Consider the following 72,089-nt stretch of genomic DNA (forward strand, 5'->3'; position numbering starts at 1 on the left):
AGTTAGCATGAGTTTATCAGGTTGTAACTGTACTGTAAGTTGAGAAGCATCTGTAAGGGAAATAGCAACCACATAGGATAATTCAAAGACATGTGCGTGCGTGTGCGTGTGTGTGTGCTTTTTTTACATGACCTTTTCATTTTAGAATAATTTTAGATTTATAGAGCCTTTTCAAAGAGAAAAGAATTTCCCTATTCTCCCACCTTTTCTCTTACTGTTCACATCTTACATGACTATATTGTAGTTATATATTTAAGGAATCAGTATTAATTAGTATGTTACTACTAAATAAATTCAACACTATATTTTCCGGATTTTCCTTAATGTCTTTTTTCTGTTCCAAGACTCCATTCAAGACTGGATATTTAGTTGTTGTGTTGCCTTAGGTGTCCCCTGGACAGTGACAGTTACATTCAGTTTCCTTTTTTGAGGGCCATGGTAGTTTTAAGGACTACTGGTTAGGTATTTTGTAGAATCCACCTCAGTTGGAAATTGGGTGTTTCTCCTGATGAGATCAGGATTACCATGGCTGTTTGGAAGACAGTAAAGACAGAAGTAAAGTCTCTCATCGCATTGACTCAAGAGTACACAGCATCAACATTACTTACCACTAATGGCGTGAAATTTGACAGTAGGACTGAATAAGTGCTTGCTAGAATTATCCTCTGAGACCTTTCATGCCCCACTTTTCTTCTCTACTTTTTGAAAGCAAATCACTAAATGCATCTTGCAATGAAGAGGGGCCAGGGGGTGAGTGCCTATGTAAGTTATTTGGAAGTTTTCTGTAACACTACTTTTGTATGTGTGTGTGTAGATGTGGTACTGGGGATTGAACCCAGGGATGTTCTACCATTTTGCTGCACCCCAGCCCTTTATAATTTTTAATTTTGAAACAGAGTCTTGCTAAGTTACCGTGTTCTTGGTACCTATGATCCCTTTGTATCATAGTCTGGAGTAATGGTATAGCAAGTGTGTATTTCCATGCCTGGCCACATTACATATTTTTACTGGGAAAAAAAATTCTGAGGACTATGTGTCCTGAGTACATGAGTGCAGAGAAACACTGCTTAGCATTAAATATCCTGTCCTAGAACAGCAACACATGAAACATTCTTGCAGCAGTTATATGCTAAATGAATCTTTTTAGAAAAGCAAAAACTAAATGCAAAAGCAACTGTATATCACTCTGAAGTTCATTACCCTTTATTGTACTGAGGAAAGAATAAACTTATGGCCTGCCATTCCTAAACTAGATTCTTAAGCATAATGTCCCAACATGTAAGACTAAAACACTGACATTATGGATGCAAATGTTCAAAAATTGTCTTAGAAAATAAATTTGTGCTTTTTTCTATCAAAAATATAAAGATCTTACAGAAAATTCTGTTTCTCATTTTTAAGGAAATGCCTCTCTATTAAAGTCTGCTTTGCATTTTGCTTTCAGGAAAAAGTAAATAAGTATCTATTGTATCAAAATTCTACACTCTCTCCGCAGAAATTTCTACTGTCTAGAAATTTTCCCAGAGAGTATAAGCTACTAAGGAAAATATTTGTAATAGGACCTTTTAGTTTTTAAATGTATGAGTCCATATTATCTTCAATAAAGCTTCACCTGTCCAAGAAAAATGTAAGAAAGAGATTTTTCTAATACTAATTAGTAATAGTATAATTGATGGAAGAAAATGAAGCAATATGTCTTGGTTCTAACTTTCAGAAATCTGATATTTTAACCTTTGAATGTATGATACATCTGTGCTCGGGGACCGGTAGGGTACATGCAGACAGCAAAACCTTGGCTGAGCAGGAGAATTCACCAAAGCAACTCTTCTGATTATATCCACAGCACTGTGCTAGAGTCCGGATCTTGAATAACTACCAAAGGATCAAAGGGCCATGTCCTGAAGGCTTGGTCCCAGGCTGTGGTACTACTGGAAGGTGGCTGAACTTTTAAGATATGTGGCCTACTGGAAGGAAGTTAGGTTACTGGGGATGTGCTGTTAGGCCAAGTGACCATTGATGGAACCTTTGAAACTGTGAGCCAAAAGAAGCCTTTACCTTTTTTTTTTAAAGCCAATTATGCAAACATTTTGTTACAGTAAGAGAAAGATGACAGTCACAAACTCCTAGTCATTGCAGGGCCCTGAGACTTTACTTTTGAGACCAGCATCAAGTCTGTGACAAGACCCATTATTTCTCCTGGATTATAAAAGAATTACACCTCTGTAATCTCCCTTGTTGCTGTGTTTGTTGGTGGAACAGTCTTTAAAATACTAAGGGGTATTCTGTGATGGAGTTAATTAGCATGTGAAATATCTTAATTATTAATTCACATTCTAGAAGTATCTAAGGCAAAAGCGGCTAATTAGCATTGTCTGTGTCCATACTGGAGATATGGGTAGTTACAAAAAAGATGCCAGAAATAATTTTTTTCTATTGTAAGTTAAGTGTTATTCTAGCTAACTATATGAAGTGTAGCAGCACTTCAGCCTTTATAAATCAGTTACACAAATCTGGTCAAGGAGGCACCTTTAGAGGAGGCCCAAGGTCAAAACTTGGTTCTGTTGTGCTTTGCCCGCTTTAAGAGGACTGTATCTTCCAATCCAATGGAAAGGTCAGCACATTATGGCTCTAGGATATTTTCACTTGTCTTTGTATAATTATTTTCAGAGGAGTTGCTTAGCAGAAACCATAAAAGAGAGAAGAGATGTGGCCTTCATTGAGCTTGGCAACAGGTTATACACTTAAATACGTCTCCATTTTTAAAAACAGCAAATATATTTCTTTTTGAATATATGTGTTTGTGTGTGAAAGAAAATGAGAGAAATTTGTGTGTGGGAATGTATATTTATATGCATGTAAATCTCTGGATAAATTTGTACCAGATTGATTTTAGTTTAGTTAGCGTGAATTCTTGTGGTTTTTTAAAAATTATTTAGGACTGGAGTATATACCTGATTTAATTATTTAATTTACTTACTTGTCTTCAGGTGTAAATAATAATTGAAAAAGAAAAAAAGTCAGCTTTTCTTTGTCAACTACTAAACCAGTGAATTCAAGTTGAAATCTAAATCAAGCAATTATTTTACAGAAAAGGTGTTACAGAGCCATGCATTCCATCAGACAATATCTGTTTATTTTGACACTAAATATATAGGCAGTATTTTACTCCTTTTTTCTATCTTATAAAGAATTGAATAAAGACAGTTTGCATTAAAAATTTATAAATTCTCTATCAACATGGAGAAAGTGAAATTCAAAATCTGTTTTATCATTCAGAAAATATTTTCTGAGCATTTATTCTGTACCACATTGTGTGTCCAAAAATGGCTTCATGCTTTGTAATATAAGCTTAAAAATGGCTCCTTTCCATGATACCATATGAATGTAAGTACACATTTTACACTCCCCCCCAAAAAATTAAAAGGAAACCCTCAGTTTCATTTATCCCAATCTTCCCCATTAGTACCATTCTTCTGGAAAGGCAGCCTCATAGTTTTCAGATGCTTCAGGTCATCTTGCTTTCTTCCTTTATTCATGGCTAAGAAACATTCTATTCGAATAAAAGTGGAGCCACATTCTTAACCACATGATGTTGGGCAAATTCCCCGATTTCTTTGAGACTCATTGATCTCCTCTGTTGAAAATAGGCATATACTTTTTATTTTTATTGAAAAATATTTAAGGAAACTGTGCATATGCATCTTTTATTATAGAACATGCTAGCTCTCATTAAATGTTAGGTGATTTTCTTTTGAAATTTTATATATATATATATATATATATATATATATATATATTTATCCTATATACACATTTTTTGTGGCACTGTGATTGAACCCAGAGGCATTATACGTCTGAACTAAACCCCCAGCCCAATTTTACTTCTTATTTTAAAACATTGTCTCACTAAGTTGCAGCAGGCCTTGCTAAGTTGTCAAGGCTGGCCTTGAACCTGTCTCTTTGATCCTCCTGTCTCAGCCCACAAACATATTCTTGATCATGAACAACTTTATGATTATCCTCATTATCATACTTCTTAAGATATATGGGTAGCCTTAATTTTTAAAGTTGTTTTTGTTACTTGGGTGTCACATTGAAATAATGTACATATAGAAGAATATTTTTTTGCCTATAACTGGTTTAGATTTTTGTAAACTGCTACATATGTAGAATAAAGTATTTTTTCAAATTCATAAGAAAATAACAAAGTCTTATTAGAAAATCATTTAGGACTTGAACAAGCATTTCACAATATAAGTTCTCCAAATTGTTGATAAATATATGAAGTTAAGCTCAAACTCCTTAGTAATTCGGGAAATACAAAATAAAATCACAATTAAATTTTAGTACATACCTTTGATAAGGACTGAAATAAAAATTGTTAGGCAGGAGTGGTGGTACATGCTTGTAATTCCAACATTTGGGAGGCTGAGACAGGAAGATTGTGCAAGTTCAAAGCCAGCTTCAGCTACTTAGTGAGGTCCTTTGCAACACAGTGAGACCGTTTCAAAATAAACCATAAAAATTAGGGCAGGGAGTGTCGCTTGGAGGTAGAATGCCCCTGGGTTCCATCCCCGGTACTGAAAAAAAATTATTGATAATTACAAGTGTGTTGACAAGAATGTGGGGGAACTAAAATTCTTTATATATTACTTTAGGAATGTAAATTGCTACTCTCATAGGAAAAGAAAACTCAAACATTTTATACTCAAAAGGAATATTTACCTGTCTTAGGATCATTAGTGACCTATTAAACAGAGTGCATGTATATGTCCACTAAAAGAGATATATAAGAATTTTCACAGGAGTATTATTTGTGATAGTCAAAACAGAAAACTACCAAATGTTTGTCACCAAGTAGAAGAATGGATAGTATGCAGTATAATCATACAGTTGAATACTATACAGCAGTGAACTTGAACAACGTTTTTTAAAAATAACATTATGAGCTGGGGATGGTGGCACACGCTTGTAATCCCAGTTCTTGGGAGGCTGAGACAGGAGGATCGCACAGGTTCGAAGCCAGCCTCAGCTACTTAGTGAGGCTCTCAGAACTTGGTGAGACCCTGTTTCCAAATAAAGTATAAAATAGGTCTGGGAGTATAGCCCAGAGGTAGAAAGCCCCTGAGTTCTATCCCCTATCCCCAGCAACACACACACACACACACACACACACACACACACACGCACAAAATATTATGGGTAAATCTTATAACCAAAATCACAGTAATATGATGAGTAAAAGAAGCCAGATACAAAAAGAATACACTAAGTGTGAATCTATTATATAAATTCTAAACCAAATATAACTAATGAATAGCAATGGGAATCTAAAATGTAGTTTTTAGGAGGAAAAGACTTAAGAAATAAGAAGGAGTCTAATGGATACTTATAGAATGATGATAATATTCTATTTTATTTTTGCTCCAAGTGGAAGTTTTATGAATCTGTTCATGTTAGGAAAATTTGTAAAGCTGTATATCTATTTCTGTGTATAATAAAGATAGTTATGTGTTCGTTTAATACTCTTCTGTATTTGTTAATTTTCATTTTAAAACATAAAAATAATAAGATAAATGGTGCCACCTCATAAACAATGATATAATTCACTTAACCTGTAGATTGATATCTATCTACAGTTTCTATTTTGCTTGTAGATGTGGGGAAATGAGCTTAAAGGGTGAAGAATGGGGATTTAACACTCATGGACTTGGTTCAAAAGTAGAAGAAATGGTAGATAGTCCATACAATCTTTTGGGTTTCTACATTAAATTTGTATATACTTTCCCTGTGTTAGTGGAAAATGTAAGATGGATGGTTGGCCTATGCTTTTTGGTGTAATCTGAGCAGTGGTTTTTGTATTTTAAAGATCAGAAAAGATCAACTTTGTCTTAATCCTTACCTCAACATGCCTGCATTTGATTTCTGAGGATCTTGATGAGCTGTTTGAATAAGGAGCTATCACCTAAATGAATTCCTAGCCCTGGACCCATGGTCTTTGACACACGGCTCACTTCCCCTCTAGCATCATCTGGATGGAATATTCTTAGGTAAAAATATATTTAAAGAAGCTGTGACGAAGCTAGTTATCAGCTCATCAAAAAATATGTGACTAATAGTGATAATTCTTAGCCAGGAGTGGTCACGCACATCCGTGATCCCAGTACTTGGGAGGCTGAGATGGGAGGACCATAGGTTGGAAGCCAGACACAGCAACTTACTGAGGCTCTCAGTCACTTAATAAGACCCTGTTTCAAAATAAAAATATAAAATAAAATGGGTCTGAGGGTGTAGTCCAAAGGTAGAATGCCTCTGGTTCAATCCCCATTAGTGAGAAAATAATAATAATTTTAGTTCTGAACATTTATTCACCTCTTACCCTTGTCCAGTCTTACAATGATCTGTTTATCTTGACCCTTGCCTCTCTTACTGTGTTCTTCCCACTTCAATGCACTAGCCAACTGTGAAGCCTGCTCCAAACCAGGCCTGGGCCAGTTACCTCATCTCTGTCCAGGGCATCTGTCTGTTACTGACCTACTGCCCTAGCTTTGTGGCTGGTCTCTCCGGCCCTCACAAAATCCCTTAGCCAGAATTCAGCTCCTCACTGCTCACCCTGATGGGCCTGTAGCCAAGGTGGGAGGCTTCCTGCTCATTCATGGACCCCAGGCCCAGTCTGGTGCCGTCACAGAGCCACCAGCTCTCTGTCTGACTCACCGCCCAGTCTTTGCTTCTAACATCTGCAAGTTCCTTTTAGTTAGCATGTCTCTCTGTGTACATTTAAATGATATTTTGTTCCTGGCATCTAAATTTAAAATAGGAAGAAGACAACTCTATCTCCTCAGAGTGGCATCTTGATTGGAAGTCTCTGCACATATGATGCTGACAGAGGTGCACCCAATTCACTGATAATATCCTGGTCCACACAGTCACATATCCACCTTTAAAACTCATTTACCATCTTTAGGAAAATAATATAATTTTTCTTTTTTTTTTTCTATAGCTAAAATGACTTTGTAAAAAGATATGAATCTCAGTACTTGGGAGGCTGAGATAGGAAGATCGCAGGTTCCTGGTCAGCCTCAGCAATTTATGGAGGCCCTTGGCAACTTAGTGAGACTCTGTTTCAAAATTAAAAAAAGACAAAATAGGGCTGAGGGTGTAGCTCAGAGGTAAAATGTTCCTGGGTTCAATACCCAGTATTTTATAACCAGTGTTATATAAAGAAGGAGAAGAAAAAACAGAAGGAAAAGAAGGAGGAAGAGAAGAAGACAAAATGAGCCTGATCATTTCAAATTATTTAAGATCAAATCATTTTTAAAATAATGATGATAAGCTGGTGCTTGCCTATATTCCCAGTACTTGGGAGATAGAGAAAGGAAGATCAAAGGTCTGAGACCAGCTTCAGTAATTTAGTGAAATCTTCGACAGCTTAGTTGGACCCTGTTTCAAAATAAAAAGTAAAAAAGGGCTGGAGATCTATCTCAGAAGTAGAATGATCCTGGGTCCAATCCCTATTACTACCAAAAAATATTAATAGGCTCTTCTTGAACAAAATTATGTCATTTGCAGGAAAATTGATGGACCTGGAGAACATTATGTTAAGTGAGAGTATGCTGTCAGAAAGTGAAGGGTCATATGTTTTAGCACGTATGCAGAAGCTGGGAAGTAATGCAAACACAAGAGGAAGTGATGGAAAACAAGAGGGATTTCAGATAATGGAGGAGAGACTCCAGTGAAGCCAGGGAGGTGCTGTCGGGGAGGCGAGGAGGAAGGATCAATGAAGGAATCACTTCCATGGACATTGTATACATATGCGAGAACTCCAATGTCATCTCAATACCCAGTGTGGGGAAGGGGGGGGGCTCACCAAGTGCTGTGTGCATGTATGCTACTATCACTCTGAACTACATCATGATGTGAGATGCTAATGCACCAATAAAAGTACATAAACAAGAGAATTAAAACTAAAAGCAAAGCCGGGCGTGGTGGCACACACTTGTAATCCCAGCATTTGGGCGGCTGAGACCTGAGGATCGCGGTTTGCGGACAGCCTCAGCTACTTAGTGAGACCTTCTGCAACTCAGTGAGACCCTGTTTCAAAAAAAAAAAATAAACAGAACAAAAAATAGGGCAGGGGTTGTAGCTCGGAAGTAGAATGCCCCTGGGTTCCATCCCCAAACCTGAAAAAAAAACCTAAAACAAAAACTAAAAATCAATAAACTAGGAAAAATATGTTCTTAAGAAAACAATAGCAATAGAAGACATGAAAGATGATTTTAAAATAACCCTAGGTCTGTCTCTTAAAAATAAATAGTATCGATTGTGAATGCACGTCAATCCAGGCACAAACTTTCACTCATATATCTCAACGCAGAAGACAGTTGAAAAGCTGGGCGTGGTGGAACATGTCTGTATTCCCAGGATTTGGGATGCTGAGACAGTAAGGCCACAGATTCAAGGCCAGCCTCCACATTCTGCAAGACTTCAGCAACCTAGTAAGATCTTGTTTCAGAATAAAAAATAAAATAGGGCTGGAGTATAATTTAGAGGTAGAATACCTCTGGGTTTAATCATAAGTTCTATAAAAAAAGAGTTTGTAAGACAGATTTTGACATTTTATACTCTATGTTACTGCAATAAGATTACTGAACTTAATTTAGCATATATGAAAAGTACTAGGTATGAAAATATAAAAATTATTGAACTTGCCAGGCATGGTGGCGCAACCTTGTAATCCCCGCGCTTGGGAGGCGGAGACAGGAGGATGGTGCAGGTTCAACCCAGCGGCGCTGTCTTAAGAGACCCTGTTTCCAAATAAAAATATAAAGTAGGTCTGGGAGTGTAACCTGGAGTAGAAGGGTTTCCAGGAACCCCAGTACCACACACAAAAAATTATTGAACTTAATACAAAATACCTAAATTTTCAGCTAAGTTAAAAAGATTATAAAGAAATTATTTTTTATTATAAAACATAGCTTACCTTTAATGTTATTTCTATTTCACTCCCTTATTGAATTTAGTCAATTTTACTCGTCAAAATGTATGATGCTAAACTATTTTCCTATATTTATAGGCCTAATTATTTATAGTGCCATCTATAATTTTAAATTTTATCATAGTTAATATCTAAGTTTGATTTCATCTTTTTTTTTATTTTTGGTTCTGGGATTGAACCAAAGAGCATTCTGCCTGTGAGCTACACCCAAACCCTTTTTTGTTTGTTTGTTTTTGAAATAGGGTATTACAAATTGCTGAGGCTGACCTCAAATCTATGATCCTTTGGTCTCAGCCTCCCAAGTACCAGAATTACAGGTGTGTATCACCATGTTTGGCTTTGGTTTCATTTTTAAATAAATTGTATTTCAAATTTTAAGTAACTAATAAACATATAACAAGGATTTTCTTTCATATTTGCGAGGTCTGCTTTTTACATTAAAAAATATATATAGTGTATTAGTAAGGCAAAGTCTTATAAGGTAACAAAATATATTTTCTATTTGTCTTATATCTTGTTTGTTCTTTTTAATTTTTCTCCTTCTTTTGTATTTTTTAAGATTTCATTTTATCTCCACTGTTGATTTTTAAGCTAATTTTTGTTGTGTTCTTTCAGTGGTTATTTTAGGATTTGTTGTATACATATTTAAGTGATCGGAGTGTACTTTAAGTAAGAGTATAATTTTAGACTTCAGCTATAATGTTAGGCATTTGCAGCAGTGGAGAGCAGTTACTCCTTTTGAGTTAAAAAATTTGCTATTCTTTATACATTTGCTTTGAAATATGTAAAAATAGATTTGAAATAGGTGTTGTTAGGCTGAAATTATGGCATAACAGGACCCTGTTTCTTTGAGAAGCTCCGGGGGAGGATCTCTCTCCTGTTTTTTTCCAACTTTTAGAGATGACCCCTATTATTTGGCTCATGGGGCCCTTCCATCTTCAAAGTCAACAATGTTTGGTCATTACTTATGATACTGCCTCGCTACAGCAAGCCCCTTCTCCTGCCCTTTTCTTTCAGGTGAAAGAGCCCTAAAATCACCCTGGACCCACTTGGATGATCCAGGACAAGCATCCCATATCACATTTCACAGTCAGCTGATGACAGATTGATAGTCAGTTCCATCTGCAATTTAAATTCTTCTTTCCAGAGTAGCCTAAGGTATCCCCAGATGCCAGGGATTAAAATTTGCACATTTTTGTAGTGAGAGTACATTTTTCTGCCTACAACCTGCTATTTGTGTTAGATGATCAATTACCATTTAAAGAAATTTAAATAATAATGAAAATGTATTTTATAATTACTCACATAATTCCTATTTTCAGTACTCCTCATTCCTTTGTTCAGATTCAGATTTACATCTTCTATTTTCTTTCTGTCTGATTTTTTTTTATTATTTTTTCCTTGTAGTGAAGTCTGCTGGTGATGGATTTTTCAGCTATTGTATTTCTAACAATGCCTTTATTTCACATTCATTTTGGAAGATATTTTTTTCTGGAATAAATAAGTCTAGGTTGATAGTTATTTACTTCTGTACTTTAAAAATGGTTCTCAACTATCTTCTGAGTTAGATTGTTTTTAATGAGAAACCAACTGTCATTTTTATCTTTGATCTGTGCATGTGTCTTTTTCTTTTTCCTTCCTTCCTTCCTTCCTTCCTTCCTTCCTTCCTTCCTTCCTTCCTTCCTTCCTTCCTTCCTTCCTTCCTTCCTTCCTGTTTTTAAACATTGATTATAAAGCACATTGGTGCATTTTCTTCATATATTTTAGTATGAGATTCCTTACGTTTTTTAATCTGTGAGTTTATTTTTTCATCAAGTTTGGAAACCACTGGACCATTTTTCTTCAAATACATTTACGTATTTTTTTCTGTTCTTAAGCATCTCCTATTTCATGTATGCTGAGTCTGTCTTGTCCTACAGAACTGATGTCCTTTCAGTCATTTTGTCTTTCTGTGTTTTGTGTATACTGTATGAATAGCTTTTCAAGTTTTCTGTTTTTTTCTTCTTCAATGTCTTATTTACTCTCAGATCTAGGGTTTTTTTTAATCTCAGAAATTCCAATTTTCTACTCTAAGTTTTTTTTTTTTTTTTTTTTTTTTTTTTTTTTTTTTTTGTGTGTGTGTGTGGTACTGGGGTTCCTGGAAACCCTTCTACCTCCGGGCTATACTCCCAGACCTATTTTTTAAAATATTTTTTTAAATTTGTAAACAGGGTCTCCTAAGCCGGTGAGGCTGGCTTCGAACCTGCACAATCCTCCTGTCCTCGCCCCCCAAGCACAGGGGTTACAAGCGTGCGTCACCACGCACCATGCCCAGCGTTACTCTAAAATTTTAATGTGGTTCATTTTTTTCTGTCCATGTGTATGTCATTTGATATAATAAGTCTCTCTAACTTCTTAATAAGTTAAGTATAGTTCTAAGTGTCACTGTGATATCTTTGTGCACTGTCATCTGTGTCGCATTATTTCAATTAATTAAGCTTTTGTCCTTGCTATGGCCTATAGATCACTGGTTCTTTGACTATCTAAAAACTATCAATAGATGCCAGACAACATCAGTATAACATCATTTGGTTGTGTTTTTGCATTCCTATAAATATTATTAAATATTGTTTGGGGACATAGTTGAATTTGCGGGAATGTATTTGAATCTTCAGGCAGTATTGTTAAGCCTTGCTAGGTGGCAAAAGAACAGTGCCCGTGGCTGATTTTATCTCTCTATGCAGCTCATGCTTGTTCAAATGCTCTGTCAAAGTTCCCTGAGTGATGAGGATTTCTTCTTACACTGCCTAACAACTGAGTGCTTGACCAGGACTGAAGGATTGACTTTGAAACTTCTGTGTGCTTCTCCTCATGGCTGTTGGCAAGGGGCCTCAATTTCTCACTATATAAACAGGTTACAAGGTTGATAGGATGTCCTCACCTCATGAAAAAATAGTCCTCTCCAAGTGAATATCTGGGAGACAGAGACAGAACAATATAAAACCCACAAGACCTCTTTGCTTCACACGAGCTTCACACTAGGAAGTTGTTCTTTTTCATTTCTGCCAGAATATGTTCATTACAATTATTTAGTATAATTAACTTGTTCATTACAAATCATTTTAGTATAAACCACATCCATGGGGCAGGGAACTCAAGCTCTACTAAATGGAATTAGTTTATGAACCTAACTCAGAACTCCAAAGTCAACCTTCTGAACTCATTGTTTACATTCTTCTTACATGCAAAATTTACTTACTTCTAGGACTCCCACATTTTCATCTTTTTAGAGTCTTAGCTTAGACTTGAGGATATTGGCATCTAGGTTTGGCCCAGGCATAAATGAGGCCTCCTTTGATGTAATTGCTAAAACAAAGTTTTTCAATCATAGCCATTTTTTGATCTAAAGGTCTATCAATTAAAAAGGACAATTATCTACCTTCAACATGTATGCAACATAATGGAATGACTGAGGATAATCATTCAAGAAGAGTATTATGCTTACCAAAATAGAAGTATTCCAAAATTTATGTGCATATTTTTAAGAGACAGCGACTCTCTGTATTTCCCAGACTGTCCTCAAACTCTCGGGCTTACGGTATTCTTACTCAGTTCTTCAAATAGCTTGGAATATAAGTGTTCACCACTGCACGTGGATAATGTATTTTAAAACAACCGTGAATCCTAAAAAGATTTTTCTTCTGATGCTCATGATAACTCTTTGTTTACCTTTTTTTCCTTTTTAGTTCATAAAGATAAAATTTTCAAATGCATTTGATCTTGCCACATCTAATGATATGCTGTGTTCATAGAGAATTTTACTCTTGAGATTATTCCTGGAGGCTCCAGAAATTATTTCCCGAGATCCTTTACTTACTCTTATTTTCTTTCAAAACTGGGGTCAACTAAAATGATCAGGGTTTTGTCAGTTCATCTCCTATTCCCACCACTGTTACATACATAGGGATGGACAAAGGTAACTACCTAACCTCACGAGCACCTCCAGTGTTCTTTTCTGGCCAACCACCCACCACTGTCAAGGAATGTATTGAGATTGTGTTTCTTTCAGCAGTGCTCTCAGCAAGTTTTTTTTTTTTAATATACATTTTTATTGGTACATTCTAGTCTCACCTCATAACGTAGTTCAGAGTGATAGTGACACACATGCACACAGCATTTGGTGGTCCCCTCTGGCCTCCTTCTCTTCACCATACATGATACTGAGAATGGAATTGATAATTTCACAAATGTATGTAATGTCAATGGAAGTGTTTTCTTTATTAATTCCCCCCTCTAGACCATCGACCTGGCTCTACTGGGGTTTCTCCTCCATTATCTGAAGCCTGGTATCCTGATGGCTTCCTAGCTTCTGCATATGAGAGAAATCATATGACCCTTCACTTTCTGTGACTGGCGAATCTCACTTAACATAATGTTTGTTCTCCAGGTCCATCCATTTTCCTGCAAATGCCATCATTTTGTTCTTTACAGCTGAGTAGAATTTCATTGTGTCAATATCCTGTAATTTTATAACCTATTCATCTTTAGATAGACACCTAGGTTGGTTCCATAGTTTGACTATTTTGAATTGTGGTGCTAGAAACATACATATGCATGTATTATTATAGTATTTTTATTGGGGTTCCTTTGGAAAAATATCCCAAAGTGATAAAGCTCTCAGCAAGTTTTGGCTGGATGTGACTTGATTTTTCTATTTTTTTACATTTAGGAAGAGGACTCTGGGTTGTGATTTGACTTGTATCTACTAAGGGAAGGATTTCATAGATATTTAGCAAGAAAACATCAACCTAGATCAGAAGCTGCATTATGTTATGTGACCACAGGTTAACATTTTCCCTTTCCTATTGACAGCATGTTCACTGGAAAATGAATTTCTTTTAAGAAAGTATTTATGAAATGGAAAAAGCATAGTTTCAAAGTTGTAAAGGACAGTATGAAGTATGTGTTAACTTTATCTGTAAATGCCTCTCACATATATTTATTTCAATATTTCAAGCTTTCTGACTTTATGTTTACAGACATCTGATTTAGTGTTGTAAAAGTTCTAGTTGAATGAGAGTGAATTACAGCTATAATATATAGCATTTACTTCAAAGTACTTCTAACTGTAGCTTGCCTAGAAAAAATCAGGTATGATTGGGCAGGAGTAAAATTACATACCTGAATTCTTCTCTTTTCATAATTCAAGGCCACTAATGAGGTGTGGACATCAGATTCTCTTTTTAAAAATCAAGGCATAGCCTTGACCCACACCCCAAGCCCAGGTTGGATGTAAGGATGTAAAGGACCATGTCCAAAGGACACACCAGCCTGCACTGAGTTGAACTGGTACTTAACTGCTGAGAGCAGGATAGGTTTGTCCCTGGAGCCCTGGACAGTGACCTGATAGAAGGGTCTCAGTGCAAGAGCCAGGCCACTGCTACTTTGATCCTAGGTCAATCCTGCTAACCTCCTATGGAGCGGTCTCCTCCTGAGGATATGGGTAGAGCCTGAGGAGGCCATGTTGTTTGCCATGCCCCTGGCATAGAGACAGATATTCCCTGCAGAGCTCAGGAAGGAGTGTCATGGTGTTGAGGCATGGTGTTGCAGCCTGGATAGCAGCTCTGAGTTTTTGTCTAATGTCCTTCAGTTCAACCTCAAGGACTCCTCTTATGCAGGACACATCTGGTGACTAAATCCTTTGGGTCTTGTTTATCTGGCGCTGTGGTTTAAATGTGTATGATGCTCCAAAATACCTGCTGAAACATCAACCCAATAATGCAACAGCATCATCAATAAAGTGTTGATGTGGACCCCACTAGAGGCCCACAGCTGACCAAATCCCAAGGCAGCTGTGACTGAGCCAGGGTGTGGAATATTCACCAACTCCTCACCAGCTATGCTGCAAACACTGAACCCCAAGATCATGAGTCATAAGTTACCTGAGTTATGACCCACACCAGACCTTACTGTCTGTGGAACAGAAAATTTGATGATGCTATGGACATATACTTAATTGTCCAACACATACTGGGTGGCAGTGTGCTTATTCCAGTTTAGGCTGGAGTACTGGGGTATCAGACTAGCTCCATCTCTAGAATTTGCTGCTTTTTCTGTCTCCTCAAACGGCAGAGTGAGTGAACCTGTCCTTGGTACCTTCTCCTTTTTTCCCCTGGCTTGTTGAGGAGGGCATGCAGTCGGGGCAGAATTGGGGTAGAAGACACAGTCTGCAGCTTGCAGGAAATTAGAGTCAGCCCACCTGCAGTTCCCTTGTGCAGCCCAGGGGAGAGAAACTCTACTCTCAGCAAAGCCCTCAGCATGGCCCCGAAGCCCCCCACACTAGTCCCTGCACAAGAAGCTCATCCTACCAGGATCCAGCAGCAGAAAAAGACTCCTCCACCCAGAAACCCCACGGTGAATGTATTTCCTCAATTATACTGAACTTAGATTTTGAAAACTGGTGATATCAACTTAGCATGACATTTGTCCTTTTCAGGACAGCAGTCAAAACTGGAAACAGGCAAACTGAAAAATTGTGATCCATATTACATGAACATGTTGCTGCTGTCAACTGACCCCAAAGATTCACCCTGGATCCAACCATGTAGCTTTAGAAAAAACGAGAGTGGAGGCTCCAAAGATTATTTAACATCAAAGCATGTACAGTGAAAGAAGATGGGCAATACCAACTCCCTGGACTCCATCAGCCAGTGTGGACTCCGACAGCTGCAGGAGGGATGTACAGTGTACTGTCTGGGGCTTCTCCATAGTGGTTACAGACACAAGGCCACTTGAAGCCTTCTTGAAATGAGGAGGTCCCTCTGCCCCTTCCTGGAAGAAACCTCAGACCTATTCCTGGAAAACTTCCCCTACCCTGTGATGGTTCTTAATACATTTGTGTTTCTTATGAAATTTATAAAATAAATTGATGATCCTGAAAAAAGATATATTGACAGAATTCAAGCATAAAAGTACATTTTGTCCTAACATGCAGTGTACTTTAGCTTCTCAGTTTCTAATATTTATTTAATTTTACATTATTCTCACATCCATGATAGATAATAGATAACAATCAGAACCATAATTAAGGTTGTAAGTTATAGTAAACAGTGTGACAATTCTATGTTGACTTTATGATTTTCTCTATAGTTTATAGAGTGTCCATAAAACTCCATCTTTGATTTGATCCAGGGAAAAAGACTTTTTCTCTTTTATAGGTTTATGAAGATTCACTCAGGTTTATGAAGATTTTAGTGTATTCAATATCAATCTGTTCAAAGTAATGGAAGGCCAGGAACTGAGATTTTATGATATTTAATATAGCTTTTTCTCCTCAAAACTCACCACATCTTGATTTACATACTATAGATATATATAACAATTAGCCATATTAATATTTGTATTTTTGAGGCAAGATGCACTTTTAATTATCCTCAATTATATATATGAACTTTGACTTTGAGACCTGGTGACATCAACTGAACATGAGGTTTGTCCTTTTGCTAGTTATTAACTCTAAAAATATTTTGATTAGGAGTTTGTATCTATACTTAATAATATCAAGTAGGAATAGAATAAAAGACTGAAGAGTATATTCTTCATCTAGTGTTGTATATCAATACATGAATGAGAAAATAACTTTTTCCTGATATTAACCAACTGCTCCTGATACTGGAAAAGCATATATTTTTAAATATAACTGTTATCTACATTGATGACTGTGTTGCATAGAAAATAATATGGTTTGGAAACTGGATGTGTATGCCAGGTTAAAACACATAGAAAATACCAAAGGATATTATATAATATCTCTCTGCTTCATGCTACCAGCTGGTGATATGAAGTCATCCTTATAGTAAATAATACAAGGATTATATAATGAGAGCAGAGAAAGGGAAACTTCATGTAAATTCAGTTTAAAAGCAAAAACATTTTGTTTTGCAGTTCTGGGGATGGAACCCAGGGGCATTCTACCTCTTAACTATACCCCCAGCACTATTTTTTATTTTATTTTATTTTTTTGAAACAGGGTCTCACTGAGTTGCAAAGGGCCTCACTAAGTAGCTAAGGCTGGCTGAGAACCATGATGTCTCAGACTCCCAAATGCTGGGATTACAAGTGTGTACCACCATGCTGGGCTTAAAAAGCAAAAATTTAGTAGTGTCTTTTTCCTTTTGTTTTATAATCAGTGCAAAGTTGTTCTTCTTCTTCTTCTTCTTCTTCTTCTTCTTCTTCTTCTTCTTCTTCTTCTTCTTCTTCTTCTTCTTCTTCTCCTCTTCCTCCTCCTCCTCCTCCTCCTCCTCCTCTTCCTCCTCCTCCTCTTCCTCCTCCTCCTCTTCCTTCTCCTCCTCTTCCTTTTTCTTCTTCTTGTATTAGGGGTTGAACCTTGGGACATTTTTCCTCTGAGCTACACCCTCAGCTCATTTTTATTTTTTATTTTGAAACAGTTTCTCACTAGGTAAGAGTATCACTAAGTTGCTGAGGCTATCTTCAAAACTGAGATCCTTTTGATTCAGCTTCCCAAGCTCTGGAATTCCAGGGGTACAGGGTCATGCCTGACTGCAGTTTTGTCTTTTGAAAAAAGATAAAATAAAGGAAAGAATATGTTTTTAATAGAGTTTAGTATATGATCAGAGCATTTAATACTTCAGGTTTATCTCCAAGTGAGGTAACAAAGATTAGAACTGCAATGGTTTTCAGTTAACAACATTAGGCAGTAAGGATCTGTGAATCCTAAGACTGAAGAGTTATAACAGGAGGCTGTGTCTGTATCTCACTGAATAATGATGGACAGCAGTCTTGAGGACTTGAAAAAAAAGTGTTAATCACTGTCAAAGCAGAAATTCTTACAGAATTCTGCTAGAAAATTTATTTTGAATTTAAAGCCATCCCACCAAGAAAACTTCAAATCTCTATGTAAAAAAATTTAAGACAATATTTTACTTGCAGATTCTATGATTAGCTAAAGTGCTAAGGAAAAACGTCAGGAAACAAATGAGTTTAATTTCAATATACAGTGATACAAAGGGAAACACAGGAAGTGATGCATGCGTGTATTCATGTTTCATTTTGACTTCCACTGTCTTATTCATCATTTTCACTGCTGTAATTCAAGACCTGACCACATAACTTAGAGGAAGGAAGGTTTATTTGTTCACAGTTTCCTTGGGGATTTGGGGTTCAGTCCATGTGCGGCCGGGGACCTTGAATAGCAGGGCATGGGGGCAGCCGGAAGTTGAGAGAGTGGATGGCTTTGCTTTCATACCACGGAAGCCAGAAGCAAGAAAGTGAGCAGGAGAGGGGGAACCATATATAATCTCAAGGCCACACCCCAAACACTGCTTTCAACTTCAGCAGTGCTAAACACTCCTTAGCAACCAAACTCTGCTTTCAACTTTGCTACTTTGTTTTCATGAGGGATAGGGAGCATTTTATTTTCAAACCATTATACTCACTGTGACATATAATTATGTTGTACCTATAAAGTATAAAAAAGATTCAATAATATTTCTATAAGCTACCAATAAATAAAATTAAATTTAAAAAAGCAATATCACATACTAATATAAAAATATCAAATATTTTGAAAGTGATTCTGAAATCATCTACAATGCTTTTATACTAAACCTTGCAATATTGAGAAAAAGTATAGATATAAATAGGAATATGACAGTCAAATATCAGAACCCTCAGTATTGCTATGATAGCAATTATCCACCAAGTCATCTACATATTCTATAGAATCTTAATAAAAACTCAGTTTTTTATAATTGGCAATTTGATTTTAAAATATATATGGGAATATAAAGAAACAATGATAGCCTAAAATTGTTTCAAAATAAAACAAAGTTGACTTACTTTACTGATTCCAAAGTTTTCTGTTTACTCTATTAATCTTGTTATATTAATCAAGCTAATATAGAATTTGCATAAGAATGGATATACAAATTAAAGAAGTCCAGGGATGGTCACATGTGTATGAACAACTGATTTCCAACAAATGTTCAAGGGAGGAAAAATAGGCTTAAACAAATGTGCCAAAATTATTGAATTATGCTATGATATTTAAAAAGTTTATAAAAATAATAATAGCCAAAATATGAAACCAACCTAGGTCTCCATCAATAGATGAATAGATTGCAAAATTGTGGAAAATACACACAATGGAATTCTACTCAGCAATAAAGAACAAAATCATATATTTGTAAGAATATGAAAAGACTTAAGAGAACATTATGTTAAGTGAGATCAGTCAATCACAGAAAGAGAAGAGACATATTTTTTCTCTAATATGCCCAAACTAGGGAGTATTAGGGATACTAGAGGGACTCCAGATAATGGAGGTGAAACATCACTAAAGCTAGAAAGGAAGGGTAGGAGAGGATGAAGACTGAGGTTGGTTAATGGAGGAGCTATATCCAAATATGTGTAAAAGTATGAATATCTCAAGGTTAAACTGGACACTCATTGTTGGGAGGGAAAATGGAGGGAAAGGCACCAAGTATTGTGTGAATGTATGCCATTGTGAATATAATCCACATAATGAAGTGAAACTATAGTGTACCAATAAAACATTTTAAAAAACAAAATAACAAATTGGACATTACTAAAAGATATGGCTGATATAATGAAAATCATAAGTTGCATATTGAGAGAAAATATTCTAAAGCATGTATTTAAATCACTTCTGTCTGTAAATTTATTTTATTTCTGGCTACTTTGGTGAGTTTATCAGCTGAGGCTTCTGGTTGACTTTTTAGGATCTCCTAAGTATAGGATCAAATCATCTGCAGACAGTGACAATTTCAGTGATTATAGCTGCATTATTACAGCTATAATCTAAATACTTGACTACATAACTTAGAGGAAAGATTTATTTTCTTTGAGTTCTGGGTTCAGTCCATGGGAGACCAGGGACCGAGGATCTCAGAGCATGGTAGCATGGTAAGGGGTGGTGGAGAGAGGGAGAGCGCATGGGCTCTGCTCCTCATATCATGGAAGCCAGGGAGGGGAGAAGCCATATTTAATATACCAAGGCCACACCCTCAGGGACCCACCTCTCTAGCTACCATCTATTTATCCACTCCCAGCCACTTATGCACTGCTAGGATTGAAACCCTTAAGACTCAGTTATATCAACTCCAAACTGGGTTTGATGGCACAAGCTTGTAATTCCAGTACTTGGAGGCTGAAATAGGAGGACTGCAGGTTCACAACCAGCCTCAACAACTTAGTGAGGCCTCCACAACTCAATGAGACTGTTTCGAAAAATAAAGAATAAAAAATAGGGCTAGAGGTGTATCAAATATATATATGCTCCAAGCATCAAATTTATGAGTTCTTCAAGGAGTCATTCTATATATAATCATAACATTCTGTCCCTGGCCTCTGGTAGCTCATGCCCAACTCAGATGTAAAATACATTTAGTCCTCCTTCCTGTCAGCTATCTTCCTTCCTTCCGTGACATCATCTCTCTGAGCTCCAGCTTCACATATGCCTTTCCGGCCAAACTGAAAGTCTATAGTCTCTCCATTTTACTGTCTACTCCCAAGATTCAGTGAAAAGTTTGCTGAACTCAAACACCAATATCCATAAAGCAGTTTGGATAATTGATGTTTTAATATTTCTTCCATCAGCTTATTAATAAGTCCATCATTTTAAAATTTAGCCTCACACAAAGTTTTAGAACATGTGAAAAATGCAGATAAGTTCTTTGTCAAAGTGTTCACACATGGCTTCTACTCCATTTTTCTATGGAGTCCTCTTTGCCATCCAAAATCTCCTGAGCACCATCTCTACCATTCACCTCTCTAGCCATTTTTCTCTCCTTTCAATTTCCTCTAACAAACCAGTTCCAAAGCATTACAATTCACATAGACAGATTTAGATATACTATCATCTCCAATTCCCTGGTACTATTTTCTATTATGATCAATACTTTCTTATGATTGTGGGCTCAGTCCATGTGAGGCCGGAGACCACAAATCTCCGGGCATGGCAGTGGGAAATTGACAGAGGGAGTACACATGAGCTGTGCTCCTCATATCATGGAGGACAGAAGCAAGAGAGAAAACAGGGAGACGAGGAACAATATGTATAATCTCCAAGGCTGTTCTCCCAGGGATCCACCCCCTCCATCTACTACCCAGATAAATCCATACAACCCTCAAGACTCAATGATATCAACTCCAAATACCAATGTATGAGCTCTTCAAAGAGCCATTTTATAACTAGCCATAATGGTATCCATTTAATTTTTTTTACTTGTCTTATTTCCCTGGCTATAATTTTAAGTATTATCTTAACTAGGAGGAACAATAGTGGGAATCTTGTTCCTGACTTAAAAGAGAATAGCTTTTCCTTGTTTATTATGTTAACTTAATACATATAGTACTCTTAAAACAAAACAACAAAAAAACCAACTTAATGAAATTTGGGAATTAATATAGAAATTTTAGCTAGATGTAGCAGCACAAGCCTGTTAATATAGTTTTGGGGAGACTGAGATAGTGAGATCACAAATTGAAGACCAATGACTGCAACTTAGTGAGACTATCAGCAACCTAAGAGCCCATTTCAAAACAAAAAACTAAAAAAGGAGGGCTGGGAATATATCTTGGAGGTATAATATTCCTGGTTTTAGTTTTGAGTACCCCCCACATACACACAAAAAAGACCCCACAAAAACAGACAAACAAAAAACTTGCTAAAAAACAGCTATCAATTTTAAAGTACATTAAAAAAAGATTGCTGGGTGTGGTGCACATGCCTGTAATCCCAGTAATTATTAGGCTAAGACAGGAGGATATGAGGTTCAAGGAAACCCTTAGCAAGTAGTGAGACCCTTTTTCAAAATAAGAATAAAACAGGGCTAGAAATAGAACTTAGAGATAGGATGCCCTTGTGTTCAATCCCTAGTACCACAAAAAATGTTAAAGATTATTAATCATTAAGTAAATACAAATTAAAACTATAATCAAACATAGTACCCATCAATTACAATGGCAAAAATTAAAAACACTAATGAAACCAAATTTTATTAGAGATATGGAGGAATTAGAGCTTATATATACTACTGGTGGGAACCTAAAACATGACAGTCACTTTGGAAAAGAGTTTGATAGTTTCTTAAAGCTTTTAAATATTAAACATATAATATTAAATAAGTTAGACATTATATGTATAGGTATTTACTCAAAAGTAAAGAAGACTATTCCATATAAGGGCTTGCATGCAACTATTTATACAATTTTATTTAAATATTCCCAACTGGAAGAATGCCACATCTTTCAACAGATGATAGATTAATTATGGTATAGTGTTTAGTGCAATAGTATTTAGAAATGAAGAGGAATGAGCTATTGGCACATGCTATAACATTGATGAATCTCAAAATAAGTATGCTGGGGAAAAGGAGCAAGAAAAAAACATATGCTATTAAATTTACATATAATTCTAGGAAATATATTGTCAAATAGTTTATCAATATTTGCATGGCTAAAAGAGGCAAAGGAAAGATGGGGCTACAGAGAGGGTCATGAAAAGCACACAGAAACATTAGAGGATAATAAAATGATTTCATTTTTATTAGAACAGTGGGAATAGGGTGATATTTTAAATAAATGAGGCAAGATCAGTTGCTATATGGAAAAATAAATTACAAATGAACTGCTAAAACTAATTGTGAAAAGTAAATCTGCTTAGAATAGTTTATAAAAGTAAAAAATGCCTTTAAAATTATTTTTATTTTTTATATAATACCTGTAATTAATTAATTATTCCTTACTATATGCCAGGTACTGTTCTGAGAGATTTACAATGACTAATTTATTTAATTATCATAATAACCCTGTGAAATAAGTATGCAATCTTTATTTTACAGATGAGGGAAAGGAGACAAAGATAGGTTCATGAAATTAACTAACTGATTCACTTATTCTATTGCTTCATAAATGTTCTAAAATACAATTCTAAAGGAATCAGAAATGTTTAGTCCCAAACCTGGACTGACTCCTTTTTCTCCGTGAGACTAGATTTAAGTCATATAATCTCTCTAAACCTTAAGTTTCTTCACATTAAAAAAAAAAGTGTGACATGTAGGGCTGGTATTAACTCTGGGAACTGTGAATATTAAATGAGACAAGCTGCATGAAAGAGTTTTATGCACCATAAATTATCATTAGCAGTAGAAACCTTGCCCAAGGAAGAAAGGAAATGGGGTTCAGGAGCAACCAAAGATTAGGAGTCAGATCCACATTTTAATCTCAGCTTCTTCCCTTTCCAATGATGTAATTTTAACAAATTACCTAGTACGTCTCAACCATCTCCTCATACATTTCGGAGATAATATCATGCTGTCAGCATATGCCAAATATTCCTATGTGCATTATACTCTTGTAAGTGCTTTACATGTATTAACTTGTATAACTTTACAGTGATCCCATGGAATATGTATATGACTCTCTTTTTCAGATGGCAAACTTGAAGCACAGAAAGATTAAGTAACTTGCCTAAGGTTATACCACTAATTGGAGAGCCAGGATCTGACCCACAAAGGTAATCTCCTACTAGCTCATCAGTTTATTGTAAAAATTGAACAAGATAAGTATAGTATACATTTTTAAATTTTTTTAACATTTTAAACATTCAGTTTAGTGGCAACTATTATTATTATTTTTATAAGCTGAGAATGTATACCTCAAGGATGAAAAGGAGTAGTAAATTCATGAAACTGTACAGAACAGAAACTAGAATGGAGAAAAATATATGGATTTTTTTAAGGTTTTAAGAAAGAGGAAATACTTTGGATTATGGAAAGAAAGCACAGAGATGTGAACAACTGAATAAGTAGGAACAGGGATGATGAAACTCCCAAATAGGAACTATCTGCCCCGGAGACAATGAAAGCATAGTGGGTGTCTAGTGGGTTGAGCAAATATTCATCATTAAGGTTGTTAACAGTTGGTAACTTGTTTCCATGGTTACTTTAAACTCCCTTAGAATATGTCCTGATAAAGGTCCTTAAATTAGCTTATCTTTGCAGCTTTGTGTGCTGCATCAAAGTTATGTGACACTACAGTGTGCTTATAAATAAGAAATCGTACATCATCAACCAACACTATCCTAAAACTTTCACGTGTAGCTTCATAGATTGACTCTTTTGAATGAAACAGAGCAATCTGTCACTTGACTTTTCTATGACATTCAAGATATTGAAGTTTATATGAAAAGATTGATTTAGACACAAGTTTAATGGAATTAAAAATGTGTGATTAATGACATCTGTTTTTGAGGCATGATATCTGCAGTAAAATTAATTAATGCCTTATATAAATTACACATTACATTGTAATTTGCCTAAAAAGAGGGTGAATTTGTTAACATTTTTCTAACATTAAAACATTTGAATACCTAGTGAATATTAGATCACATAATTGCATGGTCTTTATTTTTTCTCTCATTATTTCCTCCTGAATTTCAGCATTATTTAAATATAATGTCTATTTTTTAGTGCTATGATGTGTATGAGTAGCTTGAGCATATCCAGTTTTACTCATTAGCTTGTAAAAATGAGAAGCTCAATATGAGTTTAGATGGATTGACCTCTAAGGCATCACACTATACAATGAACAAGGGTAAAAGGTTTTCTTTTTGTTTTTGATGTGTTGGGGGAAAAAAAGGCAGATATACTCAGTAAATGTTGAATGTTATTATGCCATGTATGTGAACTGAGTATACTTACAAATAAATAACCCATAAAGCATTCATAGTATTTTTTTGTGTGTGTGGTACTGGTATTCCTGGAAGCCCTTCTACCTCTGGGCTATACTCCCAGACCTATTTTTTATATTTTTATTTGAAACAGGGTCTCTTAAGCCAGCACGGCTGGCTTCGAACCTACACAATCCTCCTGTCTCTGCCTCCCAAGCGCGGGGATTACAAACGTGCACCACCACACCCGGCCATTCATAGTATTTTTATTTTTGTTTTTATTTTTGATACTGGAGATTGAACCCAGAGACATTCTACATCCAAAGTACACCCCAGGAATTTTCAATTATTTTAAAATCAGGGTTTCATTAAGATGTTAAGGGCCTTGCCAACTTGCTAAGACTGATATCAAACCTCCAATCCTCCTGTCTCAGCCTCCCAAGTACTAGAAATAGAGCTATGCACCACTATGCCCAACTCATAATATTTTTAAACAAGCTTAATTTCAAATCAACATGAAGACTAAACCTAAAAATACAAAGTCTAAATTAATAGCAAATTATAGCCTTATTTTGTGGCTATATTTATCACTTTCTAATTCCTCTGTATAGAAATAGTTTTGAGATGTTAAGTATGTTAGGATTCAGACATATTGAGAATACCTGTAAGGTTATAGAATTATATCTGTCTTGAATTCAGACTGACTAGTTTGAGTGTTCATATTCTCTATATTGAGAACTGCCATTTGGCTTTATCTCTGTAGCAACCAGTACGGAATATCAACACATCCTTTTACTATTGGTGATGTGCTCAAAATACTGTGCTTAGCAAGCCAGGGGCTATCAACAGAAGCTTATACTGGTAATCAGGCATGACCATTCAAAAAGTATATCTAAATTGTAGACATGTACTGTCAATAAGACTTTTAAAATTCAGGTCCTTTCTCAGCTTAAAGCACTACACTTGCATCTATAAACACACTCTTAACAGTAGCCACTAAACTATATAATTTTAGTATTTTCCCATAGTAGTCAATTTAGTTAAACAAAATGCATATATGTGAACTTAGAGATTCAAAATGGAACCAAAAATTAATTACCAACATACTTTATATTTTATCTGAAGCAGGAGATTTTCATCTTTATGCTACATTCTCCCATGCAGTTTAAGAGGTACACAGAACAAAGCTATTGCCTATGAGTTTCTAATAATCAAAAAGTTTGAATTAAACATATGCTGTTCCAAATACCCCATCTCCCCATGTAAAATTGCTGAGGTGAGTTGTAAACAAAGTTTACAAAGTTGTAAACAAAGGATTTCTAAATATATATTGAAAACATCTGACCTTTTGTCATGCCTAGCCACCACTTAGCACCTACCAAAATAATGTATGTCAGGAACTTTAGTATTCTAAAACAAAAACAAAAACAAACAAACAAACAAACAAACTAAAACCAGACCTTTATCTCTGCCTTGTGCCCCTACATACCTCCTCATGGGGGTCTCCTATATTAAAAAAATACTATAAAGACCCCAAAGTGGCTCTCTTCCTCTTGAGATAGCTTATATTCTTCCTTGAACATGATCCACCACTTTTCTAAATAGACCTCTTATTTTTTGTCTCTGGAAAAAACAAAAACAAATCAAAATAAAAACCAACAAAAACAACAAAATTCTCCTAAGAATTATGGCTCACAATGAGAAATGAAAGGATAGAAAAGATAGAGAAAGGAAAAGTATATTTATTGATTTGCTAGCAAACTGGAAAAAGCCAATGAACTTACAAGTTCAGAAAAAAATGCTGGATTCTTCCCAAATGAAGGATTCAGGTTCATTTTAAGAATTAGGTCTTCAGGGTCATATGGGCTTGTCAGAAGAGACATAATTCATGTACAAGTCATCCTTGAGTGGTTCTTTCTCAGATTCACAGGCACCTGGTACCTGATCTTTATTCCTTAGGTCAACAAATTGATAAGAGTCTGTCATTTGTTAACAGGGAAAAAAGAGAGGAAGAGAGTAGTGAGGAGTAGAAAAAAATATCAGTTTTAAAAGAGGCTACTTGATACCTACTAGGTTCAGAATTAAAAAAAAAATCCTCTTACAAAACCAATAGAAAAACAATGATAACATCCCAATAAAAGTATGTGTGTCTTCTTTTTAGAATATAGATTATTTGCATGTAAGGGAGATTTCTCTGTTTAAATTAACCCACTGGTTTTTTACTGTCAAAAAATAAATTTGAAATTCTTAGCTTGGCATTTACCAACTTTAAAAAGTTGTCTGATTTTCCTTTTCTCCTTCTACTGAGACCTCCCAATGCCAGTCAAGTTTGCTTTTATCTAAGTATCTGGCTAATGTGTATTATGACTACTTTAATCTATAATGAATTATACCTCACTACCTTTATACTTGTCTGGAATATGACCTTGCCTTTTCTTCTTCTAACAGTAGAGTCTCTTTCTTTACCTTTGGAACCAAGAGTAGTCTGTGAGTTGCCTTAACCAGTCAGATTATGCAGAAGTGCTCTAATGTGGAATCTAAAACCCATTCCTAAAGATATGTTGTAGTTTACTGCGTGTCTTTGAGAATCCTGAGAACAGCATTTAGAGCAGCAGTTTTTCCCATTATAACATGAAGACCATGTGCAGGAGAATCAGTGTATTCCAGAATGTGAACAACACCACTTCTTTATCAGAAGATATATGAGTTTATCTTTTTGATAAACTCATCCTTTATCAGAAAGCAGCTGCCATCTGCTAGCTTGGATGAAACCAGCAGTGATCCACCAAATCAAACAAGAGAATCACAGGTATGAATAAATCATTCTTCTCAGCCACTAGTTTTTAAATGACTTACAGTATGTTAATAAATAACAATAATATAAAAGAACAGATGATTTATGTATGATCCATTTTGGAATGATTTTCTTGACCACTGTCCCATCACCATTATATACTTCCTTTTTTTTAATCTAGTAGTGAGGATTGAACTCAGAGGCATTATACCTCTGAGCTACACCTCAAACCTATTTCTTTTTAGACTGGATCTTGTTAACTTACTGAGGGCTAACAAAGTTGTTGAGGCTGGTCTTGAACTTTCGATCCTGCTATCGCAAGTACTGGGATTATAGGTATGAATTACCCAGCTTGGTTCAGACTTCCTCTTTAGAACAGGTATGTGGTTATATGCACCTAATGCTGTTCAGTAACTTTCATGTTTTAAGAAACCTCTGTATTCCAAATATAATGCAAATTTCTTTATTTTGAAAAATAATTTAGAGACAAAGCTTTATTTTTTAATAGTATTTAGTGTTCTTGAAGACCTTTAATCATATGCCCATATTTTAATAAATCTGGTTTGTTTTGTATTTCCTTATATATTTTGTTCTTAAACTTTTGGATGTAAAAATGTATGGGATGGGAAGTAGAGTCATTCAATTTATGAGAATATTTAATTATAGGTTTTATTTAAGCAACATTTATTGATTATATTTAGTATAAAAGACAAATACTAGATATTCTTCAAGGTATAAGCAAGAAACTGTACATCAACATATGCATTCAAGATGTTCATAATTTAGATGTGATGTCGTAAATTATAGCCAGCTAGCTACAAATAATATTTTACTGGAACATACCCATGCCCATGCACATACCAAGGTACCTGTAAAAACATATTACTAGCACATAACCATGCCCTTTTCTTTATATATCGTCCATGACTGATTCTTAACCATAGCAGTAAGATTAAGAGCTAGCTAAATTACTGGAAAGGTCTAAAATATTTACTGTCTGTCTCTTTAAGAAAAAGCATGCTGACTTTTACAGTTTGAGAATATGTTATGTATCGTGTCCCTAAGGCTCCATCCTGCAGAGCCCCAGGAAAGAAGACACAAATGCCGAGTCTGCTGATGATGCTTCCTCTTTAATGCTTCTCTCTCAATGCTTCTTTCTCAATGCGCACAGCAGGCAAATATATATCAGTCTCATAACCCCTCCCTCATCACTCCACCAACCCCAAGCTTCCCGCAGCTAGGGCATGCTCATTTCTAACCCTCTCATAGGCAGGCTGGTGGTAGCACGAGGCGCTGCATCACTGATCATCCGTAGGGCGCCTGATAGGGCTCACTGCGCAGGCTCAGGGCACCGCCAGCCTCGTGAGCCTCGTGACTTGGCTGCAAGCCTAGGCGCCATCTTGAGTCCATGCTGGCAACAAGCCTGGGTGCCATCTCAGTCCAGCCGAGTGGGCCCCAACAGTTATGGTTTGGGGAAACTGTCCCTGGGGACCCCTGTTAGGGTTCTGGACACAATTTCCCTCAAAACACAAAAAGATATTAAAAAGATAAAAAAGTGCGGGTTCTTATCCTGAGCTAAGGATAAATACACATTAGCCTGGACTCTTGCTGAAGATTTAAAGAAGTTTATTAAAAAAATAGAAATACAGAAGACAGTTACAGCCCCATTCCATTCAAGAGTGGCATGGAGGGGGGGGGGTCGAACGAATTCACCAGAGATACAACATGTGGACCAGACTTTTTGTACATATGACCTCCATCTTGTTCACGTAATTCTGACATAGTAAACATCCCTGTAAGGTGCCTCCACCACCAAGGTGTAATTTCCCGCCTAGGTGTCTTTCACAAAGGTCAATCCCCTCCTTTCATCCTAGCTAGATTATGATGTAGATCTGTCTTTAGAAACAGGAAGTCCTAGATCCCCTCTCCTATGGACTTGCTAATTACTTTTAGCTAAGTCAATCTAAGTTTCAATAGCTGTTTGCTTCCTGACTGAAACCAAGACAGTCTTTCACAGATTTGTCCCTCACCCAATTTTTGATATATATTAATAATTAGAGCTTTCTCAAATCTTCCTAGGCCATTCTCCAATACTGGTACACTGACCCTTGGTTTCAAATAAGTAATAAATATAAGTATAATCAGAAAAGAAATATGAAATTCAAATTCTGGGAAAGGACAAAAATGAAATATTTTACCATGACAAAAGAGCGAATGATCAGTTTTGGCTAAAATCTTGAAGAAAGGCTATATGAGGAAGAGATAGTTTAACATGGACAATGAAATGAAATATTTTAGAAAGCAATAAATTAGACAATGAGAAGTTTGAGATCTGGAAAAATAAAGAGAGAAAAGGCTCTTGAAAAGTAAAAAGGAGAATATGGAGCGCTATTAAGAGTCTGGAAGAGGACAGGGATATTATGGTACAAACCAGAGGAGAATGGGTTGTGCAGCAGGACAGTCTTCAGAAGGGATGCTGTAGAGAGTGTCACTTTAGTTTCTTGTTATGGTTCTGAACTGTGACTGTTACCACTTGGGGAAACTGTCCCCATGGACCTTTGTTAGACCCCTGGAAAAAATTCCCCCAAAAACCCACAAAAACCACGGGTTCTTGTCCTAAGCTAAGGATAGATATGCAATAGCCCGGACAATTGCTGAAGACTTAAAGGAGTTTTTTTTAAAAAAAGATATAAATACAGAAGATAGTTTGTTACAGCCTCATGTAACATGAGGGGGTTGTAAGATTGAATGAGCATATGTGTCCCCAGTCACATCGAGACACGCGGAGAATCCATAGCAGATATTATGGATGCCTTTATTCGTGGGAGATCGGCCTCCAGCCCCCACATGGCCGCGGGGGCCGGTGGCGGGGGAGAGCGTGCGTCCCTCCCTCTTGGGCTCCTCTCTGAACTCTGCACTCTCTTCTTCTGGACCCGGGAGGCCTGGTTCCCTCCCGGAATCACAGAGCTCCACCTCCTAGCTTCCAGCCCTGCCCCCTATGGGCCAGGGGCGACTCAGACCTTACATTCCGACCTCTTTGACTAAGGGGTGCAGAAGGATGGAGTTTTTGTTCATCTAGCGGCTTCAAGCTGAGACAGGACGTCGTCAGTCAGGGGCCCCAGGTCGGGAGAAGTCGGAACCTGGGCCGCTGGAAGGGAGCAGGTGGCTGTGGTTGCAGCGAGAGTTGGAGGTTACCCTGGAGAGCTTGGTGACTGGTTTGCTTTGAGGACACTAACAGGCAAGGTGATATTAAAGAAAAAGAAAATTGTGAGAGTGGAACCCAGGCTGGGCAGAAGCCCTTTTTGATGCAAGGCAGTCACTAGATCTACTAACTTAAATAGCAACATTTTCCTGAGGAGAACGTCTACTGCCCCTTTAGCAGTTTTTCATTAGACCAGAGTTATTAATAGCAGCAACTCCCGAAGCAGACCCCACACCACTCTTTTCAGCATTGAGTGAGTATGGATTTGTCTGGTCAAACACCTGTTACTGCATTAGGAGCATCAGTTGCCCATTTTAGAAGTTTAATACTTAGGCAATTTGGCATCCGAGGAGGGAGAGCACCATAGTATGTAAACAAGTGGACCTGCTAAAATATAAACATCAAAGAGAGTTATGTCGAGAGAAACAAAGTTTAGTGGATACCAACACCGTGCAAGAGAATTTGTCCCTGCCGTCATCACCCTGAACCGAGATTTGAGAAGGAGACTAAGGCCTGAAAGATCGAGCAGGCCACCAAAGAAGAAACTGGCTTACCCTGTTCCTGCAGTTACCCTGGGTCAACAAGGAAGATGGAGGAAGGAGGACGAGGGATTCCAGGAGCTGTCAGTCCTTGGTCAGACCAAATAGGGCCAGCGGCGGGTCCTTGTCCAGAAGGGTAGACCCCCTGTAGTGAGGTACCTGAGGTCCGCCGCTTTTTAAAGGACACTCGCCTTTCCAATGGCCATATACTCCACACCTGAAACAGACTCCTGGAGGTGGTTGTCTTTACTGTCGTCCTCTCCTGGGTGGCGCTTCCCACCCGGAAAGCTGCCCTTCCTCCTCCGGCCTCAGGGCTGCAATCAGGGCCTGGGACTGTAAGTCCACCATCTGACGAAGATGGAGAGTACGCTCCACTTCGGCCTGTTCCTCTCTGGAGTTAAAGACTTTAAATGCCATGTTCATCAAATCTCGAACAGGAGTCTGCGGGCCATCCTCAGCTTTCTTTAGCTTTTTTCTTATATCAGGAGCCGCTTGCCCAATAAAATGGGTGGCCAATATGATCGAGCCTGCCTCAGAGGATGGATCTAGACGGGTATAGCGTGTAAGGGCCTCTCGCAACCGATTAAGAAAAACTGCTGGGTTTTCATTTGGACCCTGGGTGATTTCCCTAAGCTTATCATAATTAACCGCCTTATGGGAAGCATCTCGCATACCATCAAGAAGACATTGTATCATATAATTTCTCATTTCTATTCCCTCCTTTACATTATAATTCCAGTGGGGCTCCTCAGATGGAACTGCAGCCGTACCAATAGGAAGCCCTGGATCTGTTAAATGAGTCTGGTCAGCCCTCTCTCTGGCTGCCTTCAGGATCCGATCACGTTCGTCTGGATTTAGAGAAGAGGTTAGAATGACATGCAAATCTCGCCACGTTAAGTCATATGCCTGCACAATATGTTGGAATTCCTTGATAAAACCAGAAGGATTGGTAGAGAAGGATCCCAGTCTCTTTTCCAGTTGAGTGAGGTCAGGAAGGGAAAAAGGAACATGGACCCGGATCACCCCTTCAGTCCCAGCCACTTCGCGAAGTGGGACCAGGAGAGAGGAAGATGGGGCTTGTAACCCAGCTGAGTCAGACCCCGGCCCCCACGTTTTATCGCAAGATGGCGACTGTGGGTCCGCAGAATTGTAAGCCTGTGACCCAGAAGGGCCACCAGGTGGCGCTTGTGAGTTGCCACATGGTGTCCAAGATGGCGGCTGTGGCTGACGGGATACTCCAGCCAGTATGCCCTGGGCAGCAGTAGAGCCAGTAGAGGGAGAAAACAGAAAATGCAGCCGCCAGAAGGGCTGTAAATACTCGAGGTCACACCATTTTGCTGAACGCGTGCAAAATTCACTGAGAGCCATCAGCGTCCTAGGGTCTAGCGTGCCCATGGCAGGCCATCGATTATCATTGGCTAAATCATATGTCGGCCAGACCTTAGTGCAAAGAGATACGAGGTTTTGAGGAGACAGTTCTCCAGAGAATCCCAGAGCCTGCAGATTAGATAATACACGGCCCAGTGGGGATTGAGAATCAATCTCAATTTTAGATGGCTGACTTCCCCCCATGAGTTGTAAGTGGGCGAGAACAAAGGCAGGAAACTCCAGCGTCCCAGGGCCCTGCCTAGTTCGGTACAGAGTAGGAGTGTCAGAGAGAAGACGTCTCTTTTCTCTTTTACACACCTCGCAATCGTCCTGGACGATCGGAGAACTGGAGGATACCGGTATACCGGGTTTAATAGCAGTCAGTCAGTCAGTCAGAATCCTCCGAGTTAGGCAGAACCCACTTATTTCCTTAAGAGGAAGCTTACCGCTGAGAGAGGCTGCTGTGGAGATCTGGCCTGAAGATGGCTGTGAAGGGCGCAATCAGCATAGAGCCGGCTCAGGGGCCTGCGCCATGTGGCAGGCAGGGGCGGGCGGGTCTAAGCACGCCAGGCGCAGAGAAAGCACAGGCATGCGGGGCGGGGGTCCGCGGGCGGCGCGGTCTCGTCCCGGTGGTGGCGGGAGTGGCGTGTGGCGGCGCAGTCCATTCCAGCAGCAGGCGGTGCGGGCGCCCATTCTAGCAGAGGTGGCTGGAGCAGCGGCGGGGCGCGGGCAGGCGCGGTCTTGTCCAGGCAGCGGGGCGCGGTGCGGTGCCTTTAGGCAGCGGGGGCGGCGTGTAGCGGCACGGTCTTGTCCAGGCAGCAGGCGCGGCGGGTGGGCGCATACAAGCGGCGGGCGGGGCGGCTCGGGCCACAGGCGCGGGGCGGGCGGGCGGCGTGGGCGCCCATTACAGCAGAAGCGGCTCAAGTCCCGGGTTTCGGCACCAAATGTAAGATTGAATGAGCGTATGTGTCCCCAGTCGCATCGAGACACGCGGAGAATCCATAGCAGATATTATGGATGCCTTTATTCGTGGGAGATCGGCCTCCAGCCCCCGCGTGGCCACGGGGGCCGGTGGCAGGGGAGAGCGTGCGTCCCTCCCTCTCGGGCTCCTCTCTGAACTCTGCACTCTCTTCTTCTGGACCCGGGAGGCCTGGTTCCCTCCCAGAATCGCAGAGCTCCACCTCCTAGCTTCCGGCCCTGCCCCCTGTGGGCCAGGGGCGACTCAGACCTTACAGGGGTGCTTCGAACAAAATCAATGAATTACAAAACACAGAACAGACTTTTTATACATGACATCCTCCATCTTGTTTCACGTAATTCTGATGTAGTAAAAGTCCCTGTAAAGTTCCTCCCCTTATTTTTCCCGAGGAACTGAGTTCACGCCCATTTTTCTCCTTTCCCAAAGGTCTACCGTCCTCCCATTCAAACTAGATTATCCAATTATTATGTAGATCTGTCTTTAGAAAGAGGAAGTCCTAGCTTCTCCTATGAACTTGCTAATTACTTTTAGCTAAGTCAATTTAAGTTTCAATAGCTGTTTGTTTCCTGACCAAAACCAAGTCTTTCCCAGGTCTGCCCTTTTTACACAAAGATTTTTAAAATATAATAATCAGAGGCTACTTAAATCTTCCTAGGCCATTCCCAATACTGGTACATTTCTTAGTTCTGATGCAGCAAAATTCTAAACACTGATTATCTTAAAATAGCAAATTCATAGTTTATCCATCTAGAAAATAGATGTTTCAAAACAATTTTCTGTAGGGTCACACTACTTGTGATAACTCTGGAAGAATTTTTTTCTCCACGTTGTAGTACTGATGTTTTCTGATAATCCTGTGTGTACATTGGCTTATAGATCCACCACCCTGATTACTTAGCAGTATTTTTCTCGTATGTCTCCATATTCTCTTTCCTCTAAATCTGGCTACTTCTCTTCTCTGTCCATGCTTCTCTTTTTTATACTAGTCATATTTCATTAAGACACACCCTAATTGACCTCCAGTTAACCTTCTGTAAATAATTTATTTCCAAAGAAGGTCATATTCTAAATAGCTGAAAGTATGACTTCAACATGCCTTTCCTCGAAGTAATATTTAAATATAAAATAGGTCTAGGCCAGAATATCCTGGAAGAACCAGAACACCTATGAAATTAAGATGGGTGTGATGGCATATTCCTATGATCTCAGTCCTTGAAAGGATGAGGCAGGAGGATTGCAAGTTTCAGGTCAGAATATGGTTACTTCATGAAAGCTTGTTTTAAAACAAAACAAAATAAGCTGAGGATATACCTCAAAGGTTGAATATCCTTGGATTCAGTTCCCAGTACCTATAATGATAATAATAATAACAATAACAACAACAATAACAACAACAACAACAACAATAAGAAGAAGAAGAAGAAGAAGAAGAAGAAGAAGAAGAAGAAGAAGAAGAAGAAGATAATATTGTTGAACCAACAAGAAGAACTAGCTAAGTTATTTTGATGAGTTTAGGAGCCAGGATGATAGAAACTATAAAGGTAGAAAATTCTTAAAAAATTCAAAATGATAAATAAAGAACAGAGTAGCCTTGAGGTAGAATAGAAAAAGTAAAAAATAGGTAAAAAAGACAAAGACAAACTGTAAAGAAAAGGAAAACTAGTTTTATAATCTAGAAATTTCACAATACTTATCTTCACCCTATAAGTCCTGTTCTTAGAAAAAATTTCTCTGTAGGCCTACAGCCTTAATCATAATGGCCCCTCTCCCCAGGAGATGCTTAGTAAAAAAAGGATTCTTAAGGCAGCTCAATCTCAGGAATTACTCAGCCACCTCTGATGTCGGAAACTTGTTGATTCTGAAGAATTTTAAGCCTTCACCCCTGCTGTGCACCCCTCCCCACCCTTTCCCCACCCCCATCTCCACCCCACATGGGAAATTGTTTCCTATAAAAGAACTGTGAGACTCCAAAGGTACTCTCTTCTTGAGATGGCCCATGTTCTCCCTTGAATGTATATCTCTCATTTTCTAAATAACTCTTTGATTGGTATGTGCTGAAATTCGTTTCTGCCATGGAAGTCAAGGGCCCTAGCAATCTTGAGTTTCTGAGGTGAGTAATCTACTCATCGCCCTCCACTGAAGATATTGTAGTACTAACATTCATTTTTAGTAAAAAATCTAATAGAGAAGAGAAAAATGAAGAAATGCAAGAGACTAAAGTCACTGCTAGAGCAAGTGTTAGATTTAAAGTAAGCAAAGAAGCAATCAATATACTGGATAGAGAAAGAAACTTGACCAAGAGGAGAAATATATTTTCCCTCAAAGAGTGGAAAAATGAGCTGAGCATGGTGGTACATGCCTCTTATCCCAGTATTTGGGAAGCTGAGATAGGAGAATAGTAGGTTCGAGGAAAGCTTCTGTTGTATGCAGGTTTATTGAGAAATGAGAGACTCAAGAGTATATGGGAATATGCCAATTGAAGCCTTAATTAGCTGGCCAGTGGTGGTATCCTCAGTCTAGAAATCTAAAGAGAGAGTGCACCGCTCCTGGGGTAGGGACTTATAAAGGGTTGTTCATTTGTTATACTAAAATACACAAGCGGGTTTATAGAAGCAGAAAACTTGCCAGCTAACTTATCTGATGTGCAAAGTCATGCTGTTTTGGTGAGGTGCAAGGTGATGCCTGGGCTCCACCTAAGGTCAGACTTTTGGGAGGGACCTTTTATTTACCACAAATCATAGTAATTTCAGGTGGAAAGATAGGCCATTGTGATATTAAAAGTACAGGCCCTATTGAGTACTACTGTCTAAGAAGGACAGGCCAGATGGGCCATTGTGATTAAAAGTGTGGCCTAAGCAGGGCATAGTGGCTCATGCTTGTAATCCCTGTGCTTAGGAGGCGGAGACAGGAGGATCTCTCTGGTTCAGAGCCAGCCTCACTGGCATAAGAGACCCTGTTTCCAAATAAAAATATAAAAATAGGTCTGGGAGAGTAGCCCAGATGTAAAAGGGCTTCCAGGAACCCCAGTACCACCAAAATAAATAAATAAATAAAAATAAATAAATAAATAAAAGTGTGGCCTATTAAAGGCTTTTGCCTAAGAAAGAGCAAACTTAGCAGGGTGAAGATAATAAAGTTTCTAAATTTTAAAACTATATTTTTCTCCTTTCTTTCATTTGCCTCCTTTTTTACCTTTGCTATTACACTTCAGCAAATAGTGGAACTCTAATCATTTTAGCAAAACTTTGTTTCAAAATAAATAAAATAAAATAGGGCTGAGGTGGGTGTTGCTTGGAGGTAGAATTCCTGAATTCAATCCCCAGTATCACCATAATAAAGTTGAAAAATATGGAATTATTTTCTGTTAGATTTATAAGTTCTTAGAAAAGTAAAACATAGTATCATGTGTTTACAATGAACTAGTAAGTGTTTTATATAAAATTTATGGCTAGAAAAAAAGTGTGAAAAGAGTCAAGCCAGATTTATCTATTTAGTACCAACAGCAGATAAAAGACAAATTGAAGTTAGGGGACATAAATTTGTAGTGAATCTCATTAGCATAAACTTATACATGATTCCACCTTTTGTCTTTCAGTTATCTAGAGTCAAAAGTGGGTCAAAAATTTTTAAATGAAAAGTTCCAAAAATAAACAATTCTTAATTTTTTTTTGTGTTACTGGGGATGACCCAGGGGCATTCTATCTCCAAGCTGCATCTCAGCCCTATTTCCTATTCTTTTATTTTGAAACAGGTTCTCATTGAATTGCAAAGGGCCTCACTAAGTAGCTTACACTGATTGAGAACCATGATCCTCCTGTCTCAGCTCCCAAATGCTGGGGTTACAAGTATGCACCATCATGCCTGGAGTAATTTTTAAGATTTAAATTGCACAGCATTCTGAGTGTTATCACAAAGTTCTGCATTGTTCCTTTCTGAAATACCAAGAACAAGGGTCTTCCCTTTAATATGTAACTGTGGGTTCTTTGTTACGGTTTTTGGAAAAATATGGTTGTGGGGAAACTGTTCCCCGGGGAACCTCTGCGAGGGTCCTAGACACACTTTCCCCCAACCCATAACAAAACTCAAAATGACCAAAAACAGAAAAACCGTGATTTCTTGTCCTAAGAATAAATATGCATAGTTTGGACAGTTGCTGCATATTTAAAGAAGTTTATTAAAACGACAGAAATACAGAAAATAGAAATACAGAAAATAGTTACAGCCCCATGCCAAAATGGCATGAGGGGGGAGGGTGGCCTGGGCCAACTCACTACTCCCCAGATACAGCATGTGGACCGGAATTTTTATACCCATGACCTCTATCTTGTTTACATAATTCTGACTTGGTGAATGTCCCTGTAAGGTAACTCCCCTTATCCTCTAAGGAACCTCCCCCAGCCAGGTGTGGCAAGGTATTTCCTTTCATGAAGGTCATCCCTCCTACCATCTTAGCTAGGTTATCTAATCATGTAGATCTGTCTTTAGATAGAGAAAGGCCTAGTTCTCCTCTGTTATTGACTTAATTACTTTTAGCTAGGCTAATTTACATTGGAATAGTTGCCTGCTTTTAGGCAGAAACCAAGTCCTTGCACAGATTTGCCCCTCATCCAATTTTTGAAATATATTAATAATCATAGCTTTCTCAAATCTTCCTAGGCCATTCCCAATACTGGTACATTCTTGTTCTTAATTATTTTAGAAAAGAATAGTCAGAACTCTTCTGCTTTAAGCTTAAGCAATTTTATTATTACAAAGGCAGAAAGAAGGGACAGAATGAAAGCAACACATCAGAGAAATGTAGTCGAGTAACTTGAAAATAAGTTACTGAAGTTTTGGATACAGAACAGTTTTTATAAAGATACATTATCCTTCATTTTGCCCAACCAATAATCTTCTGACCTAGGTATGAGCCCACCCATGAACTCTGTGCAGATCTCTTTGGGGATTATGATTATGGGGATTTCTTGCTCAGCCAAAAGCCTTCCTGCCTAGATGAAGCTGTAGGCCTAGGTCTTTGTTAGGACTGGAATGATGAACAAAGTCAGGGGTCATGTGGTATATGTCCCCCTTGACAGAGGCCGGTACCCTCCTCCCACATGCTTGGGGGATTTTAACCTATCTACTAGAAGTTATTCATTATGTAAGCCTGTCTTTAAAATATTAAGGGCCTAGATCCCAACTCTTCTGTGTACTTGATAATTACTTTTAGTGAGGGAACTCTGCATTATAACAAGCTGTCTGAATACCTGGCAGCAAACCGGTTCCGACTACTTTTTTACATTTTTGAAACTAATTTTTGATACATTAATACCAAAGTCATTTTCCAACACATTAATTTCAGTCATTTTCCAACACATTAATATCATTTTCCAATACTGGCATATTTCCTTTGTCTAGCATGTCCACACTGTCTAAAGTACCCACCCAATAGTCACTGAGTAGTTATCTCAGTTATTAGATCAATGATTGTAGTATCATAGTGCTTGTGTTTAAACCTTAATATTATTTCTTTTTTTATGTGTGGTACTGGGGTTCCTGGAAACCCTTCTACCTCTGGACTACACTCCCAGACCTATTTTATATTTTTTGTTTTTTGGAAACAGGGTCTCTTAAGCCAGCGCGGCTGGCTTCGAACCTGTGCGATCCTCCTGTCTCTTCCTCCCAAGCGCAGGGATTACAAGTGTGTGCCACCACGCCTGGCCCTTACTATTATTTCTAAAACACAAGACTAAAAATAAAAAGGAAGCATTGAGGCATTAAAAATGGAAGGATATGGTAACTCTTATGTTTTGTGGCAACACTAGAGGACATAGGAAAAAAATCCAGTCTAGGTTGGATTTGATGCTTCCTGCAGTTTCAGGCATCCACAGGTGGTTTTGAAATATACCTCAGCAAATAAGGGGAAATGTTTTTACTAATGTTCAGCAGCTCCAGAGGGAGCACAGAGAATGCAGACTGCAGGGGTTAGTGACATCTGAAGATTGGCAAAGAGAAATTGAGACAGAATAAATTATTTATTAGAAACAAATTCACAATAATATTTTGACATTGATTCTCAAGGCTGATTTAAAAAAAATCCAGGGAGATGATACCATATTGGATGAATTTGGGGACAGGAAAAAATGAAACACCTACAGTGTATAATGAGAACCAAGCCCAAATTTAGCAGCAGGATAATTTAGTTTGAGGCTTAGAAGACAGAGAAATGTGGAAAACTGATGAGAAGAAAAGTGAGGCCAGGTTGGCATGTTAAAGTCGAAAATTTGGGGGGAAAATGGAATTTAAAAAAAACCTGCCTTGATCTAAGTGAAGAAGTTGGATTTAGAGTAGACAAAATGGACAAAGACATAAATGGCAAACCCTTTTTATAGCTTTTATAATGTGAGAGAATCTGAAGGAAAGCATTAAATATTTTTTATCAAGAAGAAAACATTTTATGATAGCTTTCAAGTCAATAAAAATGTACATACATATTAATATGAAAATGTCTTTTGCTTTGCAAAACAGAGTGGAGGGTGGATAGAGGAATTATTACTGAATGTTTAATTGTAAATGGGAAATTGTGTGGGTGGCTTGTTTTATTGCTAGGCAAATCCTCATGAATAAAAGCCTCAGATTAGTGGGGTTTTACATTATAAGAGGTATAAGTTAAAATCATCTTTTTCTTGCCTTTTATGTTTAACCTGTGAAAAACTGTCCAGGGAGAACAGGGTATCCTCAGGCTTGCCACGTGAGTTATATAACTTTGCCTAAACTGTAATGTGATCAAACTGAAATCAAAGCAAGTATAAGCAGGAATCACTTTATTTTTTCCTTTATTGGCACAGTTTAGTCTCACATCATAACGTAAATCATGGTGACAGTGACATACTTGCACCCAGCACTTGTCCCCTCCCATTCCCGCCTCCTCCTTACAGGGTACTGAGATTGACATTGGTCTTTTAACTTTGTACACAAAGCCAATGATAATAATTTTTTATTGAACCTCACTTTTCCACCTCCCCTTCCCCTATACTACCTCTTTGTCTCCACTGAGGTTTCTCCTTCATTATCTGGAGTCCCTCTGCTATCCTAATTACTTCCTAGCATCCATTTATTGGAGAAAATATATGACCCTTCCCTTTCTGTGACTGGTTAATCTCACTTAACATAATGATCTCTAGGTGCTTACATTTTCCTGAAAATGGGATAATTTTGTTCTTTTTTATTGCTGAGTAGAATTCCATTGTGTGGATATACCATAATTTCGTAATTCATTCATCTGTTGATAGACACCTAGGTTGGTTCCATAGGTTGGGTATTGTAAATTATATTGCTATGAACGTGAATAAGAATGTATTACTATAGTTCTCTGATTTTGGCCGCATTGGAAAAATAGCCAGAAAAGCTATAGCCATCATTAATTCTTTCCTTGCCACATTTTAGCTACCATTTATCAGATCTTCTTGGCCGGTCTTTAGAAAATGTCTCCAATAGATTACAAAACTTTCCCATCTCTCTTCACCATCATTATATTTTCATTCCCGGCTATTAAAATGCTTTGTCTGGATTAAGTATAAATGGTTTTTACTTCATTTATATTCTCTGTGGTTTTTAGTTAAGCATAATTTTCTCTCATTAATGATCATAATAATAGTAAATATTTGCAACCTAACATGTTTATGAGATTTGGGTACCCTCACCCCAAGGTCTTATTACACCATGATGCTATATTGCAATGGTGTTTTTTCTAGGAAGATTATCCTCTTTGACACAGTACCTTAAGAGCCTCACTCATATCTACCCCCTTCTCCATTTGTGTTCTCTGCTTACTGAAAATCCATAAATCCTGATCTCACCAAACTATGAGTCCCAGCATCTTGCTTTTAGACAATTTTGTGTGAAGAGCAGGTATCTCTATCAAGTTCTCTACTAGAGTCAGCTTTTCCCTGAAGCTCTCACAACACCCAGATAACAAGAGCAAACTGAGCTCTAACAAGTTTCTTGTTGAGTAATGAGATATTTTCCCCCATATGTACCCTAACCATAATATATAGTTCTCTTGGTATATCCATTACTTAAATGGGTGCAGAAGATAATATCTCCCATTTTTAAAGGAAAATGAGAATGAAGCACTCTATTTTTAAGAATTTTCTTAAATGTTACATATTCAGAATTCCCAGTCTTCTCCTAAATATACTCTTAGAGTCTATTCAACCTGGCTTTGCTCCGTTTTGATTAGTGTTACATGCGTGGTTTTATTACTTTGGGGGTACATCACATGTATTTTTTTAGCTTTCAAGTTATATACTTTTCCATGAGACTTTAAAAGAGTGCTTGTGTTGGCATGCAGTTAATGAGGATGCAATATAATGTGCAATCTTCAGGGCTCACAAGATATTTAAGTCTCCCTTTTATTTAATACTCACAAAATTTATTGAATAAATATTTAAATAGCACTTACTATGTGTCTGCCACTGTTTAGTATTTTAAATTTATTTAATTCTAATAACAGTTTTATGAGCTAGTTATTCTTCCCATTTCCATTTCTTCAGAAACACTGAAACATGGGAATTTTTGGGTTTCCCAAGGTCATATCACACAAAGAGATATAGCTGAAAATCGGGCAGAGGCAGTCTGACTCCAAAATGTGTGTTCTACCCTATGCAAAGTAGTCATTTACTTCTAACGAGATTTAAATTAAATAAAATATACAAAACACCCATTAAATATACAAAATATACAAAACACCCATTAAATAAAATATACAAAACACCCATTAAATATAAAATATACAAAACACCCATTAAAACAAAAAAAGAAAATTCAAATTCATAAAGTGAATAAACAGAATTTTACTGAAGAAATAAGTGCTAAATTTAGCTCATGTTCTAACAAATCATAAAGAAAAATAAATAAAATGAATTAAATCACTCTTATAGTCTCAATCTTATGTCAAAGGGAAAATAAAATTTACTTGGATAAAGAAACCATCTCTACATTCAATAATAAGTGTTTTATGTCAGAAAGACCTTTTTATAAAAGATGTTTCATAATTTTTTTGCAAATTAGATATAAATTCTATTTCTATTATGTCATAAAAAGAAATAATCTGAAGATAATAATAAAAACACTAAAAATCTGTGAAGAAAATTTTAAAGAAAAATATTTATTATTCTACCTGGAAAACTTCTATTCCCTCCTAATTTAATGATAAACCATCAATGGTATAAAGGAGTTATTTTAATAAATTTTACTCATCTATTTTCCAAAAGAGTAGGGAAAAATAATATATTCCCTTGTATGTTTTGAATTGGTAATTTATTTGCTTTCTCATAAGTTTAATTGTAAAAATTTCAGCTATTAATAAATATAATTAAATAATTGTAATAAATGCAATTTCTGGTATACTATAACTATAATTTTTAAACAAAACTAATTTTATTTAACTGTATCCAAGAAAATGTAATTATTCTAGTAATTTAATAAAAACTGAAATCAATTTTATGCTATATGACTGTTTCATTTTAGCCAGTCAACATTTTACTTTCTGCTATAGAATTCCATTCCATTAAAAATATGTAATATTTGCATTTTTATTCTTGAAAGTATGTTATTTATCACCTGTTTATATCTTTAGAACAACTATGTGTCTACATTTTGGCTTTTTAAATTTTCTGTATCATTAGGTATTATGTATATTAATGGTTATTTTTGTCACAGGACTCTGAACTTTCCTCAGTTCTTATCTCCCCAGAAGAAAAATTTTATCTGGGAAACAAAGATAGGGTGAGCTTAGTGAGTTTTATTGGGTGGGTTCACCAGGAGCATCACAGAGCTGGTGGTTCAGGACTGGAAGAAGGAAAGAAGGCTAAATCTGTCACATAGTGTGTTTTTATACTGTCCAGAAATTTCACCCCTCCTCATGCAGAGTAATTTGAGGCGGTTACTGCTTAGCACAACTGCACTAAATTCACCATGTAAGATCTTCTAATGGTATCTAAAACCACAATGTAATGACTCCAAGCTGAGTCTCAGAGCTGGGTGGGGCAATCTTTATCTCTTCTCAGGAGGGATCTTCTCTGTCTTATTTTTTTTCTACCCTATTTATAACTACCTAAAATTATGAGTTTTAGATTATAGTCTATAAAATATTGCTATAAGAATACTCTAACTTTTATGTGTATAAATTAATGACAATTTTTAACATTCTAAATAAAAATAGATATGTGCTTTCAAAATTTAGTACAAATTCTTTGTTATACTTTTATTAGTGTATTATACATCATAATGAGGTTAAAAGTCATTCAAATAAACATGCACACAGGTGCTGGTGTTTCCCTTTAGGTCTCAGCTTACTGTCCACCCCTACCTTTACATAATAGTGAAATTGATGGTGATATTTTCATATGTGGCATAGTATTATTTAAATTGTTTCTTTCATCACTTGTTCCTTTTCCTTCTTCTCTCTTTCTCCTAATATCCCCTTCTAGTATTCAACTGGTCACTTTCCTCAATTATCTGAAGTTCCTTTTGTTATGGTCTGGGATTTACCTTGATTTCTTTTCTAGTTCACTATAAAAATAGAAAGCCAGAAAACCTGGATGTGTTGACAAAGTAGGATTTATTGAAAAGCAAAAATAAAAGTGCCACACCAGAGAGGTGCAAGGCAAAGTGCTCAAAATGAGAGTCTACATCTGGAACTTCAAGATTTGTATCTAAGTCTGATTACCTTATCTCATGAGAGCTGGCAGCTAGTGCTGTCCAGGGCCAAACAGGGAATATATTAATCTGCAACCCAAGTTAAGCAGTCACAGAGTCTTTCTTAGTCTCTGTCACTGTGACCAGAACATTTTCCCCTCTTATTAACTTGCAAAAGTCTGTAGGCAAGGTGCAGGGTGTTGAGACTGATCCAACTACTTCCAGCTTTATGAGGAAAGAATGGAGTCCCAGCCTTAAGGGTGTATGCAGGCATTATATCACACAAAGTAATAATGTTGTAGAGTAAACACCAGAGAAGACAACTCAGACTTAGTTTAAGCCAAATCAAAAGTCTTTATTAGCTGGCTGGTGACTATATAGCAGTGTTTAGTCCAGAGTGCAGTACTGAGTCATTTTTCAGGGCTCCATTTATACATCAAAATCACAAGCCCAGGAGTCGAGTTTAGGTTTTGACAGATATGGATTACTCTAAGGTTTCTTTTAGTGGTTGTGCAAGCCAAACAAAAAGTACTGCAACCAGGAACAGCATTGTGCAGGATTTCAAAAACTCACTTCAGTCCTTTCTATTGTCTACCTTTTGATTGTTTGAAGGATAGAAAGTTCTTAATGGTCTTTGTTTCTCTGTAAGTACAAGGTAATCAAGAGTTACAGAAGTCAAACAGGCAGTTATACATGACTATCAAGGAACATGATGATGAACATTAGTTCTCAGGCTGATCCCTAGTGTCTTGGGATCACGTAGGGTAACATCATGGCATTACTGAAGGTAATGCCTAAGTTCACTTTATCACAATATCCCAAGTTCCTGTAATCATCCAAGGGACTCTAGTAGATGTTCATTTATGATTATCTGGAGCTTGATGGTTTTAATCCTGTTGAAGACAAGCTTGACCATAAGATTTAGTAAAAATGGATGAAATACAAAACTTTTTTTTTTCATATTTATTTTTAATTGGTGCACTGTATTCATACATCATAGTGGGATACATACTTTTGTAGACATACATGCACACATTGCCCAGTCAGCCCCCACCCGATCCCCACCCCGTTCTCTCCCTATCCCCCCCTCCTATGCTTGGCTTAGTAGTTGACATCTAGTATTATAGCAATTTATCCAAAATTAAAAATGATAATCTCACATAACAGTTTCATTTGTCTGATACCAAGCTTTTGATGACTTAAAGATAATATTTCAATATTTCTTTTTGCTTTCTTTCTTACCAGAGAATCTATTTTTTCTGTTTTTTAGGTGAAACTATCATATATTTATATATTTATTTATCAGAAAAAAAACTCTATCCTAATATGGAATATGGACTCTAGGTACCCACAACGATCTTGAAAAAGAACAAAGCTAGAAGATATATATTTTCTGATTTCAAACTTTTTAAAACAATTTTTAAATAGAACTGTCTTTATTATACATGTAATTTTCTTTTTATAAGCTTCATCCTGTACAAATATACTGCAATGTACTCAAACCTGCAATTTGCTTTTAATCTTTTGATTTTACCCTAGTCTTTCTTCTTCTATTCAGGACATTAGGATAAACTTTACTTCTTTATAAAAAATCATTTTTTATGCCTAAAAATATTCTCTTTTTATCTTTTCCTATCAAAACTTCTCTCATACTCATATATATATATATATATATATATATATATATATATATATATATATGTGTGTGTGTGTGTGTGTGTGTGTGTGTGTGTGTGTGTGTGTGTGTGTGTTTCTAGGGATGGAACCCAGGGGCTTTCTACCTTTGAGCTATACTCCCAGACCTATTTTATATTTTTGTTTGGAAACAGGGTCTCACTAAGTTGCTGAGAACCTCACTAAGTAGCTGAGGCTGGCTATGGAACCTGTGAGATACTCCTGTCTCAGTCTCCCAAATACTGGGATTACAAGTATGTATCACCATGCCCAGCCTAATATTCTTATATTTCTCTATCATTCCTACATACTAATTACTTTCTTCCTTAATTTATTTTGACTTTACATTTTAAAATAATTTTATAATTTTTAAACAAAATAAGAAATTAAAATCATCTGCCCAAATTTTAGTGTCCTGGACTTTAAAGAGTTATACCTTTTCTTTCCAGACATTTATATTTTATCTAGGACTGATTAAAATAACAAACCTCCAAGTAACCAGGAACAACAAAATTATCTTAATACAAACAGAATGACAAAAGAAACAAAAGAGGGGAGGAAGAAGAGCACCTTAATTCTTTTTAGGGGAGCTTATACAATCAAGTGAGATTGTATAAAAAGGTTAGTAATTCAAAGGCCTGTTCAAACTAGTCAAGCTTGGTCGTGTAACTACCTAGGTCTTTTCTGATCTTTTAAAGGTGTGTTAAGAATAAATTGTGGGTAATATAGAGACTGTCATCTCCTTCTCTTGCAACAAGAGAAAATATTTTCATGGGTATCAAGAGAGGCTTCTTAGATGTCATGGCTTTTACAGAGGTGTCATCTTGTTTTGTGGGGGTCAATAGCTGGAAACCCATCTATGAAAGAGAGGATGGGATGTACTTGTGCCTTGACTGTTCCTATTGTCCCTCCTCTCTTTGTCCAGGTGAGGTTCCATATATATTTCAGGTACTGTTGGTGACTTCAATGGTGCCAGTATTGGGAAATTGCTGCAGCATTGATTTCCAATAGAAATGTAAAAGTTAGAGCCTGGGTACTACACAGGCACTCAGGTAGGAAAACAAAAATGCAGCTTTACCTGTTAAACTTCTTCTTCATCTTGATGTTAACCCATATTATGAATATAGAGGCAATTAAAACTGTTAACTTGAGCTGAGCATGGTGGCACATGCTTGTAATCCCAGTACTTGGAAGGCTGAGACAGGAATATTGCAGGTTTGCAGCCAGCCTCAGCTACTTAGTGAGGCCCTCTGGAACTGAGATCCTATTTCAAAATAAAGAATACAAAATAGGGCTGGGGTTTAGCTTGAAGATGGAATGCCCCTGGATTCAATCCCCAGTACTGCCAATAAATAAATAAATAAATAAATAAATAAATAAATAAATAAAGCCTGAAAATATATAGAAGCACTTATAAGCCCTAAAATCATAGTGACTCTGCCTGGCACATTTTAAAGCCATAAAGGTAGCAAGCCGTATGCCATGTTCTTAGAAAACACACAGCTGTGCCGGCTGCAATTAATACCTTTGTTTTCTTCTCCTCTTTGTGACCCGGCCTTGGTATGTGGATGTAAACTCCATGTGCTACTTTAAAGCATCCATAGTTGATAGGCAACTGATACAACCTGATACAACAGAAGTAAAATAGATTATTAACCACTATATTTAATAAGTACACTTCCCAGAGACAAGAAGGCACAATCTCCCTAAGAAATAAGTTACTAGCCTGTTGTCTTGGTGATGCCAAAAATAATATACCAGTAAGAAAATAGTATTTAAGGGGTGGGGTCTGAGCGGAGCCAGGGTTCCATTTTTCAGGCTCTCCAGTATGAATTCTAGGTATGCTCCTCTTCTTTCTTTCTTATTTCCTACTGACTTTGTAAAAAAAAAAAAATTTTTTTTGTTTAAGCTGCAACTGAGCTATGTTTTAATTCCCTGACTCAATGTATCTATTTGGATTGAGGAAAAGAGCCTTCAGAGCCTTTACAACTGTAACACAATTGCCAAAACACTGTAACTCAGCTATTAGAGCAAAGTTTTTGAGCCAGAAGCCATCATTGCTGTTACAATCCTTCCTTTTTTCTTTCTCTTATTTCTTTCTGGCAGAGCCAAAGATCCAGGATCCCTAACCAGGTGATGAATACCATCCAGGAATGGTTTTGTCCCCAGTTCAACTTTCCTTAGAGCTTTTAAAAGAGTGTCCCATTGTAGATAGGGAAAAAAATAAATGGGCACTCTTTGGGGAGCCTCACAAGACCAACATAGGTTGCCCTACAGCATCACTAGGAGTTATGGCACCAGCTAAGTCCCACTGGTGTGGCAATAAGCAGTGAGAGCTATCACCTCATAGAATGTGAGTTATCTTACCAGCCACTACTGAGCCTCAGCAAGCTCTAGAATGGTCCAGAGTCCCTCCTATCTGCCCTATTCCAGTTATGGGAATAATTTTCCTTCCCTGTAGGGTCAGCTATAGCTATAACCTGGCCAAGGGACCTCCACAGTCAGAAAGAGCCTTGTAGCACTGTATCCCTAGTCATCCACAAGGTTTCAGTCCTGCTCAGGGAGGGCTACTGACTGCAAGATGCAGTGGTGTCAGGTTTTAGACTATCTTTGAAGGTAAGCCCTCACTGATTCCTACATTCAATGCCAAATCTGTTATGGTTTGGGACTTATTGTAGGTTCTTTTCTTAGCTCAATTTAAAAATAAAGAACCAGAAAGCCTGGATATGCTGCTAAAGTAAGATTTATTGCAAAGCAAAAGTAAAAGCACCAAACCAGAGAGGAGAGAGGTGGAACTTGAAATGAGATACTGTCACCCTCTGGACCTTCAAGTTTTATATCTAAGTTCTATTTTCTTACCTTGTGAGAGCCAGCAGCTACAGCTGACTAAGCCTATCAAAACAGGTTATGTTTTCTTCAGCAGGTTTTTAGCTAGCCTCAGTAGTTTAGTGAGGACCTCCACAAGTTAGTGAAACCCTGTTTCAAAATAAAGAAGAGAAAATAGGGCAGGGGGATATAGCTCAGAGGTAGAATGCCCCTGGGTTCAATTCTCAGTACCACACATACACACACACACACACAAAAATTAGGTTTTTGTCTAGCCTCAAGGGTATATACAAACTTCTAGTAATATATATTAGACAATAGATAAAATAATTGACCTAACAATTTTTGTGTTAGTGGGAATTGAACCTAGGGGCATTATACCTTTTAGCCACCTCCAGCCCTATTTTATTTTTTACTTTGAAGTAGAATCTCACTAAGTTGCTGAGACAAGAAAACTCTTGTCTCAGCCTCCCAAGTAGTGGGTTTTTAAATGTGTACCACCACACCCAGCTTTGAGTCATTACTTTGACTTTGAAAAGTTCTGGATGTTGAAGCTGAGTTTCTCTAATGAATGTTTAATTATAGAAAAGATACTCATTGGCCAACTACCCCTTTCTTTACCATTATCTTTAAAATCACAGATTCTTTTTCATCTATTTTTAATTTTATGTATACAGAATATAATATGGGCATTTGTGTGAATCTGACTCCTTTTTATCAAATTAATTCTTGGGAGATTCATAGTGTATGTCACTGTAGTTTTTATTTTGATATCAAATTTTATTTTATAAATATAGCACAGATTATTCATCCACTTTATAGTCAATAAAAATTTTTGCATATGAGACTTCAGTAAATGTGGCTGTTATAAACTTTCAAAAGTTCCCTGGTCGAGCAATGGTAACTATCATTACTAACAATTGAAGCACACTCTGATTTTCCCTTTTATTCTTCCTAATGGTAGGACTGGGACTAGGAGAATTCTTTATTAAGAAATTATCCTAACCATCATTACATAAATTAATGCTCATGAAGAATTCTAAGCAGTGTTTCCAGGAGTAGAAAACATGAAAAGGCTGCAGATAATTACTACTGAAAAAAAAATTATAGCCAGGCATGGTGGCACACGCTTGTGATCCCAGCACTTGGGAGGCTGAGACTGGAGGATGGTGGTTCATGCACAGTCTCAGCTACTTAGTGAGGTCCTTTGCAAATCAGGGAGACCCTGTTTCAAAATAAAGAATAAAAAATAGGGCTGGGTGTGTAGCTTGGAGGTAGAAAGCCCCTGGGTTCCATCCCCATCCCCAGTACAGCTTAAAAAAAAAAAAGTAAAGTAAAAGAAGAAAGAAAACTATTTATTATTTCAAAGCATTTTCACCAGTTAAAGCTCGTTCTGTATAAAATCTTCTTTTAAAAATATGAACAAAATTTTCAGCCACTATTTACTTCATTTTAGGATCTAGATATTTTTGTGAAAATGTAAATAATTACAAAAATCCTAGGAGTAGAATTATTGAATGAAATAGCATATGTATTTCTGATAAAAGAACAGTGACAGTTTACATCCCATCGCCAGTGTATTGGAATGCCAATCTCCACTTGCAAATGCCACGTGTTATTGCTCATTGCCAATTTTTTTGGCTGATAATGAGATCTCTGTGTTGTTTTTATTTGCTGCTTTGATTGCTGTTGATGTTGAACCATATCTAATATGAGACAGAGATTGAAGAAAGAAGGGTAAAGGGAGGGATAGTAATCTCTTGTGTTTGTTTTCATGTTTATGTTCTGATTTCTGAAATTAAAATATTGAAAAACTCTTTAGATAAATCTCCTTATCAATTACTTCCCTCTTCTTGGACCCTTTTCTATAAATGTCTATGAAATAAATTCTCTAATGCACATAATGTATATTCACAAACATATCAATGTCAATCACTAAGCCAAACATGAGAAGGAGGGAGGGGAAGGAAATGGGACAGGAATTGTGTAAGGGCTAATTGGATGATATGTGCATGTATGCCTCCACCATCTTGTACTCCATTAAGATGTATGACTACAATGCACCAATAAAAAAATTTAACAAAAATAAATGTGAAATTTAAAAATGAAAGTAAATTTTCTAACAGGTTTATAAGGTCTTGACGCAGTTTTAAACCATTGTGTAGTTATCCATTTTGAGAAATGCAATGTCCAAGAGTCAAACAGGGAAGAACTACCTTAGCAGAAGGTATTTTGCTCTGCTCTAATGCTCCATTACAAAAACCCAAATTATTTTCAGTTTCAACTTTAACAGCTGTTGTGCACGAACACTGATCCACATCTCATTTCCTTTCTTCCCCTGAATTATAGTACATCTTTATTTAACACATTTGATTAATTCTGACTCAAAAAGGCTTTCACTGCTACATAGCTTCTGCATATTAGCTTCTCTTTTTTGTATGTATGTATATCTCAATTTTTAACCATATTACCTGATTCATACGTTGTATATTCTGTATACCAAATTAAGGAAGATGACATCCAATAAGGTGAAAGAGTCAAAAAGTATGATGCATTTCTGGTAGAAATCTTTTGTCTATCTGGATATCTGAGGACTAATTTCTGAAAAATCATCACTAGTGCATGTTATTAAATATTCTTATATTTATCTCTTTTTTTGAGATATTAGGGGTTGAATCAAGGGCCATTAAACCTCTGAGCTACACTGCCAGGCCTTTTTATTTTTTGTTTTGAAACAGGGTCTTTCTTGGTTGCTGAGAGTCTCACTAAATTGCTGGCTCAGCCTCCAAATACTGGGATTATAGGCATGTACCATCACACCCTGACTTAAATTTATCTTGAGAATGAAATTTCAGATAGAAAACAATCCTCTCTTGGAGTCAAAATCCCATTGCTAGTCTACTCAGCAGAGTTTTGAGAGCCCATTTTTGGGAAGACAACTTTAAGAAAGTATTAAGGTAGCAGAGGTATATTGAAATTTTCCAGAAAGAATCTGTGGAACTCAAGATATCTTCTGAAGTGGGTCTTCCACCTAAATTGGTAGTAAAATTAGATAGATTTTTTTTCTTTCTTTTTATGTACTGGGAATGGAACCCAGGGACATTATACCTCTGACATACACCTCCAGCCCTATTTTTTTCTTTATTTCAAAACAGGGTCTCACTGAGTTACAAAGTACCTCACTAAGTAGCTGAGGCTAGCAGTGAACTGTGAACCTCCTACCTTAGCCTCTGGAATGCTGAGATTACAAGTGTGCATCACCATGCCTGATGTAGATAAAAATCTTAATGACTAAATAAGAATACCATTGCTGAAATTATTTTTTTTGTGTGTGTCTGTGGTGCTGGGGGTGGGACCCAGGGGCTTTTCTACCTCTGGACTATACTCCCATACCTATTTTATACTTTATTTGGAAACTGTTTCACTAAGTTGCTGAGAGCCTCACTTAGTACTTAAGGCTGGCTTTGAACCTGTGTGATCCTCCTGTCTCAGCCTCCTAAGTGCTGGGATTACAAGCATGTGCCACCACACCCGGCTGAAATTCTAAAATAGTTATTTTATTAGAAAATCACTGAATATATTGCAATGCTATTCACTGTCATTTATGTTTCCAAAGGTGTGGTTATAAAACATAACACATGAATTAATTCAAGCTGGGGTTAATAATGTTGGTATTTTCGACATGGTTAGTCTATTCTTATTAAAATTATGTTTAAACTACATTAAAATAACAAATTAAGCAAAAAATCAACTGTTAGAGTTACCTTATGAAAAAGCTGAAATGATTTATTCAGAGTCCCTTGTTTTATACAGTGGAGATCTTATCATAGAACGTAATTTAGGAGATAAAGAGATCAATAATTTTCAGGAGATTTGAGAATAATAGTTACTTTTTAATTAAAGTAATAGAGCTTATATTGAAAGTAAAGATTCAGTCATCAACATGATATCATTATTGTGTGTATAGACCTGGAGGCTCCCTTTCTCAGTAAACAAGAAGATAGAATGGTTTCAGAGATGGGGAGATGAGCGATGTTTTGTGAATTCCATTGTGTGATCTGATACACTGATGAAATGTTTTCCTATTTAAGGTTAAGTATTAAGTAGAGTGACATGTGGCTGTATGATTCCTACACCCTCTTGTTAAGTGACATACACTTCCATACACTGTTTGAAATAATAAGTGAGCAATTTGAATTAAGTGTAGGTGTTAGTAGCATTTGCAGAATTTCCCACAGTTTGCTCTTGGCTTTTCCTGTTAAATTATTAATCATTGAGCAGTTAAAGCTACAGACATTTCAAGGGATGTTCTGAACTGGTTCTTTCATAATTTCAGCACAGAGCTAGCTTTTTTTCCAAAAAGCAAATACACAATTCAGTTTGGACAAGAGTTTCAGGATGACAATACTATGTCAAGAATAGGTCACTATACCAGTTATTACAGGAAAATTTTTTTATCAATTTGATTAAATGAGAAACAAATGAAATATAGACCATCCTTAGCTCATTAATGCTTGTTTGCTACATCATTTTCATAGACATCTTGATGCTTTCATGTGGGATTCTCACTCAGCATATTAAGTTTCTGGAGGTTAGGGACCACATTTTCTATTTCTTAAAATCCTTTCTTAGTGTCTGGTGCAGAGCTGTGAACATAGTTTTTTAAATAAATGATTGTTTGCTAATTATGGGATTATGCTTGAAAGAGCTTTTGCATGAGGTGGGTTGTTAACCGCATAGTAATTAAGCAGGTGAAGTCATACATGCCTTGAGTTTAGATTTAAGTCTTTTTCTCTCTATTTAGTTAATTGTTTTTTATAATGTTCTATAAAATATCTAGAACAAGTCTCCAATTATTTCCATCTGTTCACTGTAGGAAATAAGTACTATTATATATATTTTTCTCTGAAAGAAAACAAAAATTAAATTTCAAAATGACCCTGGAATTTGGAGATGAATAAATTGCAAGTTTGAAACTGACATGGATACTGACACTAACCTTCAGTTGGATGTTAGGAAATTTTATCATAATAGAGAATTTTTATGGAATTTTACACCTCATTGAGTAACTTGAAAAATTCTTTTGGGACATTAATAAAAAAAAACTTTTAAAGGACTTAAAGGGAAGGCTTTTGAAATGAAAGTGTGATGCTTGGAAAATCTTTGATTATTAGTGTTGTCCAGAGAGCTTGGAAGAAAGCACATGTCCAAGATGGACACATACACATAAGCTGTTTTTAAATTTTGATCTGCATTTCTCTTGAAACGTTAGACAGTGTGGAATTTTGATCTTGTATCTTAGCTTGTCTGAACTTGGTTATATCCATTAGCACCTTTTGATAGGGTAGATACACTTATTATACAGAAAGAGTGTTTTTTTTTTTTAGTCCTCACACTTTTTTAAATTTTTTATTGGTGTATTATATTCATACATCATATTGGGGTAAAAAACGTGTGTGTACATACAAGTACACATCAACGATTTAACCCCTACTCAATTCCCACCTCATCCCCTCCCCATCCCTCCTTCCCTTGCTTGGCTTAGTGGTTGACTTCGATATGTTTAAGTACATTGTGTGTTTTTGAGGATTTCCTTCTTCCCCCCTCCCATCCCACACTCTTTACTGGGCATCGTCACTCATTTATGTGACCTTTTCAGCACCATTGGCTTTGGTTTTATAGATTCAATGTCAAACTCATCAAGATCTGTGTGTTTAGATATTATTAGAACTAATCTAAGGTACATAGGAAACTATATCCAGAGCTTGAACAGGGAGTAAAGATCTGTAATTTTTAGTTTTTTAGCCACAAAACATAAGTGCAGAAAGAGAGAGACCTGTAGAATAGTTTGAGGGAATCTGTGGAGGGAGAAGGGAAAGATTGTAAAATAGGAAACAGTTCAAATAATGCAATGGAAATATATGAAGATATTTCCTGCTAATGTCACTAACTTGTGGGTAGGGAGGAAGCAGGGTCAGAGTCAGATGTGGATAAAATCACAAAGGGACAAGTGAATGTATATTTTTTATCATATTGAATTTATATATTACAGTGAGATATAATGTATAAGTGTAATTCACTAATAAAATAATTTTTAAAAATAAAAGAAGATATTCTCATTTGTCACAGGTAAAATAATTATTTTCAAAAAGAGTAAATAGTTGAGTGTGTTGGTACACATCTGTGATCCCAGAACTTGGGAGACTGAGACAGGAGGATCACAGGTTCCAGACCAGCCTCAGCAACTTAGTGAGATTCCCAGTAACTTGGGAAGACCTTGTTTCAAATAAGGGCTGAAGGTGAGTTTCAGAGGTAAAGTGCTCTAGGATCAATCTCCAGGACTAAGAAAAGAAAGAAAAAGAAAAGAAAAATAAGTAAATGCCAGCTAACTCATGCTTTGCCAATATTAATTTTTACTACTATAATATATGTTTATGATTATGCTAAATTGTTCATACATTTAAGAATTACTGGCAATTTTAATTTTCATGAAAGTTTGATCTTTTGACAAAAGTGCATTTCTTAAGTATAAAATGTTAAATTTATTAGAATTAAATAAAAATACATTTTAAACTGCAGAGCTATACTAACTGTATTTCTAGTAGTATTTTATGTACAGATGAAAAACAAAATGTTTTGTTGTTGCAGAAAATTGTTCTGCAAAAGCTGTTATAGTTAGTAAAACCTTTATAAATTACAAGGATAAAAGCAAAGCACAAAGGTTATTGACTTCAAATGAAAACTCTAAAGCCCAAACAAGTAAACAATTAGAACTCATTGACTGAACCCCTGGCAAGGTAAAGCATTAACATTTATGAGGAGGGTGAAGGGGGCAGCAGAGTAGAATGCAGAAGGAAACATACCAGGTGGTATGTGGATGTATGTTTGTGTCACTTTGAACCTTAGTATGAAGTTGTTACAGTTAAATGTAAGATGTTCCCTGAAGAGCTCATTTATTAATATTCAGGGTTGATATAATTGAGTCTTGAGGGTTGTAATCCCAGAAGTGGATAATTCTATGGTAATGGATTTACCTGGGTGGTACCCAGTAGGCTTGTAGAGTGTGGGTGGAGAAGGTGATTCTTGGGCCTTGGAGATGATATATAGAACCTCTTCCCCAAGCTCTCTCTCTTGCTTCCAGCATCCATGATGTGAATACAGCCCATGTGTTCTCCCTCTATGGTGTCCAGCTTCACATGCACTTAGTCCAAAACCATATGAAAGTAAATGTTTGCTCTAAGTTATGTAATCAGATCTTAGATTATGGCTGTCAGAATGCTGCATATACAAATGTCTAAGTATAATGTACCAATAAAAGTATTAACATTTTTAAACAGATCATTTAAATTTATTTAAGAGCATAATCCCAAATAAATTGAATCCTAAGAAATGGAAACATTAATGGAATAAGCATTACTGACAAACTTTTAGACAGATTTTCCAAAATTAAAAGCTAAAAAAGAAAATAATTCTTGTAACTATAGATGAGAGCACATACAAAACTTTGGTGGGTATAATTATATAATGGGTACCAAATCTGATAGCTTTATAGCAGTTACATATTGAACAATTTTGTAAGCTGACCAAATAATGTCATAATGCCTATGAATTAAGTCATTATGTAAATATATAATATAGACCTTAAGATATTTTATTATTTTTTTCAGATTGTGATTTGCCTAGATGATATTTTCAGGCCTTTTTAAAGAAAATACTTTAAGGTTTTTAAAAAGTTCAAAAATATTAAACTTTTACCACTGAAAGGGAATATCATTAAATGTAACATTTAGAAGAATTGGGTGGATTTATAGTTGAGTAAATAACTTTACTTAAAATGTAATCACTAAATAAAGGGTAACTTGTAGAATTTCATAAAATCAGAATGGATGTGTTCATGGTAGCTCATACCTGTAATCCCAGTACTTGGGAGTCTGAGACAGATTCAAGGCCAGCCTCAACAATTTAGCAAGGTTCTCAGCAACTTAGTGAGAACTTCTTTCAAAATAAAGACAATAGAATAATATATGCTAGGGCTCTAGCTCAGAGGTAGAATGCTGTTGGGTTCAATTCTTACTACCAAAACCAAACAGAAGTCAGATTAGATGCTGATCTGTGTCATGTCTTACATTTTTTCCAATGACTTAAATGAATTAATTTGTCAGGTGACATGAAGTTGAAAGTGAAAGTTAATATATAAAATATTAAAATTAAAATTTGGCCAATCATGGTGGTGCACACTTGTAATTTCAGTACTTGGAAGGCTGAGACAAGAGGATCATAGATGGGCAGCAAACCTCAGCTGCTTAGCGAAGCCCTCTGAAATTTAGTGAAACCCTATTTCAAAATAAAAAATAAAAAATAAAGTTAGGGGTATAGCTCAGAGGTAGAATTCCCCATATCACAAAAATAAAAAATTAATTAATTAAATTAATAAATAAAACCTTTATAAAACTTAAAATTTAGATTTGTAATTCAAAACTATCAAGTTATGAACTAAATGGATTTTTCAAAAATAATAATGATGAATAAAAAACGAAGAGATACGAATTTGTGTTTCTTTAGAAGTTGTGAATTTCAGATTCAAGATTTAAACTAGCTTGACAGACAAGAACTCTGGGTTAGCTAGAACACAGTGATAAAAAGTGATTTCTCTGTTATCATTTCAAAATATCAGCTATGCCTAATTCTTCTTGAACTATGGCACTATCCTGGTTTTCCTCCTACTCTGCAGAACGCTCCCCCATCTTCTTTGCTATCTATCGTCATTTCTTCTACCTCTTAACATTAGAGCACCTCTACCTCTACACCTTAGTGAATGATTCCTGATCAAGTACACTGATTCTTTTGTGTGTATGGGGACTTAACCCAATTTCAAATCTCAAGCCCACACTTTTCTCTGAATGCCGTATTATTATATCCAGCAGTCCACTTGAATAGGCATTCTCCATTTGAATTTCCATTACATATATTATACTTCACTGAAATCCTAATTTTCCCCAGATTTACATCACCTTGATTCTTTTTATCTCTATTATTAATACTTCCATTCTTTCTGTGGTTCAGCGCACAAAAAATTGAAGTCTCGCTTAATTCCTTAATTTAACTTACACTCAATATATAACTAGGCAGAAAATTCTTTCCAAATATTTTTATAATTTCTAGATTTCTAACTTCACTAATAACACTACACTAAACTACTCTATTGTTATCTCTCACCTGGTTATTTCAATAGCCTCATGAATGACTTCTTATTTTTATTCTCACAGCATTCGATATACTTTAAATTCCATAGTCAGTCTTTTTATACATAAATGGACGTTACTTTTCAGCTCACAGTCCTTTAATGGTATTTCTTTTCACCAAAATGAAATGTTCAAGTTCTCTATAAGGATCTACAAGTTGTTCTTGTCCATTGTGGCTTATTTCTGTTCCAGGCTGATTTCATCTCAGAGAGTATGAACTTAGCCTATAATGTTTTTTCTCTGAGATATCTTTGCAGCTCGCTCCTTCATATCTTTCAAAGTTCTGTTCCGCTATTATTTTCTTTCTTTTTTTTATTGGTGTGTTGTAGTAATACAGTGGAGTATTGTAGTATTGTAGTATTGTAGTAATCTAAATGGAGTACAAGATGGAAGAAGCATATATGTGCACTTCAATCATTTAGCCCTTCCTTAATTCCCTCTCTATTCCCTCCCCCTCCCTCTTTCTCTTGTTTGGCTTAGTGATTGAGATATTATTTTCTTAGTGAGAATGTACCAAGTAGTCTATTTAAATTTTTAATTCTAATTTCAAATATGCTAACATGCTAAATTTTTCTCCATGACATATACTACCTTCTAAAACAAAAATATAATTTTATATATTTTAATATCTATTTTTTCCTCCTAAAATGTAAATGCTGCAATAGTAAGAACTTTTGTTAACTGTTCTATTTCTCACTCTTAGCATAGTGATGGTATATAGTGGGTGTGCAATAATTATTTCTGAATGAATACATTCATATGAGAATAAATAAAAGAATTAATGAATAAATCTACTGTGGAAAAAAATTAGTATATTATTTATCATGGCTAATAAGTGTACATCATTACTGAGGAATCTAAGAAAGAAAACATACTGGTTTATAGGAATGAGTTTCAAATTAAAAAGTATAAAAACAATGAAATTTTACTCAGCCACAAAGAAAAACACAATTACTTAATTTACAGAGAAGTGGATAGAACTGGAAAACATGCTAAGTGAAATTAGTCATAAAAAATAAGAAATCGGATGCTCTCCCTAATATGCGAAAGCTAGGGAGAAAATGGGTCATAGGCAAAACTCTAGATCAAGGGGGAGATACTATAGGATACCTAACTGAGGGACTGGAAGGGGGGAAAGGGAACATTCTGTAACGTTCATGATGTACATTAGCAAACATATAAAAGTCAATCACTAAGATAAACATGAGAAGAAGAAAGGGGGAAGGGAATGGGGTGGGCATTGAGTAAGGGCTAAATGGGTGATGTGTGCATGTATGCCTCCACCATCTTGTACTCCATTAAGATGCATGACTACAATGCACCAATAAAAAAATAAATAAAAAAGTATAAAAATCTGGGTATGGAGGCACATACCTGTAATCCCAGTACTTGGAAGGATGAGGCATGAAAATCACAAATTTAAGGCAATTTAGTAAGATCTTTAGCAACTTAGTGAGATCTTGTTTCAAAAACAAAAATTAAAAAAAAGAGATTGGGGGATTATAGCTAAAAATTTTTATGGCCCTGAGTTCAATTCCAAGTGGTTAAAAAAAAAAATATATATATATATATACACACACATAACACACATATATACACATTGTATATATACATATATACAAATATACATAAAACCTTTGTTTTTATGATTTTTATATTTTATATATTTAATATATATTATATTTATATACATTATATATAATTATTATTATATATAAAATTTTTGCTTTTCTGCACCAGCCTAAACTTTTAATTTTTCTTCTATTCCTTTGAAGAAGATAGTAGAAAAACAATATTTTATCAAAAAGATTCTTAAGAAAATGTTAAAAAGTTTTAAAAATAAATTAGAATTTTTAGTTATAATAGAGTAGCAAATTGAGAAAGCTAAACTCAATTAATGTCCTTTACATTTTTGAAGTGTTAAATGAAAAAGTAAATTAAACCTATTATGAGTAAATCCAGAAAGAACTAGTAATGAGTAAAAGTTACTGATCCAGGTGTAATGTTTGAAACATTATCTTAATATTTCATACAGTTTCTATTTAAAATTGTCTGGTCTATAATAGTCAGTAGGAAGCTTCCATTACTAGAGAAAGCTCAAGCAGAGGCCAGATGTTAACTGTCTAGAAAATTATAGACTGAGATATGCACTGAAAATGAGTTAAGGCTTATAGATCTCATTAAATTCTAATGTTCTATAATAAATTTTTGTTAATAAGCATATATCTATGCACAAATAAGGCTACAGAAGTAGATATATATGTGTATATATGAGAATTATTAGACTCATATATACATATATATGATATCTGTGTATATGAAATGTACATATATATATATATATATATATATATGCATACATATTTATGTCAGTTGTTCATCTTTATGGACTTTAATTCAGTCCTAGAGATCACAGCTTTGCATATGAAACTCATTTTTTTTTTTGCACTATCCTTTGCCTGGGCACAAAGATCAGATAATACAACCTTTTTTCTTCTATTATCTTCTCCTCTATGAGTACATAAAATTGTGTGTGCAAAGGCTTTTCATTGATAACCATAACAGTGAGCCTTTAAGATTAAGAGCTGACCATGTTGAGAAGATTTCTACCAGCTATTACTGCTTGACCTGTTTTAAATTTTCTCCCATATAAATTCATTTTCTGCAGATAACATAATTATCAATACACTTTTCTTTTACAAGACATATTATACCTTAGAAGTTAGTTCTTAAGCTTTTCTGTATTCCGGAAGTTTTCTAGAAATATCAAACATCAACTAATTTTATGTGTGTTGAAGCTTGCATGTTCCAACAACTTAAGTAGGAAAGATTTATTTTGGCTCACGGTTTTAGAGGTTCAGTCCATGGTTGGCTGGCTCCATTGCTTTGTTCTTGAGCTAAGTAGGGCAGAAGATTGTGATAGAAGGGCAGAGTGGGGTGGGGCAAGGAGCAGGAAAAGCTGCTCAACTCTTGACAGAGAAAGCAGAGAAAGAAGGGACCTGAAAATGATAAAATCTTTAAGAACACATTCCTGAGGATCCATTTTCATCAACCAGGTCTCACCTCCTACAGTTTCCACCATCTTCTAAGAGTCCATTCAAATTGTGAATCCCTCAGTAGATTAATCAACTGTCAGTGCTTATGGTCCAATCATTTTCTAAAGGCCTCATCTATGAACACTGTTGCTTTAGGGACCAAGTTCTCAACGCCTAAGCTTTTGAGGGGCATTCCCAATCTAGACAATAACATTTCAAGAGCTATCTCTTTGATTAAATTACTTTCAAATGTTGATGACATGGTTGTCAAAAAATAACACCATTTATTTGATTTAAATAACCATATGTATGTTGGTTTTTCTAGCAATAATAATTAAAAAAAGACTTGATAACAGTGCTTCTTAAATTTGAAGACACATGGTAATGATCTAAGTAGCAACACATAAATGCAGATTCTTTGTTGTGACCTTCATGTTCTCTAAGTGTACCAGTATTAGGAATGGCCTGGAAAGAGTCGAGAAAGAAGCTCTGATTATTAATAAACATATTTCAAAAATTTCGTTACAGAAGAAAGAGCTCAGATTTGTAAGAGGGAAGGCTCGGTTACTGCCAGGTAGTCAGGCAGCTGTTATAATGTAAAGTATCCTCCATAAAAGTAATTAGCAAGTGGAAAGAGGAGTGGGAGCTAGGACTTTCACATTCTAAAGACAAGTTTACATAATAACTGATATCTAGTTAAGAGGATAGGAGGGAACTGACCTTTCTGAAAGGAAAAACCAGAACATAAACCAAGAGTTAGGTGGGATAATTAAAGGGATGGACTTTACCTATGTCAGAATTACGTAGGAGAGCAAAATGGAGGATGTCATATCTGTAAAAGGCTGTTTTGTATTTTGTATTTCGGTGACGTCGTTCTGGCCATCCCCTCATGCCATCCCTGGGTAGCATGAGGCTGTAACTGTCTTCTGTATTTCTGTCTTTTTAATAAACTCATTTCAATCTTCAGCAAGAATCCTGACCAGTGTACATCTGTCCTGAGTTGGGACAAGAACCCGCAGTTATGGGGAATAACCTCTGGGAGCCTAATCGGGGTCCCGGGGACAGTTTCCCCAAATGGTAACACTTATTCCTAAACCATAACACTAACTCTGTTAGTCAGGGTAAGTGATATAGATAGGCTTCTTTAATGAGCACATATCTTAACACCACCCTGTCTCTCCAACACTAGGAGAAGTGGGACACTGACTTCTGTGTGTCTAACACTCTGAATCTTTATGTAGATCTGTTTTTATATCAGAGTTATCATTTTTGTATGATTCTTTTAGTTATCAAAAGAGCTTAAGTCCATTTATTTACATGTATGCTTTTATTAATTTTCTACTCAAAAGTATTTATTCTACCAAATCCTCTTGTCTTCTAAATTCTATGAGAAGGAAACAACAAAACAAACTTCCTTTTCTAGCTGAAGCTGGCTCACTTCTCAGTCACATTTTTGGGGAGAGAGCACCCTCATGTGGTAATATGATGCTAAATATATATTGAAATTTTATTTTATGTCTTGGAAAACTATGTAAAAACAGTTGCTTGTAACTTGCATCACCAACCCATGGGATCGTTTTATTTCTAAAGGGTTTTTAGAGCACATTTTTTGAGGTGTGAAGAGGAAAATTTTAGTGTGTAAAAATTGTCACATTCATACTAGATTTTCAGATTGTGACAACTTCAGCTTCTTTTTTTCTTAATAGATACAGTATGCCTGTCAATGCTTTTGTTAAGCCATACAAATGATTACATAAAATTAAGTACTGAGAACACAAAACCTATTAGTTCACAAACACAGAATTCTGTTATTTGTCTTGTGTTTTTATTAGACCATGAATAAAATTGAGTTCTGATCCAAGATCATAAATATATATCTAAATTACTATATATTTTAGAAAAATATTTGAGTATTTTAAAATATTAGTAAAATTTAAAATTAATATTTTAAAAATATTAATAAAACCCTATTAAAAATATTGGAATCAAGTCTGATGTCTAGATGAAAATGTAATTTAGTGAGACTGTCAGCAACCTAGCAACACTCCATTTCAGAAACAAAAAAAAATAAGGTCTGGGGGTATAGCTCAGAGGTAAAACATCCCTGAGTTCAATAAATACCCAATATCAAAAAAAGTAAATTAATTAAAAGCATTTACATTTGTTTTTTCCTTTGAATGTTATCTTTTTTGACAAACGTCACTCAAATTTACAATGCAGATTTTATTTTTATTAATACCATTTAAAATGTAATCAAGAAACACATGTTTATTAGAATGAATATAGTAAAAATGAAAAGAAAAAATAGAAGTGCATGTAATTAATTACAACTTCAGCTTCCCGCATTGCCTAGAAATCATTTATTTTACCATTTTGGTTTACTTTGATCCAGAATTGTTATGCATATGAAGCATATATTCATAAATAATAAATTGTAGATAGAGAAAATATATACGAATATATGTACTTTTATACTTGCTGTTATATTGTATATAGCATTATATTTTTGGACATTACAACATAAACTTTCTCTGTAATAAAATGTTTAATATTTAAGTGCATGTGTATCGATATTTATTTTGCCATTTCTTTATTTGGGGGCATTCCCAATGTTTTTAGCATTATTTATAAAACTCACAGTGAATATCCTGTTGTGAAGATAATTGTGCATATTTAAATAATTTTATGTTATAATACTAAATACTTGTTTTAAAATTCACATATATTTTGACAATTGCACTCTAGAAATATTTTATCGATCCTACTAACAGAAGGAGTAATGGAAGTCGTAAGTAGTGGTTACACTAATAGTAGTAGTAATGGTAATAGTGTTATTAAATAACAGCATGGACCTTATGGCAACAGGTCACAGGAAAAGGTAAGAATAGTAAGGACATAGTCTGCTAATTTTACTTCACAAAATTGAAACATGATGTTTGTTCACAAACATACAACATCCATCACTAAGCCAAACATGAGAAGAAAAAAGGGGTGGGGTGGGAATTGGGTAGGCACTAAATGAATGTGTGCATGTATGCCTCTACCATCTTGCACTCCATTAAGATGTGTGACTACAAGGCACCAATATATTTTTAAAAAAAGAAAGAAATTTTAAATTAGAAAAATCTAGGTATATAGTATTACTTTATTTGTTTGTTTAGTGGTGCTGAGTTTGAACCTAGGGCCTTACACATACTAGGCAAGTAGCCTACTACTGAGCTACATTCTCAGCCCTCTTAAAATATGGGTGTGTGTGTGTGTGTGTGTGTGTGTGTGTGCTTCTGAAACACAGGGCATTCTACCTCTGAGCTATATCCTCAGCCCTATTTTTATTCTTTAATTTTTTTGTTGTTGTTGGTACTGGGGTTCCTGGAAACCCTTCTACCTCCGGGCTACACTCCCAGACCTATTTTATATTTTATTTTATTTGGAAACAGGGTCTCTTAAGCCAGCGTGGCTGGCTTCTAACCAGCATGATCCTCCTGTCTCCGCCTCCCACGCGTGGGGATTATAAGCATGCACCATGCCCGGCTTATTCTTTATTTTTGAAACAGGGATTCAATAGGTTATGGAGAGCCTCACAAAACTGTCTAGGCTATTCTTGAACCTATGATCTTCTATCTCAGCCTCCCAAGTACTGGGATTACAGGCGTGTGTCACCAGGCCTGGCTTATTTTTTAAATTATTTTTTGAGATGGGGTCTCACTATGTTGCCCAGGCTTGCCTCAAATTTGGGATCTGCTTTCCTCAGCCTCCGGAATAGCTGGAACTGAAGGTGTACACCATGTCCAGCTCATAGTAGCATTAAAGAACATATGAATCTAAAAAAGAGGAGATCTGTAAAAAATAAAGAAATAAGATTAGGGAAGAAATGATGACTTGGCAGGATCTCAAAGCTTATCAGGAAAAAATATGAATAGAAATTCTTCAGAAATTATGACCAGGACTATAGATGACATATTAAGAACATCATTGGGAAGTCTATCAAGATTTTAACTGTGAAATTAATTAGAGAGAATATGCTGTACAAATTTGAATAAGAGAAAAGCTTATTAAGGATTTGAATGTACAATGCAAATTATTGATATCACACCATTTATGAGAATGAAACTTGATAATGGCCATGGACATGACAAACTATAGAGTCAATAAGAACAGAAACAGTTACTTGATTTCTTAACCATAAAATAAGCTAATGTTATCAATCATATATAATACATATCACTGCAGTATATTTCAAAGGAGAACAAGGCAATGCTTTATAATCTCAGCATTAGTATCTACATAATGTAAAGCCTTCTGACAGAAAGGAGATCCTGTCAGATATTCCAAACAACCATGTGAATGACACACTTCAAGATGACCTGTGCATATGCCCATTCCTATGCCTCACCAAACACCTGCTCCACACTTGATATTTAATAACTGTTGAGCCAGGCAAAGTGGCACACACCTATACTCTCAGTACCTGCAAAGCGGAGGCAAGAGAACTGCAGTTTGAAGGACAGCCTCAGCAACTTAGCAAGACCTTTTCTCAAAATAAAAGATAAAAAAGGACTGGGAGTTTAGCTTAGAGGTAGAGTCCACTTGGGTTCAATCCTCAGTACCAAAAACCAAATAAATTATTGTTGAGTTAATTGATTTTCTAGTTCATTACTCAATAAAAAGATGATTTGTATGTTTCTCATCATGAAAATTACTTTTCTAAAGGAAAGGATTTGTGAAGAAATATTAAACATATTCTTTAAAAGTAATTATTCTTTTTTTTAATTGGTGCATTATATTCATACATCATTTTGGGGTAAAAAACTTGTGTGAATATAAATGTACACATCACTGATTTAACCCCTACTCAATTTCCACCCCATTCCCTCCCCATCCCTCCTTTCCATGCTTGGGTTAGTGGTTGACTTCGATATGTTTAAGTACATTGGGTGTTTTAGAGAGTTTCCTTCTTGCCCCCTCCCATCCCTTCATAGGTTGTCTTGTTTGCTCCTGTATAGGATTTCTTTTTTCATCTAGAGTTTCTCCTATGACCCATTTCTCCTTAGCTTTCACATATTAGGGAAAGCATCCAATTTTTTACTTTTTGTGACTGACTAATCTCACTTAGCATAATGTCCTCCAGTTCCATCCATTTCCCTTAAAATGATGTAACTGAGGTTTTTTTAATGGCTGAGTAAAATTCCATTGTATATATATCCCACAGTTTTGTAATCCATTCATCTGTTGATGGACATCTTTGCTGGTTCCACAGTGGACATCTTTGCTGGTTCCACAGTTTGGCTATGGTGAATTGTGCAGCTATGAACATAGATACACATGCATTAGTTTGGTAGTTTGGTTCCTTTTGGGTAGATACCCAGAAGTGGTATTGCTGGATCAAATGGTAGATTTGTTTCCATTCTTCTGAGGTTTCTTCATACTGTTTTCCAAAGTGGTTGCACTAATTTTAGTCCCATCAACAATGTTTTAGAGTTCCCACTTTTCCATATCCTTGTCAGCATTTGTTGTTGTTTGTGTTTTGAATGATTGCCATTCTAGTTAGAGTTAGGTGAAATCTTAGGGTAGTTTTGATTTGCATCTATTTCTCTGATTGGCAATGATGTTGAACATTTTTCATGCATTTATTGGCCATTTGAATTTCTTCTTTCATGAAGTTATTTAGTTCACTTGCCCATTTTTATTGGATTTTTTTTTTAGTGTTGAGTTTCTTGAGTTGTGTGTATATTCTAGATATTAGTCCTCTATCGGAGGTGTAGGTAGCAAAAATCTTCTCCCATTCTGTTGGCTCTTGGTTGAGGTTCTTGACAGTTTCCTTTGCTGAACAGAAGCTCTTCAGTTTCATGTAATCCCATGTATTGATTCATTTTTTAATTTGTTGTGTCTTTGGGGTCCTGTTGAGAAAGTGTTTTTCTGTGCCTATGTGTTGCAGTGTTGGACCTATGCCCTCTTCAAGGAGCTTCAAGGTCTCTGGTTTAATTTCCAAGTCTTTGATCCATCTTGAATTGACTCGTGCAGGATGAGAAGGTGGGATCAATTTCCAGTTTTCTGCATATGGTTAACCAGTTTTGCCAACACCATTTGTTGAACAGGCTATCCTTTTTCCAGTGTATGTTTTTTACCCCTTTGTCAAATATCAATTGACTGAAAGTGTGTGAGCTTGTTTCTGGGTCTTCTATTCTGCTCCATTGGTCTATGTATCTGTTTTTGTGCCAGTATCATGCTGTTTTTATTACAATGGCTTTAAAGTATAGTTTAAAGTCAGGTATTGTGATTCCTCCTGCGTGTTTTTTGTTGCTGAGAACTACTTTGGCTATTCTGGGCTTTTTGTTATTCCAAATAAATTTAAGGACTAATTTTTCTATGTCTGTGAGGAATGATCTTGGTAGTTTAATGTGCATTGCATTGAATCTGTAGATCTCTTTTGGAATATAAACATGTTGAAAAAATTAAAATAATAACCAGATATAGTTCTAAGGTGGGATTCTAGTTTGCTACACAACCTTTTACACAGAAAGTGACATGTCTGGGTAGCTGCTTTCCAATTTCCCTTTCCTCCCAGAGAAACAGGCTATTGTTCTATACCACACAGAGGAATAGCTCACCTTCGACTGACTATATCTGTGTGTGAATATATGTTTGCATTTTAGAGTTCACAGTCACTGTGCAGGCAACTAGTCAAAGAGTAGCACTTAAAGCACAAGCCTAATTGAGGGACTTTCTGTGACTCTTGCTTTTTGCTTTCCATTTGTGACTTATAATAACCATGAGGAATAAAAGGACAGTTACCTGCACAGTACCTGTATAAATCTCCAGCAGCTTGTGAACACATGCTTTTCCCAGTGCACATGAGATCTGAGATCTAAGAGTTAATATGCCTACTGAATTTCTAGAAAAATGTGAGGAGTTTGTAGGTTATAGCAATTCTATTGCCTGAGCTCTGCTTTATACTTCTGATACCTGAAGAAAGAAGACACTGAATTGGATTTATATTTGTTTTCTACATCATCTGATTGTCTTCTACATCATCTAATTCACTAGGATTGTGACTTCCTTGAGACAGTCCCATCATGTATGAAAAAAAAAAATTAACCTCAGCCAGGCGTGGTGGCGCACGCTTGTAATCCCCGCACTTGGGAGGCGGAGACAGGAGGATCGTGCATGTTCGAAGCCAGCCACACTGGTGTAAGAGACCCTGTTTCAAAAATATAAAAATAGGTCTGGGAGTGTAGCCCAGAGGTAGAAGGGCTTCCAGGAACCCCAATACCACCAATAAATAAATAAATAAATAAATAAATAACCTCAAAAGAATTCTGTTTCATCTCAAAAATATAAATGGAAGAAAACTATTGAGTTGAAATTTGAAAATGCCACTTTCTAGGTCAAAACGTTGAGGATGGGCACTTTGCAGGATCTGACTTGGAAACTGTTTCTCTTATAAGCCTGCAGATGTCCTGTTTGTTGGTGTCAAGTGTCATCACTCATATTAGACACTTTTTATATGATGCCCTCTTATGCTTCTTTAGCAACCTGAGATTCAGAAATCATCAGACCAAATACTCTGGTTCTATTAATGTTTTAGGCCTCAGGGGCCTAGAACAGTGTTTGACTAAGACTAGACACACAGTGTGTGCTAAATGGGTAGTGTTGTGACTTAATATGATCAAATTCTACAAAATCATAATTATTAGTAATGATGATAATCAGACATGTTAAAATACTAGAGTAGATAATACCAAAGGTGAAATTTCTGACAGCTCTGTTAATGGGAAGGTGACAAGTTAATCTTTGCTAACATAATCAAAGGTGTGGCATATCAGACATAGATGTAAAAACCGTGTCAGATCAGCACAGGGTTTGTACATGGTTTGGTGAATAGTTCTTGTAAAATGATGTGCATTTTGTTATTATAATTATTTGTTGATGTTAGAAAATATTTAGAAAGAGGAATATTAAGGGGGAAAATTTCTCATAGTTCTATCACCCAGAGAAAATAGTAAAATTGAGCTCATATATATAGAATAGTAACCTCTGTGATGATATTTCCTTGTGAATAAATTCCCTCTGAACATTCCTTCACATTACATCATGGAAATTTTCACACAAAAGCAAAGCATAGAAAATATCACAATGATCCTACATATACTCACCATCCAGGTTTATTCTTTGTCAAGATTTTACCTCATTTTATTTGTTTATTATTTTTCCCTTTGTTGTCATATTTTAAAGCTAATTCCAGAATCGTTATGCAACTCTATGTAATTTAGAGTAAGTTTCTAAAAGCAACATGGGCATTATAGCCATGATGCTAGTAGAATTTTTAAACAAATTATTAAGATTATCTCAGCAGGGTGTGGTGGCACACACTTGTAATACCAGTACTTGAGAGGCTGAGACAGGAGGATCTTAGACTCAAGGCCAGCTCAGATACTTAGGGAGGCACTCTGCAACCTAACGAGATCCTATTCCAAAATTAGGACTGGAGTTGTAGCTATGCAGGCAGAAGAAAAAATAAAAAAGACAATCTCATAGTATATAATTGAGTTGCTCAAACTTTTAAAAAATATTTTCAATATAACTAATTGCTTTGAGTCACATGCAAATAAGATCCACATATTCTATTTGGGCCTGTGTTCTTAAATATCCATTCATCTATATTAATTACTACTTCCCCTTTTATCCTGCTATTGACTGTTACAGAGAATGAGTTGGTTCATTTATAGAGTAGTTCACATTTTACATTTATCTGTTTGTGTTCTTGGTGCCAGTCAAATGTTTTACTTATTTTTTATTTATTCATCCTACTATACTCCAGAAATGAAAGTTAGTTTCAGAGACTTGATGAGGTTTAGTTTTACCTTTTTAGGGCTTTTATCTTTATCATGAGTTTTTTAAATATATTCTTAAGAATCAGGAGCTGGTACTTTAGACATCTCAAGTTCTTATTTCTGTTATTCTACAACTTATTTTGTTAGTATTAATAATATTAATAATACAATTAGACTAAGGAGTACCTTTTATGAAATTTTTCATAGCTCAATTTTTTCTTAGTAGATATATTTTATTTATTTTATTTATTTTTATTTAAACAATTTTTTATTGAACATAAATAGTATACATTTACACTATATTTGATGCCCCCCCGCCCCCATTTTCCTTTCCCCCCTCCCACCAATGGCTGTCCAGGTTAACCATGACCTATTCATAATTTTACACATGTTCAGGTGTAGACCCTCGTTAATCAAGACCGACCTTCCTCCTCTCCTATCTTACCATCCAAACTTAGCTAGTATTTCCCCTTCAATAACTGGAGCCCCACTGGTATTCTTTGTGTTTCCTAGTTTGGGTATATTAGAGGAAACATATGTATCTTCTTCTTTTGTGCTTGGCTGATCTCACTTAACATAATGTTCTCCAGGGTTTTCCATCTCCTTGCAAATGACATAATTTTGTTCTTCTTTATGGCTGAATAGAATTCCATTGTGTGTATTTCCCACAGTTTTGCTATCCATTCATCTGTTGATGGTGATCTGGGTTGGTTCCATATTTTGGCTATTACATATTAGTAGATATATTTTAAATAAGTACAGCTAAAATACTGTGCTATAAAGTCACTTGAAGTATTTTCTTTCTGTAGTTTATAATTAAATTATTATTTTTTTAATTTGTGGGGATTTTGTGTAATTTTTCTTTTTTTTTATGATACTGGGGCGTGAATTCAGGGACATTCTACCCCTGAGCTACATCTCCAAGCCTATTTTATTTTAAAACAAGTTCTCACTAGGTTGATGAGAGTCTTATTACTTGCTGTCAATGTCCTACTACCTGTGAATTTCCTATCTCAGCCTCCCAAGTACTGGGATTACAAGCCTGTGATACCACGCCTGGCTATAATTTTACTTTTGAGAATGTAAATTACTTGGGTTTCCAGTGTTAACCTTTGTCCCAAGTATATTTGGAAATGTCTCACTTATATTCCTCTCTTCTTCTGTACTTTATCTCTGAAGAACATAACACACAGTTTGAGTTTATTCTTCCAATATATTTAAGTATAGGCATATTTAAATTTTCCTTCTCTTTTTGCAAGGAAGTGAGCATAACATTCATGCTATTTTATAGTTTGTTTGATTTCACTTAACTATATAGATCCTGATAATCACTTCATTTTCTAGTTTATAGCAGTGGTTTTCAACTGGGGGGAATTTCCACTCCACCTCCAGAGAACTTTTAACAATGTCTGAGGTATTTTCAAGTGTCACAAATTGGGTGGTAAAGTTATTAGTATCTGGAGGACAGAAAACGCAGAGCATAGAAAAAGTGACACAACAAAGAATTATCTGGTCCAAATGTTAATAGCTCCAAGATTGAGAAATCATGGTGTCCACGACCTGCTTGAATGTCCTTGTCTCCTAATTTACAACATCTGGTCACCTTGAAGTCATTTTAATCAGTTAATATACATCTTGACAATAGCTCATAATTTTCTGCTTCTTTACATGCCTAATAAATTTTAAATTATATTCTAGAATATGTGGACATTTTGTTGCTGTGAGTCTGGTAGATATCCTCTTTCTTTAATAAGTATTGAATTTTCTTCTAAGAATTGGATAAATTATCTCTGTCAAGTTTGGTTTAAGATTATATTAGGGTTCATTTACATAATTTTTGTCCTGAGTTCTGTAACATGACTTTTGATCTCAAGTCGTGATCATTACTTTTGAATCATATCATTTTAAAATTAAGTTTTCTTTAGGTATTAGATATCATTTTTGGTAAAAGTTAACCAAAAGTTTCTAATATTGCTCAAATCATCTATATTTATTCTCATTTTTGTCTTTCTTTTCTATAAATTACTGAGATGTATTCAAAATTTCCCTATATATAATTTTTTAAATATTTTCTTGTTTTTTTTCAGTTCATAATGCACTTTGAAGCTAGGTTATTAGCTGAATTTAAACTTGAAATTGTTATGTTTTGCTCTTGGTTTAATTCTTTTAGAATTATGAGATCTCACATTATGCTTGTCAAAAGACTGCTTTGTCCCGTGTTAATGTAACCACC

The sequence above is a fragment of the Muscardinus avellanarius genome, assembly GCF_963383645.1.
Source record: "Muscardinus avellanarius genome assembly, chromosome: 2".
In the NCBI taxonomy this organism is placed as follows: domain Eukaryota; kingdom Metazoa; phylum Chordata; class Mammalia; order Rodentia; family Gliridae; genus Muscardinus; species Muscardinus avellanarius.